Consider the following 72,089-nt stretch of genomic DNA (forward strand, 5'->3'; position numbering starts at 1 on the left):
AATTTTAATATTAGTTTTTTATGCAGTTTTATGGAGGTATAAATTACATACCACACCATTAACCAATTAAAAATAAAGAGTAGGATTTTATAGTATACTAGAGGCCCGGTGCATGAAATTTGTGCATGGGGGGGTGTCCCTTAGCCCAGCCTGCACCCTCTCCAATCTGGGACCCCTTGAAGAATGTCCGACCGCCCGTTTAGGCCCGATCCCCGTGGGATCGGGCCTAAACGGGCGGTCGGACATCCCTCTCATAATCCAGGACTGCTGGCTACCAACTGCCCTCCTCTGCTGGCCTGGTCCCCCCCCCAACAGTCCTCCCCTCCAGGCCTGGGTCCCCCCAACTGTCCTCCTCTGCAGGCCTTGTCCCCCCCCCACAACTTCCCTCCCCTGCAGGCCTGGTCCCTTCCAACTGCCCTCCCCTGCAGGCCTGGTCCCCCCAACTGCCCTCCCCTCCAGGCCTGCTCCCCCCCAACTGCCCTCCCCTGCTGGCCTGGTCTCCCCCAATTGCCCTCCTCTGCTGGCCTGGTCACCCCTAACTGCCCTCCCTGCTGGCCTGGTCACCCCCAACTGCCCTCCCCTGCCGGCCTGGTCCCCCCCAACTGCCCTCCCCTCCAGGCCTGCTCCCCCCCAACTGCCCTCCCCTGCTGGCCTAGTCCCCCCCAACTGTCCTCCCCTTATGGCCTGGTCTCCCCCAGTTGCCCTCCTCTGCTGGCCTGGTCACCCCTAACTGCCCTCCCCTGCAGGCCTGGTCCCCCCCAACTGCCCTCCCCTCCAGGCCTGCTCCCCCCCAACTGCCCTCCCCTGCTGGCCTGGTCACCCCTAACTGCCCTCCCCTGCAGGCCTGGTCCCCCCCAACTGCCCTCCCCTCCAGGCCTGCTCCCCCCCAACTGCCCTCCCCTGCTGGCCTGGTCACCCCTAACTGCCCTCCCCTGCAGGCCTGGTCCCCCCCAACGGCCCTCCCCTCCAGGCCTGGTCCCCCGCAACTGCCCTCCCCTCCAGGCCTGCTCCCCCCCAACTGCCGTCCCCTGCTGGCCTGGTCACCCCTAACTGCCCTCCCCTGCAGGCCTGGTCCCCCCCAACTGCCCTCCCCTCCAGGCCTGCTCACCCCCAACTGCCCTCCCCTGCTGGCCTAGTCCCCCCAACTGTCCTCCCCTGCTAGCCTGGTCTCCCCCAATTGCCCTCCTCTGCTGGACTGGTCACCCCTAACTGCCCTCCCTGCTGGCCTGGTCCCCCCCAACTGCCCTACCCTACAGGCTTGGTACCCCCCAACTGCCATCCCCTGCAGGCCTGGTCCTCCCCCCTCAACTGCCCTCTACTGCAGGCCTGGTCCCCCCCAACTGCCCTCCTCTGCAGGCCTGGTCCCCCCCAACTGCTCTCCCCTGCAGGCCTGCCCCCCCAACTGACCTCCCCTGCAGGCCTGCCCCCCCAACTGTCCTCTACTGCAGTCCTGGTCCCTCCAACTGCCCTCCCCTGCTGACCTGGTTTCCCCCAACTGCCCTTCTCTGCTGGCCTGGTCCCCCCCAACTGCCCTCCCTGCTTGCCTGATCGCCTACAACTGCCCTCCCCTGTAGGCCTGGTCCCCCACAACTGCCCTCCCATGCAGGCCTGGTCCCCCCAACTGCCCTCCCCTGCAGGCCTGGGTCTGCCCCAACTGCCCTTCCCTGCAGGCCTGGTCTCCCCCAACTGCCCTCCTCTGCCGGCCTGGTCACCCCCAACTGCCCTCCTCTGCTGGCATGGTCATCCCTAACTTCCCACAATTGCCCTCCCCTGCAGGCCATCTTGTGGCAGCCATCTTGTGGCAGCCATCTTGTGTCCACATGGGGGTAGCCATCTTGTGTCTTGGTGTGATGGTCAACTTGCATATTACTCTTTTATTAGATAGGATGTGTATGGTTGCACAACCATCAATATCATCCTGTTTTGTAGCACAACTGTCACACCCAAAAGTTCCATTGTGCCCATGTGCAATTAATCTTTGCTTCCACCCTCAGCCCCAGGCTCTTTTCTATCTGTAAAGTCTTGCCTTTTCTAGAAATTTCACCTAAGAGGAATTATATAATCTATAGTCATTTGTTTCTGGTTTCTTTAATTTAGCATAATTTGGAGAGAAGACATCATCCATGTTTCACATATTAGTAGTTGTTCTTTTATAATTGAGTCATATTCCACTGCACAGACAAATTACTTGATGGACAAAATCCATTCACTGTTTGATGGACATTTGTATTGTTTCCAATTCTTTACTATCATGAATAATACTGTTGTGGACATTTATGTACAAACATTTGTGTGAAAATATGTTGTAATTTCTCCTGGGTAAATATCTAAGAGTTGAATTACTAGGTTATATTTTAAATTTATATTTAAATTTTTAAGAAACTACCAATTGTTTTCCAAAGTGGCTGTACCATTTTACATCCATATTAGCAATGAATGGTGGTTTCACTTTATCACATTCTAGTCAACATTTAGTACTGTCACATTTTTTATTATGGCCAGTCTTTTCTGTGTGTAGTAGTATCTCACTGAAATTTAATGGGTAGTGATTTGGGGCACTTTTTCATACATATATTAGCTGTTTATTGTCTTTGTAGATGTGTCTGTTCAAGTATTTAGCTTATGTGTTATTTTTTTATTTAGTCATTTGTATTCTTATTATTCAGTTGGGTACAAGTCCTTTATTGATACATGACTTGCAAATATTTTCTTCCAGTCTGTGACTTGTCTACTTATTTTCTTAATGGTGTGTTGTTGTTATTATTGTCTTAAAACACAAATGTTTTACATTTTCAAGTAGAATGATTTATCAAAATTTTTATAAACTATGGCTTTGGTATAATATCTAAGAAATGTTTGCCTAACCCAAGGTCACAAAGATCTTCTCTTATGTTTTCTTCTATAAGTTTTATAATTTTGTCTTTTATGTTTAAGTCTTGATCCATTTTGAGTTAATTTTTGTATACAGTTTTAGGTATTGTTTATTTCTTTTTATGTGGCTATCCAATTTTCCAGTGGCACCATTTATTGAAAAGACTCTCATTTCCCCCACTAAATTGACTTGGTACTTTTGTCAACAATTAATGTGAAGATTTATTTCTGTGCTCACTAGTCACTTACATTAATTTATTAGCGTGTTTCATACCCCACTCCATATTGAGTCAGCCCATGGCAGCAAAGCTGCTGGATTTTGTGGCCATCCTTGTGCTGATAATACTGCTATTCTCACCTAGCAAGATGAAGAGAGGGATGGATTTGGCTTAATTCATAAAGACCTCATATTTTCACTGTTTTTCCAAAAAGCTATGGCATCTTTCAAGAATAAATACTTCTAAACTTGTTGTTTGCTTTGGTTAATTGTCAGGACCCTGAAACGGTTATTTTTAATAATTTTGTCTAGTTTCATTGATGTTATGTGGAAAGGATGTTCTGATCTCTTCTCATGGCCATCCCTGGAATTCCCTCCCCAACACTCATATTTAGGGGAATGAGTAGGCATGTTGACTTCATCTTAACACATCTACACACAGTAGTTTTTTGAAACTATATTAAAAGGTAATCTTTGGAATATCTGAGTCCATATGGCAGGCTGATTCTACATGTTTATGCTCTGATCCCTCCAGAATGTCACCAAAATAACACAATGGGATAAAAAAAAAATCTACAGTGACAGAGAATAGAAGAAGCAACAGAAAAGTAACTACAGATAACCCAATGCAGTGAATGCAAAGAAAGCCAATATTAAGGACATATTACTAAAAATTTCAGAACATAAGCTATGAAGAAAGGCTCCTAAAAGCTTCCAGAACAAGGAAAGACATATTCTGTATAAAGTATAAAGAATTTGAATGACATGGAATGTCTCAACAGCAGCACTGGAAACCAGAAGAAAATAGAACAACATTTTTACACCTGGGATTCTATATCCAGCCAAAATATTACATAATTTGGAGGTAGAATGATCAGATTTTCAGACATGCAATGCCTCAAAAATGTATCTGCAGCTTCACTCTTTTTCAGGAAATTACTGAAGGACATGCTACAACAAAATGAGGGATGAAACCAAGAAAAAAAAATTATGTGGATACAGAAAAAGGAGTAGTAACAGATCCCCAGACAAAGATAAAGACAGGTCCTAAGATAACTTTGCACAAGCCTGACAAATACCAGATCCAACTTGAGCAAGAAGCATGAAAATTTCAGAAAAGTATTTCTCAGAAAAGCAATGGAAGCCAATTGAACATTTTACTTTTTCCACAGAACTGACATCTCAAAGTAGTTATTGTGGGATTTGTACATAGAAAGCTATGCAAATGAAAACAATATAATTATTAAACCTTGTGAAAATGAAATTAGTACAAGAAACAAAATGTAATTATAATGCACATGTGATTCAGCTATGAATTATTTTTATAGCATCATTATAATATAAACATTAAATTTTACATTAAAATGATAATACTATTAAATTACAAAGAGAAAGAAAGAAAATGTATGAGGAGAGGGATGCAGAGCTAGGGATGAAAAAATAACCATCTTCCATATAAAGAAGGCAATGAGTATCTAAATTGAAAAAAATTAAGATAAAGAACATCAGTACAAATTTATTATTTAAAAATATTAAGGAGATAAAATAGGAAGCACTAAAATTATTGAAATAATTTTCTTGAGGGAGTAAAAATTAGAAGTGGGGTGGGAACAACAGGAGGCTCATATGCCAGTTAAAACCATTTGATTTTTATCCTGGTCAGGTGGCTTGGTTGGTTGGAGCATTGTTCCATGCACCAAGAGGTTACAGGTTCAATCCCTGGTTGGGGCATGTACCAGAGGTAACTGATCGATGTTTCTCTCTCACAGCTATGTATCCTCAGTGAGGATTTAAAAAAAAAAAACATTTTAATTTTTTAAAATATGTTTTTATAAGTATAAAACTTAAAACAAAAAAAATAATTTTATGAGTATGTTTATCATGTTGATTTCTAAAAATGTGTCATTTTATTTATTTTTATTTTTTTAACATATGTCATTTTAAAAGCCATTCTACTAATTTCCAGTTTTTACAAATGGCATCTAGTTAAACTAATTCACAAGAGAGAACTTTAATCCAGTAAGATACATACGTGAATGGACCAAGACCAAACCAAGTCCAAAGTTGAGTTATTTCAATTTATCAGGAAATTCCTTCAGGAGGTGAGGTTGTCATTTTGTTGCTATCCTGTTTTAACTAGAAAACAGATTTGCCTTAAGATATGCTTGTTTCATATCCTGTATTTATTTCCCTCCAGATATCTTCTAAGCTGGATGCATAATAATTAAAATGCACAAGAACAGATGTTTCTCGGTCTCTGTCAGACACTACGTTTTTTGATGTGTCATTCCTTCCAGTAACTGTGCATGAGTATCAGAAGAATGGTGTATTAGCTTCCCAGGGCTGCCATAACACATTACCACAAATTGGATGGTTTAAAACAACAGTCATTTATTATCTCACAGTCATGAAGGCCAGAAGCACCAAATCAAGGTGTCAGCAGGACTAAACTCCTTCTGAAGCCTCAAGGAAAGATGCATCCTTGCCTCTTCTAGTTTCTGGTGGCTTTAGGTGTCCCTTGGCTTGTGGCTGCATAACTTCAATCGCTGCGTCTGTCTTCAGGGCCTTCTCCTGTTGTCCCTGTGTTTCTTCTTTGGGTGTTACTTGTAAGGACACTTGTCATTAGATTTAGGGCCAACCGAGATAATCCAGGATTATTTCATCTTGAGATCCTTAGCTTAATTTCAACTGTAAAGACAATCATGTTCATAGGATCCAGTGATTACAGTGTAAACATATCTTTTTATTTTATTTTATTGATTTTTTACAGAGAGGAAGGGAGAGGGAGAGTTAGAAACATCAATGAGAGAGAAACATCGATCAGCTGCCTCCTGCACACCCCCTACTGGGGACGTGCCCGCAACCAAGGTACATGCCCTTGACCGGAATCGAACCTGGGACCTTTCAGTCCGCAGGCTGACGCTCTATCCACTGAGTCAAACCAGTTCGGCTAAACATATCTTTTATGGGGCCACCACTCAACACATGATCTCAAACTTCTGTGAGATGATAAATTTTTGTTGTTTGAGCCACTCAGTTTGTGGTTCTGCGTTACAGAAGCCCTAGGAAACAAATGCACCTATATTTCTTAGTCTGAACGTTGCCTCTCTTAAGGATAATTCTTTATTAGGCTTTCCCATGATCTATAAGGTCCTACTTTGAAAAGTAGGCCCAAAACCCCACTGATCCAACTCTTAGTTAATATGCCTCTTTGCGAATTGAGAAAGTAAGGCATCTGCCTACTACATGCGATTCTGGTTCTAGGTTTTCAGTATCTTACTATGACTAAACTATTTATACAAGTTATGGGTGGATGGAACATATGTGTGTGCATGGATAGATAGATGATAGATAGATAGATGTTAGATGATAGATAGATACCTCTATCACTTTAACTTTCTTATCTATATCTATCATGCTTTTTAATAAATATAATACCATTAGCTTTTTCTCCATTTTATCAAACACTTGCTACAAACATCATTTTAATAAAATTGTCATGTCATACTCTCTCATGTTTGTATTTACTAAGATTTTCCAACCATTACGTATTTTTAGGTAATCGATGCTCATTTCCCCTTTTTGTGACATCTTTTCAAATACAGCCCTGTCCAAATTTCAGAATATTTTCTTAAGATAGTGTACCACCGTGGTTGGCAAACTGCAGCTCTTTGGCTCCTTAAGTGTGGCTCTTCCACAAAATACCATGGCCTGGGCGAGTCTATTTTGAAGAAGTGGCGTTAGAAGAAGTTTAAGTTTAAAAAATTTGGCTCTCAAAAGAAATTTCAATCGTTGTACTGTTGATATTTGGCTCTGTTGACTAAAATTAGTTTGCCGACCACTGGTGTACCAGAAGGGCAATTACTAGGCCGGAGGCTATAAAAACATTTTTAATATTCTTGATACTTATTGCCAAAATTGCTTGCAGTAAAGCTGGTATTCTTTCCTTTGGGGTTAAATCCCAAGAAAATTATTTGTAGCAAGAGAAGGAAATAAAGTCATGAAGAACAGTGGGAATTTTGCTGTTTATAAATATTTCCTTAGAAAAAACTCAAAGCCATGCATACTGCTAATGTAACATGGAGGTCATTCAAGAAAACTCTGGCTCAATCTGTCCGGAACCCCAACATTTAACTGCAGATAAGGTATTAAATTGTCAGCTCATGTACTGAGCAGACGGCGTCTCTCTCGTCTCTGTTCCTTGGAATGTTTCTACTGACCTGCACCCTTGATTATTTAGTTCAGAGATAATTTTCAGTAAACTGTTGTCACTTGAAAATAAACAATCTGGACAATGTAGGGTCCGTTTGGAATACTGACAAGATAAACAACCCAGGATGTGTCTTCTTCTCTTTGCAGGCCGTTTTGGAATGTGTGCTCCAGAGAACTCACTTTCTTCCCCAAAGGGAAGATTTTATTTCAAATAAAGCTGTTTACTTGGCACCTCTGGGCGACCCTTTTTGGAAGAGCCACAGCCATGGGTGGCTTTGAAGTCTCACTTCGAAGGCACAAGTTCATCCTCCTCGTGCTCTTTCTTCTGCACATTCAGAGTCTGGGTCTGGACATGGAGAGTCATCCTACCACTGAAGTCTGTGCCACACACACCATTTCACCAGGACCCAAAGGTAAGGAAGGAAAGTAAACTTTCCATCTCTAATACAGAGGTGGTCTTCCTTCAGCTCTCAGCCCCATTCTAGCTCTCAATAACTTTCTCTTCTCCCCTTGCTAGTTCCTTCCATTTTTCATCTATTTTGAAAAATCGATGACCTATTATTTTTAAATCTCCCTTGATGTGAGGTAGGAGAATATTGGGAGGGGGTGGGTCTGCAGAGGAGGGATGTGATGGAACTGATCCAGGGCAGGGGGACATTTCGGTGCTGCTCTAGAGGAAGACACACAAGCAAGATACTAGTCTTCAGGAATCCTTTCCTTTAAAGCCCAACTCCTTTCTCATACTGTGCTGCTAACGCCACTAGGCAAAAGCTCAGCGCAGTAAATAGTAAACCTTTTGTATATTTCATAAATTAATGGGCTGCTGGGTTCCAATGCAGAGGAAAAAAAGTTTTGTCGAGGATTGGAGGTAGTATACAAATGAACATTTCTTTATTTGAAAGCGAAGTCTTTGGGGCCAAGTGCCTTCAGCTGAGGGATGATAGAACATTGCAAGTTTTTTTTCAAGTGGAGCCAAGGTCTAACTGTGCTTCAAGCAACTGGTTGATGAAAAGTGCTGCTGTTTTCCTGGTTTCAGCTCTGACCCTTTGGTTCTGAAAGTGGTCACTGCAGTACAAATTGGTGCTCTCTCATTAGTAATTCATGCGATGTTTCTCCAGGCTATAGGGCAAGAAGAATTATAGCTGCTTAAAATTTTAAGTAGAAAAAGGGTCTTCAAAAAAAAAATCCTAGAAATGCATCGCCCTATGCTTGTCAGTTATTTAAATGTGTATTGCTTAAAGTGCATTTTTCTTAATCAGTGAATTAATTTCCTCATAAGATGGCAATCCAAGTTTTAACCTTTGCTACCACAAAATAAATGCAGGGGAACAATGAGACCTTGGGGCTTCTTAATAATTTCTTGGGTGAATTAATGAATAATCTGAGGGCAAATGTTTAGAAAAGAAAGTTTTGATGAGAAGTAAAGTGTTTACTTAAAACCGTTACTGAACTTTCCATAGAATATAGGAAACTTTGTATTATTCTTTGTATTATTCCTAGGGTATCATGGAGAATGCTGAAAATTAACACTTCCCCTGTTCCTGCAAATAGGAGAATCCATTTAGTAATAGAACTGTTAAAATGGTTTTCTTGTGGAGAAACTGCAGTTTTCAAACTGGAAGAAGAATGGACAACGTGTTGTTAAAATAATGTCCAAAATATAATGTTCAACAATTCTATTCATTCCAATTCAGTGAACATATATTGAATATATACTAAGTGCCAAGCATTCTTTTAGGCACAAGAATATGCTTAATATGCATTAAATACTATATATTAATGTCATGAGCGATGAAGAGATATATGATTTAGGAGGGAGATCAGAGGGTAACTAATATTTGTTAGATGCCAGTAGGGTGTCCACCATAAGAGTGTGTACCCTCATTTCTTTGCTTAATAGAAAACATCTCCATTCACATTAGAAACTCTAATAAGATTTCAAACAATGGAAACTTCTGTAACGCTCTTCCAGAACCTGTGTGGAAATCATGAGATGATCACAAGCCAGACATGTGACAGAGTGAAGAAGTGAGTGCTCCTGGGGAAGAAAGGTTTGGGGAGTTTTTATAAATCCTGGGTTCCAAAACCAAGTCCATTAAGAACCCAATTTGATTGATTTTTTTTAAAGTGTGTATTACTGAAGAAAACTCTGTATTTTTTTAAATTTCTTTATTGATTAAGGTGTTACATATGTGTCCTTATTCCCCTGTTACCCTCCCTATCCCCCCCCATACTCATGCCCTCACCCCTGTTGTCTGTGTCCATTGGTTAGGCTTATATGCATGCATACAAGTCCTTTGGTTGATCTCTCCCCCTTACCCCCACCCTCCCCTACCTTACCTCTGAGGTTTGATGGTCTGACCTATGTTTCTCTGTCTCTGGATCTATTTTTGTTCATCAGTTTATTATATTCCATAAATGAGTGAGATTGTGTGATATTTATCTTTCTCTGACTGGCTTATTTCACTTAGCATAAGCTCTCCAGTTACATCGATGTTGTTGCAAATGGTAAGAACTCCTTTTTTACTGCAGCATAGTATTCCATTGTGTAGATGTACCACAGTTTTTTAATCCACTCATCTGCTGATGGGCAATTAGGCTGTTTCCAAATCTCAGCTATTGTAAATTGTGCTGCTATGAACATAGGGGTGCATATATCCTTTCTAATTGGTGTTTCTAGTTTCTTGATTGCTTCTTATTCCCCCAGAGTCTGGGGGCTTTTCATCCAATGGATTCTAAGTTCCTTTCTTATTAAAGACATCACATGATTCTGGAATGTACTGACTACCTACTAAGTGCCAAGCATCATGTGAGATGCTAAAGGTTTCCAACTAAGGAAGAACTTGAACTTGTCCTAGAACTTATATCTTTATTTGCAGCTGGGGATTAGATTGCAAACTCTTGGCGTCAGGGCCCAGCTAGCTCTTTTTTTTTCCTTTCTTTGTGAATTGCCTATGTGTGCACACGGTGCAACATGAGCATAGTCACTACTATCCTGACTCTGCTCTGGGCACCGTCTAAATGTGCGCACAACAACAAATAAGACATTGTCTTCTCTCAAAATATAAACTGCCATCTACCCTACCTGATTCTTTCATAAGCATGGTGATGGTCCCTCCCCACTCCTGAACAATGCAGATTTGTATATTTAGCTCTACAAAGTGAAGGGGAAAAGAACACAAAAAGACCAAGTTTGATAGCCAAGTAAACACTTCAAAGGGCTATTGTTTCTGCTCAATACATTATTTCTAAGATCAACCTATTCTATACTCTTCCCCATGGCTAGTTATCATAATTCATATTTACCAGCAGTGAGCTCAGAAACTTCTAGATACTCAGACAATACAAGGAGTTTTCCCTACATTCATTTGTAGAGCCTGGGAACTAAAAAATTATTTAGCATTGCAGGTGCAAAACCAGTTAGGTTAACCCATCATATAATATGTTGTCCAATATAGAGACACCATATTTCACTGCATTATTTCCCAAGCGTAACTAGATTCAATCTGTTTGGTCTTCAGTATATTATTACACCTATTTATGCTTCAGTCTTCTTATTTGTAAAATGGACCTTAATCATAGACCTATTTTTAAAATAATGTAAGATAATCAATGTAAACTTAAAGCTGTGTAGACATCATAAGTAGGTACTTAAATTCTATTTATCTTTCCTTCCTCTCCCTATGTAAGTCTGTTGGGTAACAATTTTGAGATAAGAGTTATTCCAGTTATCAAAACTTCTTTGTGTAAAGCTACCTTTATTTTTATTTCTTTGCCTTAAATTTGTTATTTTATTCTGCTTAGTAGGTAAACGTTTTTGGTGGTGTTTTTTTGTTTGTTTATTTTTCTACCTTGGTAGTTTCTTTAAACAATTTATGTGAAATTCTGACCTCTAGTGGTTTTACTTAAAAACAACAATGACAAGAAATTTTAACAGAATATTTTAAAAAGAATTTTAAAACCAATAAGAAATATTGAGGTGATGCTTTACAATTTCTAATGACCTTTAAGATACATTATCTTGTTTAATTGCCCTTTGAGGTAGCAATTACTTTAAACTTAAAGATAAGGAGAAGTATCAGTGAGGCCAAGCAAAGCCTGAGGTCTTTCAAGTAGATATAGTCTAGTCATGCAAGTTGAACTTTACCCCTACCTTCTGGCTCTGGGTCCAGTGTCATTCCATGACATCCTCTGGTTTATATTAGAATCCAGTTTGAAGACATAGTACACTGTGTCTTTGATAAGAAATGGATAAGGCAGTACCTAAGAGCATGGAGCTCATGTAACCGCTCGGCCCAACATTGTACTGCATGCCAAAACATGTTGAAAGTGATGACATGCCTCCTCTTTGATAATTAACTTCACTAGTTTGTTTGGAAACTAATGATATTTTACCATATTGCTTATTTTGGCTTCTGCTAGCTTTTTAGTTTAGCAGCTTTTTCTTTCAATGACATCTGTGTGTGCATGGCCTAAAAGGTCCTTTGCAACCCATTTGCTTCTCCCTACTGCTTCCAGGTCATTTCAAACCAATTTTCAAAGGATGTTTGCTCTGGACATCCTTGCTTTGTCTCTCACCTCTGACCCTGGAACTTTGCATTTGATGTTCCCTCTGTTTGGCCCAGTCTTACTGCCCATGTTCCCAAGGAGAGTTCTGCCTTCATTCATTCAGGTTTTAGCTCAAATGCCATTTGCACAGTGAGCCCCTGCCTAACTATACATTCACTCTCTACCATAGTTCTTGAGACATTTTATTATTTTAAAGGACTTACTAAATGAAAATCTCTTGTGTATATATACATTTATAGTCATTCCTAGAATGCAAGCTTCTAGGATGCAGGGATCATGTCCATCTTGCCGAGTGTGCTTTCCTATTGCCTAGAATAGTTCCTGACACATAGTGGGTGCTCAATAAGTATTTTTGGTTACATAAATGAATCCCAATTATCTAAGATCCCCCACCATTTTAGCTTATGATTCTGAGCTATTCACTCAGCTCCTTAATGCTCTCCATATTTGCCCTGCATTTTCAAAGAAAGGACTGCTCCTTTTATGCAAATGCTTCCAAAAGGAGGACTGTCACTGCACCATTTCTTCAGTGACCAAAGAACTTCCCCACTAGTGGCCACCAATTTTCTGCAAGTACAAGGGTAGGATGGCCTCCCTGGTGCCCCTGTCTCAGCCTAGCCTGGCCACTAATTCGATGCCACTTCCCTCGGTAAGGAAGGCTTTCCATTGACTGCATCTGAGGACATGACAGCTCCTACAAGTCACTGTTATGACTCCTCCACACGCGTGGCCTGTGATGAACTCATAGGGCTGGAATCATCTCTTCTTTTCAGTGTGACTCCAATGACAAGCTCCACCATAGTTGTAGGAGCAGTAATGTTAATACATTGAATAGTTGCCATTCGCCTTTGCACTGTGTGAGTGCTTTACAGCCATTTTAAAATTTAATTACCTCAAAAAAATTTAATTACCTCAGCAGACACAGAGTAAAACTCACCCATTATAATTACCATTTGACAGATGAGGAAACTGAGATTCAGAACGATTAAGTCACTAGCCTAAGGCCACCCAGTTGGAAGGTGGCAGGTTGGAACTCCATCCTGTTATAGTTGAACTCCATGCCCTGATCAGCTCGCTAACCCTGCTTATCAGCTAGAGGGGGCCATAGGCAGTGTGGACTGCCCCACAGTACTTTCTGGGGCCGCCTGAAATAGCTACTTTAGCTTTTGCTTAAAGTTCTTATTGGTCCTTTTGAAGCTCGTACATGGGTAGACCAGGTGACCCATGCAAGTGCCAGACAATAGGATGTGCACACAGCTTTGCCATGAGGGAAGCCTTTTAGAGAACCCTTCCATCTTCTGAAATGATTTGCTTCTCCACAAACCCCTTAGCCTCTGGAAAATGAACTTCCATCTGGCCACCCAGCATTTTATTGATTACTAGAGGCCCGGTGCATGACTCGTGCACGAGGGAGGGGGTCCCCTCAGCCTAGCCTACACCCTCTCCAATCCAGCACCTCTTGGGGATGTCCAACTGATCGGGCTGAAACCGGCAGTCAGACATCCCCCTCACAATCCGGGACTGCTGGCTCCTAACTGCTCACTTGCCTGCCTGCCTGATCGCCCCTAACTGCCCCCCTGCCAGCCTGATCACCCCTAACCACCTCTGCCTGCCAGCCTCATAGCCCCTAACTTCCCCCCCACCAGCCTGGTTGCCCACAACTGTCCCCCCCCCACCAGCCTGGTTGCCCCTCACTGCCCCCCCTCTGCCGGCCTGATCACCCCTCATTGCCCCCCCCACCCCGCTGGCCTGGTTGCCCCACGCAGCCTGCTGGTCAGTCATTTGGTCGTCCCTCACTAACCCCCCCCCTGCCGGCCTTGTCACCCCACCCAGCCTGATGTTTGGTTGTTACTGTGAGGGTGTCATGACCAATTTGCATATTACCCTTTTATTAGTATAGATGGCTCTGGATCCCAGCAAGTGACACAACTTGAGTTATTCCCAGGAGTCCCCTCAGCCTCCAAACAGGCTGTCTTGTGACTTCCCCAAACGGATGGCCAGAAATACCCAGAAACACCTGGATCACTTCCACACTCAAATTGTCATCTCACTACCTGTAAAGTGACTGTCAGATATAATTTAATTTAACCCCAGTTATTTGTGAAAACTAAAGCCCAGAGAGGTAACAGACCATGTTCTATCTACATCACACAGCTGCTAATTGGAGGCAGAGCTGCAACTAAAGCTCCTGTTCCAGTTTCCCCAGCCAATCATTGTTCCCTTCCGCCATATTATACCACTGCCCTCATGTCTCGTCATTCCCATTAAGCGTGAAATGATCCTTCCTTCAGTTTTATAAATGAGCATTAGAAAAGAAGTTCTGTGAGGTCAATGTATAAACATGCTGCAGAATTGTTTTAACTCGGTCACCTTGATATAATTTAAGCTGCTAATTTCTTTCTGGCGCCTTTATCAGAGAGGTTAAGCAAGTAGTTATTTTTGAAAAACCTTTATATTAATTGTAGTAATTAACTGGATTCGTTCATTTTGAGTTTTAATATGTATTTTATGCATAAGGACAGACCAAAATTTTAAGTGGCTTTTTTTTTTATCTTTATATTTCAGTGTGTGGGTGTTCTGAAAACATTTTTTTCCCCTCTCCTTTTTTTTCCTCTGGGTAGATGCCAAAAACACATTTCAAGGTTATGTCAGGAGGGAAAGGATAAAATGTGGGCAATGATGAGTCAGGAAGTACTCCTTTGTGGAAATGACAAAAGAAATTTGTTTCATTTTAGTAAAGGTGCATCCTTTATCAATGCCATCTCTCTGACCAACTCTCTTACATAATAACTTGGCTGTATATTAATCTCTACTAGGGACCATACTAACAGGTACTTACATGTTGGCTTTGGAGACAATGTATAGTTTCAAATTTGAGTTCTACCACTTCCTATCTGTGTGATCTTAAGCTTCAATGTCCCTGTTTTTTTTTTTAAATGATGATAATGATACTACCCATATCAAATGCTTATTTTGAAAATTAAAACCTATTTACCATATAGATTAACTGGTATGGTTTTTTTCATTAGTTTCCATTGCTATTACTGGTCACCATAGGCTTCCTCTATTTTCACATTCTAAAAGAAAGGTTCATAGATTATATAGATGGGTCAATAAATAGAAATCTAACCAGGGGAATCCACTATCTCTTCTCCTTGCTGCAATTTCCTGAGTATTTTTAGTCCTACTGCAAAGTCAACTTTTATTCATCAAAGCTCACAAACTTGAGATTCTCTTTACTAACGTTGCCTTCTTTCTGTAGTTCTGCAACTGAGCCTGGTACTCCTTATCAGTAAAGTGGGAATAATAACCTTCTAAATACCCTAGGGATGTAATCAGATTAAATGAGTTATTGCACACAAAATCAAGCCTCAGTTTTCTCATCAATAACATGGCATGATAAATACTGTGTGACTACTTCATAGGGTTATGTTGAGGAAAAATGAGTTAAGCCACATAAAGCAGTAAACACAGTCCTTGACACATTGTAAATATTAGCAAACCATACACCAGCAAAACGCAAGGGAGAGTGAGAATGTTTTTTCCTCTTTTTTTTGTTTGTTTGGGGGGGGGGGGGTGTTGTTATTGTTCTTTTTTCTTCCTTTAAGGACTATTTCCTTTTAGCTACTGTCTGTGTCCCAGACAGACAGTTCTATTGGCCTTAGGGTCATTCATAATAAATGTAGATGTCTCTCACTCTTCACATTTGTGTTTCTATTTCTAGAAATGTTCTCAGTTCTGTTAGAAATTATTTTATTTAGCCTCCGTCATCTTTTCCAGATATTCCAACCCATAACCAGTCTGTCTTGTTTTTACACTATGTATTTGATTTGCAATACTCCATAATTTTACAAATTTTTTAAAAATTGTATTTTATAGCTTTCTTGGCTCTTTCATAAGAGTTGCAAATATACACAGTAAAAACCTGACATTCAAAAACTCAAATGAAGCAGCATCTAAATAAGCTCATAGTTTTCAAGTTATTTTCTGTGATTGTTCTTGGTTTGAAAACTTTGGAAGCATCATTTCAGGTCTCTTGTGACCACTTGACCATACTTGTATCTGTTAAACAAATGATACAAACACGCATCTTTAGAATTTACAAAGGGTTTATCCATTATTCTTCTTTAGCTCCACTTACATACTATAGGAATTATTATCCCTATTTAAAGAGAACGAAACTAAAGCACACTACTCCTGCATGTGATCTGACTGCACAGCTATAAGCAAGTATTCTGGGGAGAAATCCTCTGCCCATTTTACCTCCCTACCTATGTAGGAAGTAACCCTACTTGACTCAGCCAATGAGATGCGCTAAGATCCCTTAAGTGAGACAACATCATCTCAGGCAAAATCAACCATATCTTAATAAGACAGGTTAGACATACGATGATACCAAATTCCTTGAAGAGGCGACTCATTGTTCTCTGCACTTGAAGAACTTCTAAATTCTGAGGGTCATTTATTTGACCTCACCCCGGGATAAGTATAAGTTCAAGACATTAATAGTATTGGGTGGGGTCAGAAACAGTTTAAATGGTGTTGTTCTGCCTGGCCTGAGGTGACAAGTATCTAAAAAAAAAATGTTTTTGACATTCTTAGCCAAAAGTTGACAAATATGTCATCTTTCATCAGCCCACATGCTACATGACCAAATGACAGGACAAACAAAAGGAGGAGGCCTATATGTCGAACGGGAAGTTGGGAGATAGAGAGTGGTAGCAAGTGTGACAATATGCTCCAGACCAAAGTGAAAGCCTCCAAAGAGACTGAGGACTTTGAAATACCTTAGAGGAGGGTCTCTGGAACTGAAGATATCAAAACTATTTATCAGTGCTGCCCTAGCACTTGAAGAGCAAGGCTGGACAATGCCACCCGTGACTGTAGGGCAAAGCCAATACTAGACCGCAGACACAGGCCACAGGCCAGATACACTGGAATAAAGCTCACATAGAGTGTTCAAAGGAAAGGAATATGACCTACTTTCTAGGTTGGAGCACACCTAAGGTGACATTTTATTCTTCAAAGTAAAATGGGCTCAAAATTTTGATTAACTTATATATATCTATCATAATACACACTAATACACACACACACACACACACACACACAACACACACACACACACACATGACTTTTCATGATCAGAGAAGCCAATACCATGTTGTTATTATTCTAATGTGGCCCAACCATACTAATATATAACTTACTCTTGCTCCCTCTTTCTGCTTCTATAATATTGTATATCTGAATAGATGAGTGTATGCAAAACAAACATTTCCAGCATTTACTGCTGCCAATGTATTCCTGTACCTGCTTATAAGGCTTTATTAGTGGGAAATGACTCTCCCAAAATGCATATTACTGCCTGTTCTCCTATATTTCTTTCTGTCTTACATTTTGGAATTAGAATATGGGTAGGGTGGGAGGTTAGGACCAGTACTCTTCCATATAAAAAACCATCATTAATGCAACAAAGTTATTGATTCAATTTTCTGGTCAGTATGGACTGAGTCTTGGAGTGGGGTGTCCAATAAAAGAGGAACTGTTATCCTACCTCTTTTTTAGGTGAATAAGATCGATTTTTTAATAAGGTAGAGCACAGAATTATTCTCCCTATTCTAGCTCCAATGGATTTAATATAAATAAAAACTTGATACACTTTGTTAATCCAGTTTTAATTGTACTTTGGGTTTTTCCTTCTTCTTCCTCCTCCTCCTTTCTCTTCTTCTTCTTTTTCTTTTTAGTTTTTATAGCTATTTTCTAGAAGTTGTGAGATTCTATCAGGTCCTACCAGCCAAATAACAGTTTAAACCAGAGAAGCCAATGGAAGATTTTGAAATAAAATAGGAGAATGAAATAATTGGAAATATTATTTATTTATTAATATTTTTATTCTTTCTATAAAAAATATTGTTTTCCTGGCAGATAAATCTCTTGGCAGAGTTGAAGGTAGACTGAAGGATGTGAGAAGGTCCTGATGGGATATGAATTAAAAACAAGAGATGAATTAGGGTACTGAGATACAGAGAAAGGGGTAGGATGTTAGAGTGGTCTTTCAGAAGCACAATTGGCAGGTTATTATGAGTTCTAAATTTTGTTTGAGCTGCCTGGGGACATTCAGATAGAAAAGTCCATAGGCAGTTGGAAATGGGTACTATAAATATTTCTTAGCATTTCTTCTCTACAAAACCATACACATGACCTACATAGTCTTGACTCATAATTTTTCTATTTTGTGATAGTCATCAATCAGAACACTTCCATTCTCAATGAGTTTTGGGATGTCCATGGATTGGGATATTGATGTATAGTAATAGCGTAGTTATCACTTATATTCAATGACAATACTACTCTTTTTTTAAAAATGTTTTTGTCCCACTTTTTACTAAAAGGAATTTTAGACAATATTGTATGTCTCTGCTTTAGAGTGTTGTAAACATTTCAATGCCAGGACACAAATCTCTGCAAGCAAAAACAGGCATCAGCCTGGAAGTTGCAAATCTGCACAAGCAAAGAATGGGCTAAAAGAGGCCTGGCTTCCCATTGGTGTCTTCTTGTTATCCCTCTAATTTTAAGGGATTAGAAATTCTAGGTGGTCTATTGGATGATACTGTCATAATGTGCTACTTCTCGAGTGTGTACTGCATTCCAGGCACCATTCAACCCTTTGCCGGCAATATCACATTCGCTCCTCTCTATAACACCCTGAGGGAGATATTTCACCATTCTGATTTTCTAATGAGGAAACTGAGGCTTAAAGAATTTGTGTGGGTTACTAAAGTCTCTCAGCCAGTGAGTGATGGAGCCAGGACTTGAACTAAGCACTCGGATCCCACAGCCCATGCTCCTAACTACTACAGTGTATTGCAGAAGCATGCCACCTAGTCCTGGATGGATGAATTTTTCCTAGCATTTGTTTCTACTGACTTGGCTCTGAATGCATCTTAATAATGAATGATATGTGAAAGCAGCAGAAAACCTGCCCAACAAACCTTAATGTTGTATTTTTCATTAAGTACAATGTTAGTTGTTTGTTTCTTTTCCTTCCCAGTTACTCAGACATGCAATGACTGCAAAAGACTTGCAGGCCCAAAGTAGTAATTTTTTTAAAAAACCAAATAAGCCTGAATACAAAGAGAAAGTGCTTTGTAATTCAAGTAGGAAAGATGGTAGGATCCTCATTTTTATTTTTTATTTATTTATTTATTTATTTATTTATTTATTTATTTATTTATTTATTTATTTTGGCTAGGTTGCACAGGGATGAGTTGAAGGGCAAATGAAGTTCATGAGTCCCTAGAATTGAATGGGCACAAATAAGGGACTGGTTGACATTATGGTCATGCACATTAATAACCCAGCTTGGGCCATAGTAAGCACCCAATAAATATTAGCTCTTACCATTATTGACAGTGATATTACTACGGGATAAATTAATCACTATATATCTCCTTAAAGATTGCATTTTCTTGCATTTGTTTAGCTCATTAATATTGAAAAGGCACTTTCATTTTATTTCCCTGTTTGATATGTTATCTTGTCATCTGAGGAGACATAAGTAAAAGCATAGTCTCTTCAGCCCCACATCATTGATCTTTTTGAAGGCTCACCTTGTTAGATACCAACAAAACACACAGCAATTTCCCTTTCATAACACTCATGATATTTATAAGATCTTGTGCTTTCTTCCCACAAACTTTTAAGCTTAGATCATGTCTTATGAGATATGGTGTTATGCCCCTAAGGCCCAACCAGGACTTGATAGCTAGTAGAAATTTGATAAATGTTTGTTCAAGTAATGAATGTGTAAACTGTGAAGTGTTGAACGACTCTTGAGAACCAATAAAGTGCAGAATATCGGCCCTTATCACAAAGAATATACATGCTAACTAGCTTATATTAATTCAAAAAATTACATAAAATGCATTTTTAAATAATGCTTCAAGGCAGCAATTAGGAAGCAGTAACAAGGAACCATATGGTGAATTACTAAGGAAATAATTCTGTCAATAAATTCAGAGAATTTAGAATTTAATTTCAGACAAGACTCATGGGTAGTATTTATAAGGGGAAAGAAGGACACAGTTCCTTTATATAATTTATAATTTTTTTAATTGCAAGAGTATTTCATGCTTGTTGTAACACATAACATTTATAAAGTTGTACAAAATATACACAAAGACCCTTCCCTTTCCAGACCCACTTCTTCCATGTAATCATCATTAATGGCTTGGCATTAACATTTATCTCTATACTAGAGGCCCAGTGCACAGATTCATGCACCAGTAGGGTTCCTCTGCCTGTCTTGTGCCCTCTCGCAATCTGGGATGCCTCAGGATATGTCGGAGGCCTGGTGCACAGATACAACCCGATCCCTGTAGGCTGGGCCTCTTGTATGCATATAAGATCTTTGGTTAATCTCTTCCTGCTCTCCACCCTTCCCTCTGAGATTCATCAGTCTGTTCCATGTTTCCATGCCTGTGTGTTGAGCATCTGTTCCCTGGTGATCAGTGAGCATCATAGCTACCAGTCGAATAGTTAAACAGTCACTTAGGCTTTTATATATATAGATTTAGTCTGCTTACTTATTCTTTGCTTTAAACAGGATCATCTGTGTGTGATTCTCTAAGAGACGTTATTTACACAGTGTAACATGGAGCTCACTCTTCTTCCCAAGATTTTTCTCAACTCATCTCATTATTTTTAGTAGCTGCATCATATTCCTCCTTGTATTTTCATCAATCTCATGATGACACATTTTAAGGTTTCTTGTGTTTGTTTGTTTTTTGCCACTCTAAACAAATATTTTCATATATACATTTGTCCTTACAGTTATTCCCATTAAATAGATTCCTAAGGAAAAATAGAGGGTGTGGGTTTTAGCTTTAGTAATTATGGACAGATCATTTTCCAGAAATATTTTAGCCATTTACATTGCTTAAAACAATGACCAAGTGGCATCTTTGGATGCAACTAGTCTTTTAAAATTATTATTAAATCTGATGGCAAACTCTGACAGACATTGACATATATATATTTTTTTCTTTTTTTTTTTTTTACTAATAGTCTGGACACTTTTTATCTATCATTGTTTATATTTGTATTGCATTTTTTTATTTCATTTATTGTCTTTCTTCAAAAACAATTTGCAAAAGTTCTTTGCATATTTAGAATATTGAGCATTTTTATGTCTTGGTGTTTGTTTTTTTCCTTTGTCTATCATATATTTGTTTATAAACTTTATACAGGGTAGGGAAAAGTAGGTTTACAGTTTTTTTGTGTAGAAAATAATGCAATTATTAATGAATAATAATGCAAGGATAATCTCTGTGTTTCACATAAACCTACTTTTGCCCCACCCTGTATGTTTATGTGGCACCTTTTATCATGTAAAAAAATTCATTTCTCCTATGGACATATAGGTCTACATTTTCTTTTATGACTACTGTTTTATTTCTCTGAGGAGATAAATTTCAAACAAAAAGAAGAGCATAAGCCTTTCCATGGAGGCACAAATATAAAGACATTTTAATGAGCAATGAATAAACAAGTTAAAAACAGGAATAGAAGTTATGCAGGTCAGTGTCAGAAAATAATGCCAGAAAATTCCATTTAAACTGATTTGTGAAGGCCTAAATGCTAGACTAATTAGTTTGGACATGGCTGTAAACACAAAGGAACTACTGAAATGTTTTGAATGCGGCAGTTTTATAACGAAAATATGGTTTTATAAAGATTAGTTTGCAAGACAGTTTGGAAAACTGAAATTCAGATCCAAGGAAACCAATATTCCAGCAACTATTGAACAGGCCCTATTCTAAGTACTGCAAGTCACCAGTGAGTAAAACACCATGAAGACCATTGAAGGATCACCTGCACGGAACAGAAGTATGGGGACTCTAAAAGGTAAAATGAAGGCAGTAGGGATGGGTGGAAAAAGAAAAGATGGACATGAGGAAAATTAAGAATCAATATGGGAGTGAAGAAGGAAAACAGTCAAAGCCAATTTGGATATTGAGCCTGAGAGATGAGAGCGTGGCAGTGATATCAGTAGACACAGGCAAATTAGAAGAGGAAACAAAAGATATGGAGTGGAGGGAGCAGTAGAGACAGGGATTTGTGTATTTGCCTGCGCTGCCTTACTAGTTTCTAAGCAATCACAGACATCCCAGCAGACTAAAGTCAATTCATTAATCAGCCATTATTGAGAATGACATTTCAATCAATTACTAATTTATTTAACTGTATTGTCATTAAGCTCACATTTACTCAACTTGTCTTTAAGTATATTATTCTTTTATTTTGAAAACCTTTATTGAGGAAGCATCTATTGTATCTCAGACCCTGTGCCAAGTGCTGGAGATACAGAAAAAAATCATATCTCACCCCTGATCTGTCCCATTACCTATGACACTGTGTGGTGTACACTGTGAAGTGTGAAGGGAATTCCCTTCAGAGAATGAGATTGATCCTGACTGCTAAAGAGGGAGATAAGCAGGAAAGGCTGTACTGAGGAGATTCCTAGGTAGAGGAGGTGACTCAAGAGTTGAACCTACGTGGGGCATGGAGTTGAATAGAAGATAAAAATCCACATGAACTTTTGAGAACATTTTGCCTGAATAGAATGACGAATTTGTATTTTAGCTTTTCTTTTTCACTTACCTTAAGATATAAATTTATTATGTGGAGCTCAGTGCAAGAGACATCATTTACTTCTTCCTGAGAGAGAATTAGGGAAAGTTTAGGGGTGGATGAGTAGAGTGAGGTATTTCCTTTTTTATGCTCCCACAATAGCTACGCTTCCAGCATTTGCCACAGTAATTATAGGCTTACATGTCCATCAACTCCAGAGGTTTTGATCTCATAACAAGATCCTTATTCTCCCAATCAGTGTCTAATAATTATATGAGCAAAGAAACTTGTGTTTGCAAGTGAAAAAAAAAACAAAAAACAAGCACAAACCAAACTTAAACTAGTTAAAAACAAGCACAAACCAAACTTAAACTAGTTAATCAAACAAACAAGCCAAGGAGAGAAGTAGACTCACGTCATAGGGAGGGACTCAAGCTGAGCCATGTTTCAGATTCAAGTGATGTGTTCAGGACTCAGTATTCACCCCTTGGTTCTGCTTTTCTCTATAATGACTAATGTTCATGAAGGTTCGCCCTTTGTAGTGATTCAGATACTTCAATAATAGTCTATCCTTCCTGCCATCTGTGCAGTAAGAGCAAGTCTCCATTTTTTTTTAAAGTTATAACTGCTTGATTTACTGAGAAGACTTATCTGCAAATTGAGACTTAATGGCTCTTATTGGGTCACACGTCCAATGTTGGGCCCATTACTGTGACCAAGGTTCAAACCACATGGGTGGAGAATAAGCAAGTGTGGTTTCCTATGGGAAATTGTGATGCTTTTACCAGCAGCACAGGTAGAAGATACCAGATGGGCACAAGTCACAGATGCCCACTATGTACTCAATATGCAGTAAATCAGTAAGGGCACACTCGATGAAAGAAATTTCCCTATGAACTTTGCTATCCATAATATCATTTAATCTTCAGGTAACTCCATGAGAAAAGTATAACTATCTCAATTTTCCAGGATAGGAAATTGAAGCACAGAGGAAAACTACTTAGTGTAAAATATAAGAGGTGTTACTGTGAATTAATATGCTAGGACTGTCTCAATAAAATAGTATAAACTGGTTGGCTTAAACAACAAAAATGTATTGTCTTACAGTTGTGGAGCCTAGAAGTCCAAGGTCAAGGAGTTGGAAGAATTCGTCTCTCTTAGCTAGACCTCTCTCTTGGCTTGCAGATAGTTGCCTTCTCACTGTGTCCTCACATGGCCTTTTTAGGGATGTGTGCACACAGCCCTCATGTGTCCCTCTTTGTGTGACCAAATTTGCTCTCGTCATAAAGACACCAGTCCGATTAAATTAGGACAGCCCTAACAGCCACATCTTAACTTGATCGCCTCTTTAAAGGCCTTATCTTTAAATATAGTCACATTCTGAAGTACTGGGGGCTAGGGCTTCAACATATGAATTTGGGGGGGAGAGGATACAATTTAGCTCATAGTAGGCTACAAAACTGTTCTGTCCATTGCATGGAGCTTCCAGAGGGAGCTTGAAGGAGTGTCCTGTCACTCATTACAGTTGAATAAGCCTGTGGTTCTGAAGGCTGAGTCCCTTGGCAAATGGCATCCTGGTTAGAGCTGCTGCTGTCTTCTGCACAAGACTCTTCCTGGGATAGCCTTTCTCCCTAAAGGCATGCAGTTTCCTATGGTCTAAGATGAACTTGTTTTGAGGTGTGTGTTTTTTTGTAATAATATCCCTATTGCAGGATCAGAATAAAGAATATTTATGAACATGTAAATATTTTTTTCTCTTCATGAGAAGCATATTATTTATTGTTACTCTTAAACAAGTTTGGCCAAGAACTGGACCTCCCTTGTCGACAGATAAGCTACCTCAGGGCAATGAAGGTGGAAAACTGAATGTCTACAAATCATTCTTCATTTAGATCTTATGCGTGCTTGCTTTTTATCCTTTTATTAAAAGAAATATGAAGAAACCCGTCCCTTCAATTCTCAAATGAGGAAAGAGGGCTGCGATGAAGTGTCACCAGGGGTCTGTAATCCATCTACAGTGAATACCCACTGCTACCTCTGGGGGTCAGGGATCCATGCTCACAGAAGCCTGGTTTTAAATTACAGATCACCTTCTCCTGTTGGCTCCCATTAACCAAGCCAGTTCTGGTGTAGGACCATATAGGCCATTGAAGAATCCTACCTTCAGGCTATGGGCAGGAGTGATGCAGGAAACACTGACTATTATTCAGCAATGCATTTGATAGGGAATAAAGGAAGTGAGAAACCTTTTTATTGATGTCTTCTACATGCAATTTTCACCACAAAGCTATTAAAATAAATCAAGGTACCATGTGTCTCAGAGTAAGGAAATAGCCCTCAATTTGGCAGACTTTAGAATAGGTAAGTATGCTACTTATTTCTAGTTATAGATAAAGCGAGACTTTGAGAGGTTAAATATCACACCTGAGTTCACAAAGCTGGAAAGAGATATAATTAGGACTTGAATTCCGGATTATTAAGAGTGGAGCCCAAGGGCTTCATCAATATATCATTCCAGATTACCAGCAACTTCTGTCTTCTATGATTGACCAATGGAAATTTGTCTTCCTCCAACCACTCTGGTCATGACTGTTTCTTGATACATTAGGAGTCCTCTCAGAGGAGAAAATGGAATTGTTTGTCATGATTTTTTTTCAAAGAACCTAGGTTTACTCCTCTGAATGTCTGCTTCTCTTTCTTAGTGCTTACCTCTTTTTCATTATATATAGCACAGCAGTAGGAGCTCAAAATAAACCAGATCACAGAATTCTATGAAGGTTACTTCAGAAAACTCTATAGTTTCTTAAAAAGTAAAATTAATAAAATGATATTATGTTTACATAGAAGAATGTTCTTACCTTTTAGAGACACTTGCTGAAATATTTAAGGAAAGTTAGTCATGATGTCTATAATTTACTTTTTTTTAAATCAGTAAAAAATAAATATGTAAAGTAAGGACAACATGTTAATTGTTAAATCTCAGTAATGGGTATATTTATTTCTGTGTATCATTATATAAAAATGTTTATATTAAATATTATAGTAAATATTTTTAAAAGTCAAGTAAAAAAGTAAGTAATGAATATAGAATAAAGATTGAGATACTGAATACAAAGGGAAGTTTAAAGGGGTGTCATTTCTGGTGATGGTGATGACAATAGTAATCCTATTGAAACAAGAACAGGTGAGTTTAGCAAGTGCCAGGCCCTGTGCTGAACACTCATCATGCATTGTCTCCTTTAGTCCACACCAGTCCTATGAAGGAGGATCATTTTCTCAACTTTATGAATAAAACTGAGACTCAGAGAAATGAAATGACCTGCTCCAGACCTGTCTTCACCAATTCAGTACAGTCCTGCTATAGGGAGTGCTGGGAGGCAGAGATGAGTTGAAAGAATCCAGGACACATGGGGAAGCAGGTGAAGGCACAGAGGGGCTGATAAACTTGCTGAATGGAGACAAGAAAACAATAGCAGGTCCCAGGGATGCCTGAATATTTCAGTGAAATGATGAGGCTGTAATTGGGGAAGGAAAAGTATTGGGAGGTGGTCCACTTTACGACCATACTATTGTATCTGGTATACAGAAGAGGGCTGTGCAATAATCGATGACTATTGAAATTTCCAACAATGAGGAAGCAGTTGGCATATATGGAAAACAATGTAAGTAGGGAGGGGAAGGATATCTTTTAAGCAGGAGTCTAGCCTCTTTAACAAAGGACACCATACTATCTACCTCATTCAGTTCTAGGGCTGATCAGGGGAAGGATTGCTAGCAACTTCTCCCCAGTTCATAAGATTATTTTGACGGTGGGAAAAGAACAGCTTCCAGTGAATTTTCTTTAGCATTTCTAAAACCAATTCACTAATTTTTAATAATTACTTCCTTTGAGCAGGGGGTACTGACCTAGGTTCAGCTATTTCATTTCAAACTAGAATTTAATTTTACCATTTTGCTTGTTGGGGGAGGAAATATCCTACCTAAGAAAAATTGATCAACTGTGTGCTCTGCTGGAGAGATTATCACAGCACGCCGGTGGCCTGGAGGTGCCGAAACAGACCGTTTTTATAAAATTGAAATTAGTTCATTTTAGCTTATAGCTTTTTACTTACATTTAAAATGGAAGTCGCTATTTTTAAAAGAAGGAAAGGAAGTCTAAATTGCTCTGCTAATCCAATGAAATATTGCCAAGAGGATAAAAGCAGATGGCTGTGAGCCATGCGGGGGATTCTTTCCAAAGCTTGTTCTTTTACCTCACCTCTGTTTTCATTAAAGCAAGTCCCAGAGATCAAATGAACTGCGGACCCATGCTGAAGGCAAGGGCACATGTAGTGTGCTTGCTTCATCTCTGCCAGCAGCCCGCTCACCACTAGGCTGGGATGTGGGCACACAGGTCAGAAGAATAGTAATCCTATACTCACCCTCCCAGGTCTCCCATCAGGAGCCATCACGGAGCAGCAGATGACTAAGTCACTCATCTAATTGCCTCCAGTTAGGTACTTGCTTGAAAATGAATAGTAGAGCTTACAGGAAAGGGGGAGACGGATCAGAAATAATAATGGCACCAATAATTCACATTCCTGTGGTTTTACAATTCACGAAGTGCTTCATATCCATGCCTGCCTTTGATCTTGCCTTTGGGTGAGCAATTTCAGTCCATTGTACAGAATAGCAATCCCAAACCCAGAGATGTTAAGACAGGAATTTGTTCCCAATCATACAGTTCATTCAAAACATGGATTTTGATAACAAATGCTCCAATTCAAATCCCGGCTTTATTACTTAGGAGCTATGTGACCCTGGGAAATTACTTAACCTCTCTCTGACCCCATTTTGTCATCTGTGAAATGGAGCTAAGAATAGTATCCATTGGAAAGGTTGTTGTGGAGATCAAATGACAGGATGCATGTCAAATACTAGGAACCTTCTGGCATACGGTATTCAGTAAATGCTATCATTACATTTATAAAACATTTGATGGCTCACAAAATATATTCAGTTCAACTGTATTTATTAAGCACCAGAGCCAAATACTGTGCTAAATTCTGGTGATGATAGAATAAATCATTCATGGACCCAGCCCACAGGTCATAGGGCTAGCACAGATAAATGGACGCCCTCAGTATAAAGTGATATTTTAAACAATGAAGATAATTAGAGAATTCAGCCTGGCCTGAAAGTGTTAGAAAGGGCTTCCTAGAGAAACATACATTTCTGACTTGCCCTTTAAAAAACCCTCTGGGAAAAAAAAGTATTATTTTTGTCCAGTTGACAAATGAGTGAAACAAGCCTCAAAAAGTTCAAGGACTTCCCAAGTTCCCTCATTGGTGAATGGTGAAGCCAGGTCTCACCATTAGTTAGACGAAACTACCTCAAGGGTATGTTCCCTGTGAACTGTCATTGAGACAATAAGCTGTGTGTTTTTTTCTTCTGCACTAACTTTCTTGTTTAAAAGGGAACCATCATTCTTTCTGCCTCTCCCCTTTTCTCTCAGAAAAATTTAGCACAGAGAAGTTCTCTAAAATCCACAATCTGCTGGCAGTCACAGAAGCCTAGACTGGGAGGGACAATTGTTTACCGTTAGGGATCTGGAGGGGCAGAGATACACATGCCGTTGAATCATAGTTCTACCACTCACAAGCTCTATGGCAATAGGCAAGCAACTTAACCTCGCTGAGCCTCAGTTTTTCCACTCATGAAATGGGGCAATAATAATCCTCACCTTCTGGAATTTCCATGATGATTACATTAGCACAGTGCTTGGCACACATTGTAATTGCTCAATAAACTTTCACTATGAACTGTAGAGCAGGGGTCCTCAAACTTTTAAACAGGGGGCCAGTTCACTGTCCCTCAGACCGTTGGAGGGCCGGACTATAGTTTAAAAAAAAACTATGAACAAATTCCTATGCGCACTGCGGGCCCGGGATGAGTCGGCTGCTAAGCAGGACAGGCAGCGGCACCCGGCGGGCCGGATAAATGTCCTCAGCAGGCCGCATGTGGCCCGCGGGCCATAGTTTGAGGACCCTTACAGAGAAATGCCTCTTAGTCCATCCACTTCACCCCTCTGTTCTGATCTCACAAATCATCTGCCCATTCCATTTTGAAAGCCTTTCCCAGGAGATTCAAGAGCTTCGTGTGTGAAATGTTCCAACGCTTCCGTACATTTCTTGTGCTTGCGTCTGTAATATTAACTTTCTTCTCTCAGGAAAATAAAAAAGAGGATGGCTGGCTATGCTTTTTCTGGATAAATAAATGAACATCTCAACCTTCTCTCTCTCTCTCTCTCTCTCTCTCTCTCTCTCTCTCTTGTCTAATCCCAAGAACTTAATTGTTGTCTTTAGAAGTCCTTTTCACTTCCTTCCACTGGTGATGGACAGGATTCCTCATGTCCTGAGATTGGTGTGATGATAATGCAGGTAGTTGGTCATGATATTGTGTGTGTTGTGCTCTTTGTTTTCAAAGCATGTTCACATGCCTTGCTTGTTGATCCTAAAACAGGGGTGGGCAAACTTTTTGACTCGAGGGCCACAATGGGTTCTTAAACTGGACCGGAGGGCCGGAACAAAAGCATGGATGGAGTGTTTGTGTGAACTAATATAAATTCAAAGTAAAGGAGCGGAGGGGAGAGCAAGAGAACCGGATAGAACAGCCGGATCCGGCCCCCGGGCCGTAGTTTGCCCACGGCTATACAACTGTAAGGTAAGGAAGGCAGGTATTATCCCCATGTTAAGGATGAGGAAACTTAAGTATAAAGGAGAAAATAAAATAGCCACAACTGCTAAGCACTGATTAGGTCCCAGGTCTTTCATGCATATTATCTTATTTAAATTTCTTAAGAGCCCTCTCTAATAAGTGTTAGCAGTTCATTTTGCCGGAGAGGAAAATGAGACCCAGAGAAGGAAGTCAGGCACCCAACTTTCTCCAGACAGTAACTGGTAATGCCAAATTTCAAGTCCGGATCTGTCATACTCCAAAGCCAATAAGCTCAATCATGAACTTTTGAAGATCTGCTCAACCCATCGGTGACTGCCATGACATTAAAATCCAGAACTCCTGATTCACAGACCAGGGCACCTTTCATTAAACCACTCATTCAGTCCTTCTTGACTGGGTGAGGTACAGGAGCTGGACCCACCTGTGACCAGGTAGTCGCTGCTCACACAGACTGCTCTGCAGCTGTCCCAGTCTTAGCTAGTCTTCTGTTCATAGCTTCCTTGTCCGTGCCTATGGGTTTCCAAGCATGCAGTCAGAGAGTAATAAATTGATGTGTATATAATATACTTCTATAATTTTAAAATAACAATTTATATTATTTTACAAATAATATTTATATAATATATTTCTATTATACATGTTATACAAAACATATAATTATACATATAATGTATCAACATATATATGTTTATATAGGGAGAGATATACATCTATCTACTGCATATATTTAATGTATATACATGTAAATATTTTCAGAGTTTGCCAGATTCTCCAGCAAGAATATAGATTTGTCAGGCCAAACAAGCTTCTCCAGGATTCACCAATAGTATATTTCTTTAAACATAGACTTGGATAGAGATATCTCTATCTCTATCTCTATCTCTATCTCTATCTCTATCTCTATCTCTCATCTCACATGGAGGTTGTAGGCAAACTCTGAGTGGAAGGATGAATTCCAACCATGTTCACCTTATCCTGGGAGTATGTGCTAATGTTGCTTCTTGAGCTGCTTCACTTGTTCATTTTCCATTTCACAAGGAGACGATGGTGAAAAAGGAGATCCAGGAGAGGAGGGAAAGCTTGGCAAAGTGGGACGCATGGGGCCAAAAGGTAAGTAAAATGATATGAACTTGATGCTGTAATGTTAGAATTGCTCTTCTCTCTCCTGGAGTTGCTCTAGGAATTAGCAGCTTTCATAACGCCCTTTGCTCTAAAGATACATGAAATGTATTTCAGATGTAAAGTTACTTGCCACCAGAGAGTTCTTATGAGCTACCTGTCAACAAGACTCAGCCCCATTTCTCAAATTTCATCCTTAGGGGTGCCTAGAGTGGGATGCTCTGGGAGCCCCAGGGAATAGCAATCTTTGAGAATATCTAAGAAACTATGAATTTTGGAAACACAGCTATGTTCAAAGCTGTGTCTCCCCTTAGAAGCCACTGCTAAGCAAATTTTTTTAGCTGACCTAGAAATTAAGGAGGAAGATAAGAAGGAGAAGAAAATTGTTTGATCCTTTGATTTTCTCACCTTTCTCAAACATCTGGACTATGGAAGGAGTAGGAGCAAAGAAGATGAGAATAATACAAAAGCTATTAGAGAATGTTTTTACTCACAAAGCCAAAATTAAGTCTCACCCAAACATGGCTTCTGGATTGTAACATGTGTCTTCAAGCACTGGAAATATTCCCTGCCAACTGTACAAAGTGGTGGCCCGAGACAACTGCTCTTTAAATCTTCATCACTTAAAGAGAGGAAAACACTCCCAGGCCTTTGAGACCTCAACTTGAGATATTCTGATTTAAAATACTTTTATACTATAAATATGTATAATATTCTATACATGTGTTGTACATTCCCTAAGATAGTCAAATCTGGTTGTAAAACAGAGGAAATGGAACCCCAAAGTGAAGCTGAAATTGATCTAGCAAGGCACAGAATTAGAATAAAATGCAAGAATTCTTCATTCAGCCCCTTATCTGGCCTTTAGATTAAACATCTTCTGCTGTAGTCCTTTCAGAAAGATTGCATCAGTAAGCATCTTAATATCAGGTTCAGGATCGTCATACCCACATTTTAATTTTAATACATACATTATAATGCTATTAAAATAGTTAATACAAATATACCACAGGTAGGAGAATGCACTTTTTGGTATTTCCTTCAAGTGGATATCATATATTAGCCACATCTTTAAAGAATAGATAAAATGTTAGGATATAAAGATGACATGCTTTGCTTTTCAGGAATTAAGGGAGAACTGGGTGATATGGGAGACCAAGGCAACATTGGCAAGACTGGGCCCATTGGCAAGAAGGGTAAGCCGCATCTTCCCATTCTCCAACAGCTATTTCAAGCAAATTGAGCATACCTTTGCTTTATCTGAAAGGTTCTTTAGCATAAAAATGATCTCTAACTCTTTTTTAAATATAAGTATTCTATTTATTCATATCTTGGCTGTTCAGTAGTAGAAAACAATTATTAATATAACTCAAGGTAGCAGAGGACAGTATAGTTTTATTTCTTGAGTGGACTAATAGTAATTCCGTGTCAGTGATCTATTAACAGGACAGAAACTTGAAATGTACATATATGAACATCTTTTGTTTTCAGTCTGATTCTGTACATAAATTACTGCTTCAATACTACAAATACGTCTATTAAAAAAATAGAGGTAACCTCCTCTTTATTACCTAAGTACTCTTTTTCTATCTTCTCATAAAGCCCCACATACATAGCAGGTTGTAATTGCTTCTGATCTTTAGTAATTCATACAGCATTGTTCCACTTTGTTTGAAGATACAAACTAAATGAGACTCAAAATCTTATTGCAAGAAGCTCAGGTGATTTAGGAACACGGGACTTTTTCCAAAAGAATTACGATAATAACTCTATGACTACTGTAAGAACCATCTGGGAGAGTAGACAAGATTGACATGGAGAATTGACCTGGGTCTTGAAGGACAGTAAGATGATTATGGAAATGGAAAAAAGGCATTTGAGGGGGATACAAGAAATAGTTGTGCAAAGGTACAGGTCAGGGGAAACTCGGTACCTCGGGTAATAGAATTCCGCAGCCGTGTGTTACTCTCCAGCCGCCACACATGCTTGAGCAGCTGCGCAATTCAACATGTGTCTCACCGTGGCCAGCTGTGTGTTCCTGTGAGCAGGATGATGGATGAGGTCTGAGCTAAAGTTGTGGCCTCTCTCCTGGCATCCTGCAGCACAGAACTTCTCTCCCTACTCTCTTCCAACTCATTCCTTTGAGAAATTTCCTTCAGTCTGTATTTGAGGGCAGGGATAGAGGGTAGTTCCACTGAAAAGAAATCGCTATGGTTGATTTTGATCCAGTATATTCACCTGAGGGTGAAATCCTCACAGCTGAGAAAGAGCTACATGGACTGCTCAGAGTTCAGAGTCCTGCTGCAGAATGTGCCTGCCATGGGTTTACCATGAAGCTAATAAAGCTGTGGCTTCAGAGCCTCACACATGTTTGTGTCCTTCCCAAGACCATGAGAGGATCCTTAGCAATAGGTGCACATGTCTTGGTAAAGTTGAAAAATAAAACATTTGAACCTCAACTGGTTAGAATACTGCATCTCAAAGTTTTTAACTAGTACCCCCCTCCCAACAAATTCTTTAGACATATTGCCCCCTTTAAAAGCTTTTTCCTAATTACCCTCCAACCCACCCCCCCCCCCCACCCCATGAAAGCTTAATACCACCCACGGGCTATTTGCTATGGACCATGTGTAGAGTAAGAGTTCATCTCCTCTCAAGAGCTGACTGCTGCGTCCTTGAGGCGATGTTGTCCCCATTGAGAATGCGCAGGCTAAGATTACGTTTCCTTTTGCTTCAACGTCTCTTCATCATATTTCTCATTGCATTAGGTGGTTTTTGGAGAGGATGCCAAGTATTTGGGAAGCTAGCTAAGAAGAACTTGAGTGAGAGAAATATTTAGTTTGAACTTATTTATGTAGTGTGCAGTTTCTTCCATGTACCGCTAACAATTCTCTGAAGGAAGAGTACCCAAGAATACGTCTACCATTTACTGTCCAGATCTTTCCAAACTCATGTTAAAAAAGTGTGAGGGTAGAGATTTAGATCATATATGAATGTGTCCTAGGCCATCCAATGCAAGAAATATGTGGATTGTGGGGAAAACACAAGTTTTGTCATGAATAGGGCCAGTCTGTAGAAAAATTTTCCAAATCTAACAGCTCATATATATGAAGAAGACTTTATAGAAGTATTCTTAAATTTAATTATTAATGATAGCAACAAAATTCATATTTATGCTACAGGCCATGAGAGAATTGCCTGCGTTAATCCTGATGCTAGTCATTCTTAACAGAAAAATTAATGCAATTACCCAAAATGACGTTTTTATTGTTATGGGAAACAAAAAGTATAGGTGTTGGGGTAGAGGGGGAAGAGGATGGGAATTCCTTTGGAGTAAAGTCCGCACCATGGTCAAAACAGTTCTGCACAAAATCTACCCTTGTCACCTTCCTGCCCTGATCTCCCCCATCACCTCACCTGGCACATGGTAGGTGCTCAATAAACATTTATGCATTTTTTTTAAAAGAATGACTAGCCGAATAAAAAGAAATGTCCAAAAGATATTTAAAGCCATTGAATAGGACTTTAGGGTTCATAATCTGGAGGAGAAGGGAACCACTGCAAGATAAACTATATTTTCTATACTTAATGCTTTTCCTCTCAAATCATCACCCGTTCATTAATAAGGGAACACTAAAAGACGCAGGGCCTGGAGCAGAAAGTTGCTCAAACTTTGCATTGGGATGCCCAAGAAGGTTGGCCTTGGAAAATGTCACTCCTTTTTATTTCAAAAATGAAAATTTCCAGTTATAACTCCAGAAAATTCTGAAAAAACATTTCATTAAGCATATTCTCATCATGTTTAAAACATCTTATCCAACTAGGAATAGAGGGAAACACACTTAATATTTAAAGGAATGTCAACATCAACAACAATAAAAGACTATTTAAAAATTATACTCAATAATGAAATACTCAACACTTCTCTCCTGAAATTGGGAATGATGAGTACAGCCCTCATCACTAATTCTAATCAACATTATAGAAGTTCTAGTCATAATAAAAATGCAAAAACAAGAGATAAGAATCATACCAACTGGAAATGAAGGAATAAAATTATTTGCAGATGACATGATTGCAAGCTCAGAAAATATAAAAGAATCCACAGATTAGCTGTTTGTATTGTTGTTTTTAGATAGCTTAACATACAAAAAATTTTTATTTTTACATACCAGAAAAAATTTTAAATAAAATTAAAAAGGTGCCATTCATAACATCAAAGTTATCAAATATCTAGGAATAAATGTTAAAAGATGTGTAAGCCCTCCACAACAAATGCTATCTATAATAATAATAAAATCATAATATGCTAATTAGACCGGACGACCTTCCAGAAGAAGCTGGGGCTGTGAGGAAAACCCGGGTCCCAGGTGCCTGCTGGCAGCCAGAAGGAAGCTCGGGTCCTGGGTCATGGAGGGAAGCTGGTGCCGGCAGCTGGGGGAAGGAAGGCCTACTCTTGCATGAATTTTGTGCATCGGGCCTCTAGTGTAATGATAATGAGAGAAATTAAAGAATATCTAAGGAAATGGAAGTAAAGCTACATTCACAGATTGGAAGACTCAATATCATTAAGATGTCAATTCTTCCTAAATAGATCTATAGATTCAATGCTATCTCAATTAACATTCCAGAAATAGTTCTCTTGAAATTTAATAAGCCAATGTAAAATTTTTGTGAAACCTGGTCTGTGTGGCTCGGTGGTTGAGCATCAACCCATAAACCAGGAGCCAAGGTTTGATTCCCAGTCAGGGCACATGCCAGGGTTGCAGGCTTGATCCCCAGTTGGCATGCAGGAGGCGGTCGAACAATGATTCTCTCTCATCATTGATATTTCTATCTCTCTCTCTCTCTCTTCCTCTCTATGAAATCAATAAAAACATATTTTTTAAAATAATTAAAAAATAAAATAAAATGTATGTGGAAATGAAAAGGACCAAGAATACCTAAAGAAAATATTGAAAAAGAAAAACAAAGCTGGATGACTTAAATCACTGAATTTAAACATTTATTATAAAGTTACAACTATGAAGATAGTATTGATTTAGTACAGAGACAAATAGATCAATGGAAAGGATTAGAGCATACAGAAACAGACTCCCACACTTGATTTATTCAAAGTTGACATTACTTTGCAGTGGAAAATGATGAACCTCTCAATAAATAGTGCTAGGTCAGTTGGATATTCATGAATGCAGCCAAACATATGCAGCCCATAATGTATGAAAAAGAAGAATTATAGATGCACAGAATTCATTTATTAATTAAAATGTTATAATCCTAGAGTACTGATAATGTGGTATTTGTCTATTTTTAAAATCTAGTGATTTTATTTCTTTTGTAGAAGCATTTACTTTTATAATCACTTTTCTATTTGTAATTTGGTATTATTTTTTATATTTTTATTTATTTATTTGAAAGAGAAAGAGAGTTTGTTGTTTCATTTCTTCATGCATTCATTGGTTGATTCTTGTATGTGCCCTGACTGGAGATCAAACTTGCAACCTTGACATATTGAGATGATGCTTTAACCAACTGAGCTACCTGGCCAGGGCATTGGTATTATTTTTCTTAATGAGGGCTCCTTAAATTGTATAAGCTTCAAATGAAATTCCTTATCGATCTTTTCCTGACTGTATCAGCTTCGTTCAACAACTAGTTGAAGGAATGGAAAGGTGTAGCCAAAAAGTGGGATGTTGGACATGGAGATTTCAGAGATGCAGCCTTGTCAGATGAGGGCAAGAGCCCCAGTACTGTCCTGGAATGGGCAGACGTGGAGGGGGGGGGGACACATCACTGCTATGAGCACCCCCAGAATTCAAGAACTTCATTGTTCAATGAGTTATTCAAGATGTTGCATGATCCTAGTTTTAAATGTGTCAACTAAGAGAGATGGAGTTCATGACCTTGAGCCAAGTCTTAACCCTTTCATAGATTAAGACTCGATAACTTGGAAGAGTGGTAGATGACAGAGACTGGAGAGGGTCAAGATTTTAGTATGGTTTTCTGGGTGTCAAAATGGATGAACTTCCACAGATGTTGGAAAAGTAACTCTGGGAAGGATAGAGTTAAACTGACCTTATCTTCTTCAGGACAATTCCGCATTCACACTCAGGTGCATAAACAACACCTTGCATTCCTCTCTCACTTTACCCATTGTCATGGCTTATTAGCTTGTCTGTTTTGCCCTACAGACCATGAACTTCTAGAGCAAACAAATGAATGAAAGATTTATTGGGTCAATTTGCTTAAATAAATATAAACTATATGTGAGTACCCTATTTTTAATCATTTTATCCTAATGCCTATTTTATAGTAGAAACTTTCTAAATGTTTGCTGCATTAAGGATGAAAAAAAATGAGTGGTAAATATATTATTTCTAATCATGTAGCCTTCTTTTCTACCCTTTATTTCTTTAAGTACCACTTTCCCTTAACATCAATTTTCAACATTGACTAAGATTTCTTTCTCCTCCAGAGATATGCCATCAAAATTTATGAGCAGGTCCTGAAATTTTTTAAAAATGGAGGTTCACTGTTCTGGCTCACCTGGATTAATTTCATTTTTAATCAGACTTTGAAATTTATTGCCCTCATTTTGTCAATAGCCCTTCTAAATTTTTCACTGACTCAGATTAATCTCAACTTTCTGGACTGGTCTTAATGTCACTTGCTTGGACAGGTAGCTTTCTGGATGTCAATATTTTATTTCATGAATAAGAAAGAATAATTTAATATAGGTAAATTAAATCTCATGGCAAACAAATGCTTTTACTTAAGGTCAATATCCTTTAACAGTGAAAGCATTATGATTTTTATTTGTTTAAATGCAACCTCTAATTCTTCAATTTTAAGGCAGTTATTACAAACATGTTTCCACTCATGGACCAAAATAAGTCATTGTGTATGGCTTTAAACCAGAATTTGCTTGGGCAAAATAGACATTATAAGTCCACATCATTCATCGACTGGCTAAGTGTTAGGTCGAGGCAGGGGGGAAGTCCAGAGCTGATGCATGCATCTGCAAGGTAGTGGTGACAGAGATAACTGGCACCTTCCTAGACCCCCGGCCCGAGGCGAAAATTCCACACCGCTCATGCCCTCCGCCCTCCCCCCACTAAACAGCTGTATAAAAGAAGTACCAACACTACCCTTTGGTGTGAAATTCCCTGGCCCACCCTCAGACCAGCGAATTTCACCGGGGAGCACAAGATTAAAACCTCCTCCTTTTAATCGGCTGGACTCTCTGTGTTTTGTCTCCTGCGTCGCAAATCTCTCATCTGGTGCTGAAACCCGGGAGTGTCTTGCACGTAATTCTTCACTCAGCTCAGTCAGGGTCTGCACCTTCTGTTCCACCACTCCGGACTCGTTGATGTAGCAGCAGCATTCTTCCTGAAGGAACATGCAGGTTCCCCCTTTTTCCACAGTAAGAAGGTCTAGGGCCCGGGGCTATTTGGGCTACTGATGTTACTTGCCACTGCAGGGAGGCTAAGGAGGTGGTAGTAGACTCCAGGGCTATCTGGAGTTTGTCATTGAAATCCTGAGCAGAGATTATGCTGTTCCCAAGCCCACACTCCCCTCCGCCCAGCTAGGCCTACCGAGGCAGCGATACTTACCCCTAACATGACAGGGAGGAAGGCGGCCTGGTGGGCCCGGGGGTGGAATGAAGGGAGCAACCAGGCGAGCTCCGACTCTCCATACAAGGTTAGTTGGGGAACTACTGCAACCACAAAGTAAGGCCCAGGGTCAGAGGAGTTTATGCAGTTGCTTAAGGTGCCGTTGCACCAAAAGAAGGTACCTGGGCTGGCCTTGGTGGACTGGCTGCAATGTGGTTTTGGGTACAGTTCCAAGTGACCTGTCCCTCAGTTACCGGGTTGCTGGAGAAGAGTGCTGGGTTCTAATGAGCATTGTTGGAGGTCTCTGGGTAAGGCCTGGCCAAGCAGATGAGGACTGTCTCTGAACACCTGGGGCAGGACCGTCCAGGTGAGTGGGTCCTTTTACAATTCCTGTCAACAGTTAACTTTAGAACTTCTTTCTTTCCTTCTTTCAACATACCTTCCATTAAATATTTCTAAACATGTCTAGCAATTAATGTTTCAGTATTGTATGCTATTTAAAATATTTAGAAAAGTCAGGGGGAGAAGGGAACAGGCCCTGAAGCCTGTTTCCAGGCCTCTAACTGCTTGAAATTTTAAAACTGCCATTTTTCTCCTGGAGATAAAGATCTAAGTTTCTGATAAGCTTGTGCCGGCAAGAAAGTTGTTCTCTAGGAAGGGTGGAGTGGAGGAGAGGGCGGGGTGAGAAGGCGCTGAGGCCAGAGCAGTTTTCAGAGCATTAAAGGGTGATTTGCCATCAATACCCATGACCGAGATCGTGGAAGGGAAGAGTGGCCTGGAAAAGGAGGGCAGGACAGAGAAGGTAGCCCCCGTATCGACCAGAAAGGAGAACTGCTTACCCGCTACCTTGAGCATTACCCTGGCCTCGTCGAGGGTGGTGGGGGTCATCGAGTCCGGGCATCTTCAATCTTCAGCCAGTCCCAGCATGGCCAGAGGCAGATCATGACCTGGAAGGGCGGCCCCTCTATGCTGAGACGCAGAGGGCCTGTCACTTTTCCAGGGGCAGTCACTTTTCCAGTGGCCGTTTTGACCACACACTGGGCAGGGCTTGGTTGAAACCCAGGGCCGGGGGCACTGCTTTGCCCAGTGGCCTTCATTCCCACACTTGAAGCATCCTCAAGGTGGCATTCGTCCTCTCGTTGCACCCCCATCACACACAGTCCCCTTTGGACCATGCATGGCTGTCGTCGGCCTCAGAGCTGCTACCAAGGCTTGGGTCTGCAGATTCACCTTTTGTCGAAGGCAGGCTTACTCTGCCTGCTCCTCCTGGGCATTAAAAACCTTAAAGGCCATATTCACTGGATCTTGGACCTGGATCTGAGAAGGCGTTAGGGGAGCGGCTGGCAGGATGGCGGGCGGGCGGCTCTCACGCTGTGCGGTGGCCTCTGGTCGGCTCACGGCCTGAGGTGGCAACAATGGCTCCCGCAGCGGCGGCCGCTGGCTGGGAAAGGGGCAGCCACGGCGAAGAAGGAGGAGGAAGAGAAGGAGCAGAAGGCAGGGCGGCGGGAGCCAGAGGGGTGGAAATGAAAGGTCGGCTGGGTCGAAAGAGTCAGAAGACAGAGAGAGGCTGAGGACCAGTTTGAGGGGGTTTCTCGCGAGCTAGGAGAACCTGGGCTGTGGAACAGAAGGAGCAGAGGGAGGGACGGGAGCACAGATAGAAAAAGACTTGAACATATGGGACCTCGGGCCACTTCCCAGCTTGTTGGCAGAAATTACTGAGGTCAGTGAGGATGTTAAGTCCCGCTTTTGGGTCATCTGGACCCATTCCAATTCATACTGAGGCCATGCCATGTTACAGAAGTAGCCAGATTGGTGAGAAGACACCCTAGAGGTGTGCTAGGATCCTAGGATTCGGTTTGGATTTTTGATTACCCATACCAAATCCTGGGGTTGGGTAGCGAAGGCTAAGGACCAGCGTCCCAGTCTTTGAGCCAAGGCTACGGAGGCCTAAAGGCCGGAGAACCAGAGTGGGGACAGGAATGTCTTTGCTGCCTCTCCAGGTTCAGAACCCCTCCCGGAGAGGCCCAGAGGGCTATGCCCGGAATCTCTGACGCGGGCCGTGGTTTACGAACAGAGATGCCGGAGAAACAACCGCCAGGAATTAGAATGGGCTGGGACTTACCGCTGATGCTGCCGAGCCGGGGGGGAGGAGGATGAGGGTCCTGAGCCACAAGGAGAGAAGAGGGGGGCACCCCGGACCATGAACTGTCAAATGGGATGCTCGCACCCTCCCGGGTTTCGGCACCAGATGTAAGGTTCAAGGGGCAGGAAACGGGAGTCTGAGACCAAGGCATGTTAAAGAGGAGGTTTATTCCACACTAACGATTGAGATTCATTATGGAGGAGGTAGAAAAATCAGGATTAAAGGAGAGGGAGGAGGAGAAGGAGGGACCCAGCCGGGCTGACTCGCAGACTGGGAGAGCAGCAACACATGCAGCGGTAAACATGCCTTTTGAGGGGAGGAACAGGAAGAGGTTGGGCCCAGGGTGGAACGGGAAGAGGTGGGGCCCAGGGCACTCGGCACGCGCTGATTGGTGGTTGAATGTCTCAGGGATGTCCCAGCGCAGATACCGGTTACGTCATACTCTGCCCACCAGTTGGGGGGAGGGAGGATCCATCACTAAGTACTTGGTATACTCACTTTTACCATAATTCTGATTTAGGAGACAGAAGCTAACATTGGTTGAGCATCTTCTATGAGCCCAGCACAGACATAATCCTATGATAAAATAACATTATCTAATCTATCCTCTTTAATGATCTTAGATATTAGGTACCATTATTTCCACTTTAAAAATCAGAAATGGAAGCTTTAAAAAATGCAGTAACCTGTCCACATTTAGGTAGTAAGTGACAGAGCCAAGATTCAAGGTTGTTCAGACTTTTATAACCTTTCACTCCACCACACTGCTTTGCCTTTTCCATCTGTAAAAAAGGAAAGTAATTTATATCAAAATACTGGGAAGTCATCACAGTGCTTACATCTTCTCAGGGGGAAAAAAAGCAAATTATCAGTTTAATAATCTGTTTCCCACACTATTAAGATTTAATTAAAAGCTATTGCTTTGGTGAAACTTTCTGTACTCTGATCCACAACCATCTTTGCTTTCTCCAAATACCTATCAGATATTTTCTTTATTTCACTCTGTTAATACATGATGGTGATAATGTCTCATCTCCTTGGTCCCTAATATGAGCTTTGTTTTCCTTAAAAATATTTTTTTCAAAGCAAATATTTTGTTTATGCTTCTTTTATGTCCATCGTTGGGCTTACCCCAGAACTAGGATCAGTTTTTAGCCCATGTTAAATTGAAAGGGATTTACATATAAAGAAAATACACTATCTTAAAATAATTAAAATATTAAACTATATTCATATGATCTTTCAAGCCCATATTGTCTTTGGTGGTGCTAAGGACTGGTACCCCTTTCAACTTTTGATAACGTTTTTTGAATACTTTGATTTCTTTCATTAAATCATTAGCTAACACATTTGGGAAGCCCCATGAACTGTGGAGTCAGAAATGGTTGGGCTTCAGTATCAGGAGTGCCATTGAATTGCTGGATGTCCCTGAGCAACTTATTGTGCCTCCTGGATCCTCAATTTCTGCAGTGGTAGACTACAAATAATGATAGTACCTAGTTCATTGGATTTAATATGATAACATCTATAAAGTACCCAAAACACTACTTGGCAAATGATCAGCACTTAGCAAATCTGTATTTCCTTTTCTTTGTTTAATGCATTCAAAATCTATTCTTAACTTTTCCAACTTACATATAAAGAATGAGGAATTTTCAGGACACACTTAGGTGTGAGTAGATCAATGGCATATTCCCAGGCTTTTTCCCTTACTGTACCTCTGCTGTACGTTACCTTCTACCTTGCTCCCATCTCCACCTGCTGAAGTTTTCATAACCAAGCTCCAGTGCCATCTCCTCAAGAGAGCCTCCTTCATCCTTCCATTTGGAGTACTATCTCTTCTAGCTCCCTCCCAAAGTATGTGATCTCTGTTCAAGGTCTTTCTTGTAGTATTATCAGCACTCCATTGTCATAGATTTCACCATATCTCATTTATTCTAAGCACAAGTTCTGAGGTGTCCTCCCACATATTTAAATTGCATTCTGGATTTCAAAGACCCCCTCCTTTAGTGTGGCGAGCTCATACATGACTGGCAGCACTGTAAAGAAAAGTGTCCACGTAGGTTGATTTAGAAAAACTCAGCAAATCTTTGGGGGCCAGCAGGTGTTTTTTTCTGGATGATCAACAGTCAATGTGTACAGGACTATTAATAAAGAGCACTCAGCAAGAATGTCCAATGCCATGGTTACTAGCAACATGTGATTATTTGAGCACTTGAAATATGGTTAGTCCAAACTGACATGTGCTGTAAGTGCAAAATATATATCAAATTATGAAGCCTTAATACCAAAAGAGTAAAATATCCCATTAATATTTTTATACCGATTACTTATTGAAATGACAATATTTTTATATATACATTAAATAGTATATAGTATTTTTAAAATTTTGAAGCACTAAACAGACAGTGATGACAAGATTAGCTAATGGACCGGAAACATGGGACACCCTATGGGTTTTGGAAAGGCTCTCCCCTTTTGGTGGGAAAGGATGGGGTTAGGCAAAATCTTGAGGCTGACTTTGTCCCCCCTCACATTGCCCCCTCAGGTCATATACACAATTCCCTGGCTATACCAAGCCCCCTCAAGGCCAAGCCACAAACTCCTTTCTAATCTGGATGACCTTTACCCTGTATTTATCCCTCCTAAGGCCTTCTTTTATTTCCAGACCACCTTTGAAGCATTAACTCTATTTTACTTCTATCAGGGTCTTCTCTTTTCATTCTCAAGAGCTTCAGCTAAACATTTCCTCTTGAAAATCAAAGGCTTTTGCTTTCAATGGTTGTGTCTGATGTGACCATAAGAGCTTATTTTGAAGTTGAAAAAAAAAATCAACATTTTTTTTCTCTCCGCTTTAATAATCCTGATTCTCTGAGTGGGTGCCTCTGACTGAATAAGAAAATGATGACATACAAAGAAAAGCAGAAGGGAAAATTATCAAGGTTGATATTTCAGTATAATCTATTTGACACTATTTTATTTAGAGATTTTGCATACATCACATCTCTTCGAAAAGTGTGTAAACTCTTTCAAGTCAGAAGTTTAATTTTGTCTCTGTATATCCTCTCAAAGTACCAAGCCTTCTGTCTTGCACAGAGTAAGTAAATAGTAAATATTTGAAAAAATAAATAAGCTGAAAAAGCACAATACATGTTTTTGAAAATTCAAGGGCAAAGCCACATGGAAGAATTTTGGTGCATGATAAACAAATGCTGCAATGTGTTAATCAGTTGATCCAGATATACAAAACAATGGTACTTTTAAAATTAAAAACATGCAGAGAATTGTATTAGGCTTGCTCAGAAGGGCATATTATAAACACAGGTTTGCAGGATAGGTGACACAAATTTTAATGTTTCTTACACATCCCACTGGAATTCTACATTCAATCTAATTCAATTATGACTTGTTCGATTAGTTGTACCTGTGCAGCCAACTCCAAATCAAATTATTCATACAAAACCAAGGAATGTTGGTGGAAGATATTGCAAATTAATTTCGAAACTGTTTCCTCTGACTTTAGCTGATCAAGATATTGTTTGTCTGAAATGATTCATTATTTTAATTATTACTTCTGCGGCCATTGTTTCTATTCAGGTGACAAAGGGGAAAAGGGTTTGCCCGGGATTCCTGGAGGAAAAGGCAAAGCAGGTATGCTTGCTAATCTTGCTCCTTAATTTCTGGCATTATTCCAAATGTATTTGTCTCCAAAATAGATTTACTTTTTATGAAAAAGAAAAACAAAAATATTTGCAGTGTACCTATTTTATTCAAGGTAGAGGAAAGAAAAAAGGGAACTTTCCTCTCTATTTGCTGGTGACTTTCCAAGCCCTGGGGAAGGGGTGATGGCACATTCCGTCCTGTCATGCTGTGAGGAATCAACCCAGCACATCAGGAAGCAGCCCTCATTCTGCTAGACCAAGAGGAAAATCCACAATGGCCTCAGCACTAGGCCTGGTCAGCATGCCTAACATTCCACCAGCATCTCAACCAAATACTGGCCAGCAGTTTGCCAGAAGCAAATTGGCCTTATCTGAAAGACCCTGTGATTACAGGACATCAATGACCATGGACACTCTCTCCAAGTACTGAGAGTTTCATTTCCAGAGCTACATGCAGGGATAGAAAGTACTAGTTTGGGGGGAGGGGGGCTTCAGTTGTTTCTGTCTATAGGGGTATGGTAAAGACTAAGTCTAAGAACTGTTTTAAATCCCTTATTTAACTGAGAATATAGAGAAATAAAGCCACAAGTTTCCTCCTTCCCTTTGTCTAATAAATTTCTTTTTCTTTTTCAACCACCTTAGAAGAAAGCAAACAAATGTTTATATGAAGCAGCCACCAAATAGAAAAGAATAGAATCATTTGAATTTCACATCATTTTCCTTACAGTTCCTTCTGTGTCACAGTATCAGTAGGTAATAGGAAAAAAAAACAAGGTAAATGAGCAAAGGGGAATGAATGGCAGAAATTAAAATCATAGTTAACCCACAAATGTGACAACTGGCTCTTGAAATAATACATTGGATCTTTTCATGAGATTTAAATTTGGTCCTCAACACATTCAAGCTATACTTCAAGTGGATCATCAGAATTTACGTTTGATTTCATCATGAAAGGTTTCTCTTGCCCTTGTGTGAGTGAATGAACAATGCAGTAATAGAAGAGAAGACTGGCTGGAAATCGATTTTCAGAAAGCTGCAAAGATTTTATTCTGAAATTGGAGAGTCACATCCTGTGTTCCACAAAAATGCCAAATTGTCCACAACATGTGTGCAGTGGCTCATCATATTTACTCTCCTTTTTAAGGAGATGGTTTCTAACTGTGTTTCAACCCATTCACTATACTTTAAAAGATATATTCTGAATTCCTAAAGGCAGTGTAATTTGGAAACATTATTTTTAATAAAAGATTAAAAGTATAGCTGCTCACAGAGAAACATAGTAGACTAGAAAAAGATAGTAAATGTTGGGAAGAGGGGTGGCTCCTTTCAACTCATCTGCATGTGTTTCAATAAGAATTCACAGTTTTGTCCTTCAAAAGGTACTGTCTGCGATTGTGGAAGATACCGGAAAGTTGTTGGGCAACTGGACATTAGTGTTGCTCGCCTCAAGACATCTATGAAGTTCGTCAAGAATGGTGAGTGTATTCTCTTTTGCTTTGTGCTATTTATTGGTTTAGTCTTTTTCAACATTACAATTCCAGTATTTCTAGCAGGAAATACCTTGGGTTGGGCAAAGGACTACTAAGATAGTGTCACCAGATTAAAGGTCTCTCAAAATACTAATTATCCACTCCGACTCCAGGACACTTCTTCAAGTCCACTACGTATATTTGTACATACTGCATTGACTATGGGTAGAAAAAGTTACTTTCTGGGGAGTGGGGATGGTGAAAAGGTCAGAGTTTGGCAAGCCATTCTTTGAGAATAAAAAGGGACAGCAAGACTCAAACAGCGATCATCTCTAAGAAATAGAAGTAATAATAAAAACAATAGCTATTTCCTTGAATACTTAGAATATTAATAATTGTGATATAAGTGTTATGATTAAGATGAAGCTTAGGAAGATGATCTTGCCCATAGATACAGAGCTAATGAACTGTGGAGCAGGGATTTGATTATAGGTTTCACACAAATTAATAGGGACATCGTGTGTTTCTTTAAATTTTGCAATTTTCATATTAGTCATTTTTGCTATCTCTTGTCCTTAGCAGTTACACCTTCAAAGTGAGGCTATGTGTTCTCTTCTGAGACAGTATGAATGCGGGAACTATTGTAATTAGTGTTACAATTGGTTTCATTTTGTTGTACTTTCACTTATTGCAATCCAGCTATATTTGTTTACATTATTGGAAGCACACAGATGCCATCTTGTGTTCATCCTCATCTTGTAATACTACAGGCACAGGAAATGCTCAATATTAACTATTGACCCTAATTATAATTCTGCACAAGATGCATTCTCTGGCATGACTTGGTTACTCATGAATAAACCAGACCTCAGAGGTTCAACATACAGCAATAGTTCTTAACATTTGAGTGGTCACAGATTTCTTTGTGAATTTTAATTTATGAACCCTAAAAAGTATATGTTGATGACCCTGAAGCCCAAAACATACATAGCACACTTTGAGCTCGAAATGATTCTGCATCCCCAATTCTGACTTGAAGCATACTCAGTAGCTCAGTCTACTTTATGTACCTGGAGTGAAGTATGAACAATCTCAAAAGATGTACGTGTTCACAGCCCTGGAATTGGCCCAACGTGGAAAAACTTCTGAATTATTCCCATATCAGTTTAATAAGCTTCTATCATCCTTTGCAATGTTGGAAGCACCAAGACTACAGAATAGCAAAGACATGGTTATTGTTCTCAAGATGTTCACAGTTTAGTAGAAGAGACACACAAACAATTAGACTAGAATGTGTTGAGTACTAAGAAATGGGAACAGGGGCTAAGACTCCCAGTGTGTGCTCAGGGAAAGGCTCCTCTGAGATAAAACACTTACACTGAGATTGAAAGGATGAGTAGAGTTTTCCAGGTAGAGGAGCAGTGAGAAGAATTTCCAGGCATGGAAAGCATGGAACTGGAAGAGAGAAGGGCATGCTCATGGAACTGTAAGTTTGGCAAAGGCATACACTAGGATGGGAAAAAGTCTGAGATGAGCTGGCTTGCAGTTCATGTAACAAGTCTGTGTCAAAATAGCTCTTTGCTTCAAAGTCGTGTGGGAAATTAAACAGGAATGGCAGGGAGGACAACTGGTAGGAGTTCTTTCTCCATGTGAAAACTAGAAAGGTGGAGAAAATATTAAACCAGTGCCAAGGTCATCATAGGGCCTTGCAAAATAATTGTAGACTTTTAAAGAAATGTATTTAAACCCAGAAATATTATATGCTTGCCTTTTCTCTTTTTGAGATAAATAATTACACTCTTCTCTGCAAAGTCATAGCAGGGATTAGGGAAACGGATGAGAAATTCTACTACATCGTGCAGGAAGAGAAGAGCTACAGGGAATCCCTGACCCACTGCCGGATCCGGGGTGGCATGCTAGCCATGCCCAAGGATGAAGCTGCCAACACACTCATTGCGGACTATGTAGCCAAGAGTGGCTTCTTCCGGGTCTTCATCGGGGTGAATGACCTTGAGAGGGAGGGACAGTATGTGTTCACGGACAACACCCCACTGCAGAACTACAGCAACTGGAAGGAGGGGGAGCCCAGCGACCCCTATGGTCATGAGGACTGTGTGGAAATGCTGAGCTCAGGCAGGTGGAATGACACAGAGTGCCATCTTACCATGTACTTTGTCTGTGAGTTTGTCAAGAAGAAAAAGTAACTTCTCTCATGCTACACATTGGTTATTCCCTGTGACTACCATTGCTATTCTTTTTATCTATCCTTTTCTTCCTAGTTATGCTAAATTTGTTCTGACTGAGGACAAGTGGGAAATGCTAAACTGAGGTTTGGAATCTCCATCGCACTGTTCTTTGGTGACAGTTTTAGACATTTGTTTATATAGTATAGTAGTGAGCCAACAGCTTACATGGGTCTCAAGAGAGAGTTTGAATTGTTAGTTGTGTGGGAGGTGGTTGTTTATGCCTCAAATAAAATGTTCTCTTGGCATTTGCTCTGTCCCCTCTCTCTAGAGCCCTAATCGCTCTCTACCTGGCCCAGCAGATAATTGGGACAGTTGGTTGGTGAGGACTAGGAAAATCTGTCATTCCCAAAGTCAGACATGTGGGAGGGTCTTATGTTTTCTAGAAATGCCAATATATTATTCATCTTGGAATCCAAGATCCCTAGTTCTTTGTTCAGTCATCACCATAGCCATCCTCATACTTGTAAGTCCCTCTTGTTCACACAAGCATAGAAACACTTCATCCCCAACCTCTATATGAGGAAATTCTGGCCCAGTGACCTGTTCCAGGCCATATGGAACCACACAGAATCTTTTTGTGCTTCTGACCTATAATTTTCAGTGAAGAGTATCAGGTAGCTGCCCTGGCTCCCTTCCTTTAGGCCTACAACTTAATCCCAGACCCCCAGATGATTAACTCTCTGACTTGAGGAAAAGGGACCTTTAGAAATTAAAAAGAAAAAAAAAAAAGAAGAGGGTTTGTTCCCAACCTAATCCTCCTGCTAAATTTCCCCTTGCTACTAATATGGCTCCATTTTTCCTTGTCTTAGGTTGATTCATATCAACTGTCCTTCCTTAGTCATGGGGAATGATGGAGGGGGTTTGTGAAGCCTTCAGAAAACTCTAGAAGCTTCCAGGTGCTACCAACATCAAGTCTCTAATCCCCCTCCTCCCTACATCTAATGTATCACTCAGGGCAACATTTTGTGGGAGGCCCTTTACTGCCATAACTGTATGTTATAAAAACCCAGAGTAGAGATGCCCTTTCTAGTACTCTGACATCACAGGAATGTCAGGCATGGAGTTTGGAACATGCCTGGGACTCACATTTACTGAGCTGATGAAGTTCTATTTTGAACTACAGATCACACTTCTAAGCAGCTTTCATTCTGGAATCTAAAAATAAACAGTTCAACAAAACTCTATATTATCCCCTTTTATATTGTTGCTCCAGTTATAGTTTGTGACATATGATCAGACTCCTTAAAATGCTGGAAACATGGTTAATGAACTTAGAGAAACAGATCAACAACATATGTTCACCTTAAACCATGTGTTCATGATTTCACCCATGACTAACTGGTTATGAGATAGGATTTAATTAGGTTATTTCTGTGGATTTAACAAGGGTCACAAACTCAAGTACTACAAGGGCCATACAGATGACATAAATAAATCCTGGTACACTAAAAACAGCTTGCCCATCTAAAGGAACCAGCTGCTCCTTGGTGGCTGCTATTTTTGCCATGGAGGACCCAATGTCACTACATGTTCTGATATTTCAAGAGAAATCAGAGATCTGGAATTTTAGAAGTTAACTTTATATTTTTTTAAAGTTGGCATATAGTCCATTTTTAACCCAAATTTTAAGCCATACAAAACAGTCTGCTAGCCAGAATCATGACCTTTCCATCTCTCACCTCTTCGGGAAAGTTCCAAAGATTCTAACCATATTCAATGTCATTAGGATACAGTGACATCAAAGTCAAGATCTCCTATTGATACCTCATTCAGTTCAATCACAGGAATTTCTTCAATGTTTTCCACTCATCAAGTTAATAAACTAGTTACTTATTCAGGCTTTGAGACTGTGACATATGATATTTTGAAGGCAGGCAGTTTAATAAAAATTACAAAGAGAACACCATATCAAAACCATTATCTTTGGGTCGAATGCCAGTCAAGAGCATGAGGCACAAGACTCTAGAAACACTTGGAGGAAAAGAAAGGGGGGAAAAAGAGAGAGAGGGAATGGACAGTAAACCTTGACTAAGATCTCCACTGGAATTCATATTCTAATTTGTTTTGAGACCCTAAAGTATGAATATTTGTTGTATGTATTACAAGTGTTATTATGATTATTATAATAATAACAACATTTTTCCATGGCTCATCTTTGCTTCCAATGCTTCCAAGAGAAGATCACAGAGCTTCAAAGAATAGGATTCATCCTTCCACGTTGCCTAGAGGAAATGTTTAAGGTACCACAGACTTAATTAGACCTATTATGAAACTTGCTTTGTGCTTTACAAAATAAACACCTTCACATATCAGATATCATGTGATTTTGATAAACTTTGTTAAGTATGAAGAGCAAACATTTTTATTTTAATTCTTTATTGTTTAAAGTATTACATATAGTATTACATATGTCTCCTTTTTCCCCCATTGACCTCTTCCCAGCTACCCCAGCACATGCCCTTACCCCCCTAGTGTCCGTGTCCATTGGTTATGCTTATATGCATGCATACAAGTCCTTTGGTTGATCTCTTACTGCCCCCCTCCCCTCCCTTCCTTCTGAAGTTTGACGGTCTGTTTGATGCTTCTATGTCTGTGGATCTATTTTTGTTCATCAGTTTATGTTGTTCTTTATATTCCACAAATGAGTGAGATCATGTGATATTTATCTTTCACCAACTGGCTTATTTTGCTTAGCACAATGCTCTCCATGTCCATTCATGCTGTTGGGAATGGTAAGAGTTCTTTCTTTTTTACAGGAGGGTAGTATTCTATTGTGTAGGTGTACCACCGTTCTTTAACCCACTCATCTGCTGATGGCACGTAGGCTGTTTCCAAATCTTAGCTATTGTAAATTGTGCTGCTATGAACATAGAGGTGCATATGTCCTTTCTGATTGGTGTTTCTGATTTCTTGGGATATATTCCTAGAAGTGGGATTACTGGGTCAAATGGGAGTTCCATTTTTAATTTTTTTGAGGAAAATCCATACTGTTTCCCACAGTGGCTGCACCAGTCTGCATTCCCACCAGCAGTTGCACCAGGGTTCCTTTTTCTCTATATCCTCACCAATACTTGTCGTTTGACGATTTGTTGATGATAGCCATTTTGTCAGGTGTGAGATGGTATCTCATTGTTGTTTTCATTTGCATCTCTTGGATGATTAGTGACTTTGAGCATGTTTTCATATGTCTCTTGGCCTTCTGCATGTCCACTTTCGAAAAGTGTCTAAGTCCTTTGCCTATTTTTTTATTAGCTTGTTTATCTTGAAGGGCAGACATTTTTACTTCCATTTTCCCAATGAGGATAATGGAGGCCCAAGGATAATTTACCAAAATTAAGTCATTTGAGAGAAAAGCAGGACTCCAGCCTGCTGATGGAAACTGTCAAGCCAGAGTTTTCTCCAGCTTCTGTTTGTTGCTCTTATATTGAATGGAAGTTCATCCTCAATTCCCTCGTGGTAGCAGAGGCTCAAATAATGTCTCTTGATTTCCTTCCAAAGTTAAAAATGAAGGTCAATTAACAGAGATGCTGGGGATTCAGAAACTTTCCTTACAAATATGGTGTTCTCTGGTTTACTTTTTCATTCACAGATGTCTATATGTGGCATTAGTGTGGGGAGGTGACTTAGTACAATTTTGCAGATAACTGCAGATGTAGGGAAAGCAAAACAGATATATGAAAATCAAAATTTTCCCCAAATAAAAATGAGCATGTAATTATTTGCCCCCATAAAATAATTCACTAGAGTATTCCCTTAAATAATTAGCACTTAAAATTGATTTTATTCTTAAAAGTTGAATTTATACTAAATGTTTCAGGAACATATCTGGGCACTTCCTAAGGATGACATAAAATTTCCAGGGAAAAAAATTTAAAATTTTTTTTCACAATCTCACAACACTGCCTTATCAAAGCAGCATAATCTATAATCACACAAAGGGCAATAGTTTATGCCCAGAGTCGTAGTCCAAATACCATAGAAAGATATAACAGTTGAGAGAGATATAATAATCATTGATTTTACTTTGGACAACTCACCCATAAAAATGGCTTGAATTTTTTTAAATGTATTTTTAAATTCCTACTTAAATCTACGTTACCCAAATATGAGTTGCTTTGATTATTAACAAATTACTTTTCAGCTCTCTAGATTGCATTTCTTGAGACAAGAAAATATCAGTGGAATCAGAAATGTTAACTAAACAGTAGCACCCATTACACCAACAATAGATTGAGACAAATGTTTGCAGAGAATCGTGGTTGGATTCCACACAGGGTAACACGGGTTTGGTGTATTACTTTGATATTCAAAATCTAGGTCTGGTGTCATGACTGCCTTGAATTTCAGTGCCAACTGTGTCACTTACTACCAGCCCTGGTAGGGAAATATTTTCCACACTCTAAAACTTGTTTCCTAATCTGTATGGTTCCTCCTCACAGAGTACTGTGATAATTAAAGGAGGCAATATGTAATGAGACTAGACACATTATATAGATACAATAAAGCAGCCATTACTACCACCTACAGGTACATGTTGAAAAGAAATAAGCCATATTTTAAGTTATGTAAAAAATATCTAAGTAAAAAATATATGTATATAGCATGCATATATATATATATATATATATATATATATATATACACACACACACATATGTGTGTGTCTATATGTGTAAAGGTAAATTTTTAATCCTCTTTTATAGTTAAAATTTTTATCTTCAGGGCAGTAAATAAACTGCCAAATGCTGATATGAATTAGAGCTGACGTTCACACCTGGATATGATTGATTCTCTAAGATACAGTTCATCTGAACCTATGTTTATCACATAAAAAGTAACATTTTTAAATTAAAAAAAAATCATTGACTTGTATTACCCTGAGATCATAAGACCTTCATAGTCTAGTCAAGTCCTTTAAAATTTGAGGGGGAAAGAAAGTCATGTCATTTTGAATGGAGATGAAAGAAAAGGAAGAATTTGCCACAGATGTTGTACACATAAAGCTTTTCATAAATATTGGACATTCTTTTACTGAACCCCTAACAGATGGTCATGCAGTCTACATGTGAATGTTTTTGGTAATTACTAACCTCATTAGAAAGTTTTTCCTTATAGTGAGCATCTCTCCAATTTCTACCCATTGTCCTGCCCTTTGCTATTGATAACTCTGAGATAAACTGGAGCAGGCTATTAATAAAAGTAAAAATGGGTTAGGGAATGTTGTCCTCACTATGGGACTGGTTACTTTGGTGGATATCTGGTATTATACATTTTGCTAAACCCAGATGGTATGACCCACATCCACTGAATTAAAATTTGGGATTGTTAAAGACATGAGGGGCACAGATATAGAGTATGAATAGTATCCAAAGTCATGGGGGACATCTCAAGCATAAATAATCTATTTATTAGGAGCGGTACATAATAGTCAGGGTTCAACCCCCAGGAGAGGAGGCTGCTAATGGGGTAGACAGTTTGATAAGGCCCCACTGAGAAGGTTCATTCAAGATAGGTGTCCAGGGCCAGTGGGACAATGAAGTCAAAATCAGAGTCCAGGTGCACGAAGCCTACAAGGTGGACATCTGGCTCAGGTGGGTAGTAGAGTTCATTGACTCACTAATTCATCAGATATATTTATGGAGCATTTAATATGGGTTAAAAGACAGCATGATAAGGATTGGAGACACAATGGAAAAGAAGACTGATCAGATTCCTAGCCTAGTGGGCAGAACCCTCGGGTTCATTGAACATCAGGCTTACCACACTGAGACCCAAGACTTAATCTATTATGGGGGATGGAATCTATAATCCTATTCTATTTCTACACCTCCTTCCTTATCAACATAACAGCTCTTCAAAGATACACTGAAATAAGTTGGACAAGGGAATTTTTTGTAAGAGTACCACATTATCTTTCCTAAAGAGCAGCACTGATGCATCTCTTCAGGTATTTTATACATGCATTTCGGCCGATTCATGATATGAACAAAAAACTCCCATGACAATGTGTATACTCACCCACACCATTTCCTCACCAGAGAGAATACATTCTTGTGCTCGTGCATGAGTGAGCTTTGACACCTGGCAAATTTTCCCTTGTCTTATATTTTCCTGGTTACCTACACCTGATATTCAGTGAAACCCAGATTTGCCATAGATTGTCACATTTATAATAAAATAAGGACAGGTAGGAGGAAGAGAGGAGAAATGATTCAGACATTTCATAATTTATTAAAAGGTGAGGACAGCAACCCCACATGAATCACCATGTTGGCATCTACAGTTGGGAGATAATGCAAATAAATGTGGGTCCATGCCATTTTAAAGCTATATCACCATTTGGCATATGCATTTTTCACTTTAGAACCCTTAAATAGACTAATTTATCAAGAGTTAAGCCTTACTGTGAGTAAACCTGGTTGAAGGGCCTTTGGGAGAGGGATGGAGATAAGGATTGGCTACAATCCACCCCTTGATGTATTGATAGAATATCAGTCCCAGGAAATAGTTCTCATAAGCTCTGTCATGATATATAAGAATTTCAGGCATTTTCCAAGTCTTGAGAAAATAAACTAGGGGGAGACATTATTTCAAATCACACTTAAATCCAAAAATCTAGGTGGATATCTTTACAAAGACATATATTTGACATATATAGAATTCTGGAAGACTCTTCCCTAGCAGTTTACAATTTTACATGGATATTTCCTGGATCAAGTTGGAGAAGATGATTCTGGAGAAAGCATACCAGAGAAGCATATGTTTTAGAAGTGAGTGTTTTTTGGAAATGTTTATGTTTTAAAATGTTTTTCCCCAAATCCCCTGTTTTATATGATCTTATCTTTGATTTTGCTGGCCTTGACACTTTTCAGGCACTCAGCCTCCAGGAATGATGAAGGATTTTTGTACTGACACAAGCACCAAAGTTCTCTCTTCCACAGACTAGGGACTTTGTTCATGCCCTAAAGGACCTTCGGACTTAGGGAATAGAGTGAACAAACAGGAAGCTATTTCCAATTGGCCTCTACATTTGAGAAAGAAGATCTCAATTGACATATCCAAAAATAAAATTTGAAACACTGGAAAGAAGTATCAGAAACACAGTGTTTTAAGAAGCTTGAAAACATTTATTCTGGGTTTCTTAACATGAAACACCCTTGCATAGAGAGGTCTTATACAAAAAATAAGGCAATGGTAAAATATATCTTCATGTCTCTACCTTTGAAAGTGCAAAAGAAAACTACCTAAGCTCTTCTTTCCTTGGATAATCTATCTTATTGGGAACAGGGTGGGACATTGTACTATTGCTTCTCTTTAAAAAAAATGTGTAAGCTGTATTTTTATACATTTTCAATAATTCAGTAGCTTTATATGCACTAATGTTCTGGCCTTACTGGTTCATACTTCTGTGAATTATCAAGATAATATTTGCAGGGTGAAATTAGACACAAGCAAAGGCTGTATTTCTCTGACCACCACAATCAAGCCCTCAGTTCCCTATGAATAGAAATTACATGATACCTGGGTGCTGGTGTGCAAACTTCTTGTACTGAAAATCTTTACTGTCAAATTGTCAGCAATCACTTCCAGATAATTTACATACTTGAGATTCTGAGATACCCTTGAATCCTTATGGCTGTTTATTTCCTGGAAATGTCTAGCCATAGTTGGGAAGTGTTCTCACCCTCTGCAGAAGTATACTAGCCATATAGCTATTGGGAGTATAGGTCCTTAGTTCCCTTACTCTTAACATGGCTTCCTATTCACACCCAATGATGAAGAGTAAAAGGCAATTTCATGTTATTTTGTGCAAAGTTCTGAATGTAAACCCACCCTCATTTAGGTTTATGTGCTCAATGCCCATAAGAAATCTTTGGTTAAGCCTTAATGCATCTCCTTCCCATCAAGTTTAATGAAATCCTCCTCAACCAGAAAACCGATGCCCTGACTGGTACCCCAACTCCCAGAAATATTTGTCCTGGAAGAAAGCCATTTTTACAGGTATACTGTCTAGCTTAGGTCTTGAACATTTCTTATCATACTCAGCACCCCACAAGAGGTGAATAATACACTATGTCTGAGAAGTCATGGTTCCTTATATTCAAAAGGTCTTGTCAGAAACAACGTATGCTACAATATGAGATGCCAATTCTGCAACTCAGCAAGCCATGTTACATATGCCTCAAGACCAGGTTCTAGAACTTGAAATTCTTCAATCTGGCAACTTTTCAGTTTCACTTTACTTGAGTCTGTGTCATAAGACATAGATACTCCCTGTTAATGTTTTTTAGAGACTTTTTATGGACAGTAGTGGCTATAGTATACTATTGCAATCATGGGCATAGATATAGGATTTGAAGGTACAAAAATAGGTGAGGTTGCTTAGGGAAAAATGTTGAGTGAGGAGAGCAGATACCCCAGGTCTGAGATCTGAGTTATTTTAATATACAATGGTTGAGAAGAAGGAAAGAGGTGGGATTCTTAAGGTATTACTACTTTTTCAATCATTGATAAAGAATGATGAGAAAAGTAGTAATGGAATCAGAAATGTTTCAAGAAGAAGGGAGCAGTCAACTTTATTGACTGTCTCTGAGAGTTCAATTAAAAACAACACTTAAAAAGTACCTATTGAATTTGTCAAGATGAAGTCAAAAAGGAACTTAGCAAAAGAAGTCTCAGTATTATTGAGGGAGGCAGAAGACAAAGTAGAGTTGGGCTGATAGGAAAATGGGCTGCAAAAGAAGTAGAGATGGTATTCATAGATAATATGTTCATGAAGCTTGTCCATAAAGAAAAGTTAAAACAATAAGATCAAGAATGGAGGTTAGACATTGTCAAGCAAAATAATAATAACTGACACAACTTGAGTGCTATGCTAAGTAAGCATTTTATATGTGGTTTGGTTTAATCCACAAATCAATCCCATGTGACACATATTATAACTATCTTCATTTTATCTATGAGTACACTGAGACACAGAGATTAAGTAACATCCCCATAATCATTTTGATTCAGGCAGTCCAGTCCAGTGCCTGCGTTGTTAATCACTGTACTGTTCACTCACACAGTATGATGATGGATGCTTTTGGAAGTTCCAGTATTTCTGCTATAGCTTTGCTATTTGTGTGACTTCTTCAACCTCAACTTCCCTGAGCTTATTAGCTGTGAGTACAACATACATATTGATGAATAGATGTAAAAGATGAAAAACTGTACAAAAACATTATTATTTCACAACACCTTCAGCAGTCATGAATACATTTGAAATTTAGAAACATTTCATCCACTTCTCAAAAGGACCAAATATTTCAAGAATTCTGAAGGCTACCCTTTTTTTTCTGTCCCTCAGAACTCAAGGAAAAATATAGCAAGGAAAAAATAAAGGAAGTGATTCTAAGAGAGACAGAGTGTTCAGGGGCTCTGTTTGAAAATAGTCAACATGATGAAGTTTCTTTAAAAACCTAGAGAAGCAACTGCTCTGATTGAGAGAAGGGAAAATGACATAATTGGCGTCCCCTGGGCCAGAGTGATGTGACCCTGAGATGGAGTGTGACAAGAAGATGGAGAGCACAGGGTGCTCCTCTTAAAGGACACTGTGAGTACTACTGGACAGAAGCTTGGCCTGTGGGTTCCAGGTGTCAAGTTCTTTGGGATTCTGAAAGCATTCAGGTCCCTTTGCTATGAGAGTATTCTAGGCTGGAAACACTACTCCCCAGCAATTTTAAAATGACTCCTATCTTCTTCTCTTGTTTCTGTGATATATGTAACAGGATATGCAATTTTTATTTAAGAATAAAATATCACTTGTTCCATGATGATGATAATTTTCTAATTTTTGCAGTTATACAACCACAGAACTCTTGCCTCCAATTTTATTTTTTACTCTTATAGTCCTACACAATAAATCCACAAATTTGTAGTGTAACTTATTATGAAACCTAGATATTTGATGAATGAATATGTGTTCTTTGTACTGTGGCTTCTGCCTACATTCTCAGCTCCTCCACTTGCCTCCCCCTTCCAGGCACACACCTTCACATCTACACATACACTAGAAGTTTCCACAGCAGGTTCATCTTTCTGATTTGTGGATATTGCCTTCCTGTATTACTCCATGTTGTCACTGTATTACTCCATGTTGTCACTTAGCAACCCTTCACTTATCCAATGAAACACTGCTCACATATCTCAGCTTCCCAAAGACCCTCAGAGTTTTATTCCACTGCTCTCACCATGGTCCTGTCATGGTATTTTCTGTTGAGGATGGGATTATATCATATTTATCTTTGTAGCGCGAAGTCCGAGGCAAAGTGTCCAAGCTACAGTAAGCAACCAGCACGTTTGCTCAGTAACTACTTAGTTAATGGTGAATCCAGGAATAGAATTTAAAGTCACAAGATGCTCCCCTGTCCTACTGTGTGTAGGGCAGGGTTCTAGGAGCTAAGAGTGTTTTAGTTAGGGTCTTTACAGGAAAGAGATGGCCCATGCCAATGAGATAATTGAGAAAAGTCAGAAAAAGTGCAGTCTACCCCTTGGCACATACTGGTATCTCAGGTTTTTGAGGACTCTCTTGTGATATATATATAAAATAAAAATTATAATGAATATAATTATCAATGTTATATAGCAATCAATAATACATCATTAATAATCATATATTAAATATGCCATGTAATGATTTATTATAATTATGATATTATATTTTTTCCTCCAAAAAAATTACCAGTAAGTTTTTTTTGTAAGTCTATTTAAATTTTAATTAAACCTCCTGGGCATGACTCAGAATTTTAATTTCCATCACAATCAGCTCAATCAGGAAAAAGGTCATTTGCACAAGTAACGGTTACTGCACTTTCCTATTCCCCTGCCCTGCCAGTTCTGGCCTCCTCGCTCTCCTACAGTACTGCTGCAGCCCAGAGCCTTTGAACTGCAGGAAACAGAAATTTAACTCAGACTAACCGAAGCAGTGAAGGAAACTGGGAATCATAGGGCCACAGCTGTGTTGTGGCTCAGCTGGACCCAGGGCTGAAAGGGCTCTGCTTTCTCTGGGTTGCCTTTATTTGGTTACTTTCTACAGACTCTCATCCCATGATAGGAAACATGGTCACCTGCAAGCCCAGATCCTCATTCTTCCATTTTACTAACTCCAGGGAAAATACAGTGTGCCCTGTTAACTATGACATAATTGCCTTTTGTTATCTCCAAGTAGCTTGGTCTTGGTCTTTTGTCTACCACATTGGCAGAAGAATGGGTGAGATGGAGGGGGTGAGTAACAAGTTCAAGAATTTTTATTTAAGAATAAAATCCTTCCTTCTTTCCTTCCTTCCTTCCTTCCTTCCTTCCTTCCTTCCTTCCTTCCTTCCTTCCTTCTTTTCTTCCTTCTATCCATCTGTCTAGAAGTAGATACAGCTTTGTATGGAGCCATAGCATTTTGAATTATCTTCATTTGAATTGAATTGAAGAGTTGAATGGGAGGAAGGGAAGGAAATAAAAAGGGGTAAAGGGTGTAGTGACCCATCACTCCCCTTTGTTCTGCCCAGGAGACATCACAACTACTTGGAACATTTATCCTTAGACACCCCAAGCCTAAATTTTGTTCTTCTATCCAGTGGCCGAAGAATAGTGGGATTTTAGATATAAATATCAAGAGATGGAAATACCCATCTTGTTAGATTGTAAGATGCTTCCCACACCCTTTTTTTCCTTCTGTTCCCTCTCCAAGTTTCTCAGTTTACTTAGACTCACAAACTGGTTCCTGCCAAGTGATTCATTCCAGGGCAGCTGAAGTACGTCAATGCTGCAAAAATAAATATATTAGTTCCACATCTCATCTCAAAAATTCATCTAAATGTCACAATCTAATCTATAATATAGAGTGTCCCAAAAAATGTATATACACTTTGAATAATTATTAATTCCAATAGGTTAAAACAGAAAAGAAAGAAATATCAATCGAGTCATCAGCTTTTAGTAGTGTATACATTTAGCACATTTAGGGGGGATACCCTGTATAATGTGTTTATTTCAATATAAAATAATGTGTCTACCAGGCATTTAAGTAAGACTGGGAGTAGAGAAATGCAGGAGATATTTCTCCTTTGCACTGTACCTCCTTGCACACTGCTCTGAATACCTCAATCCAATAAGCAAGGCTGTGTTTACCGAAACCAAACTTGGGTAAGACCATGGGGATATAACTACTGGCTAGAAATCAATCCTGTTGTGCCAGTATCACTTGCATATTTACAGAAATTTCAGTTTCCCTGAGTGGACAATTACTAGACAGTTTCTGAATGGGGAATTAGCAATAGTAGTTTTCCAAGAAGCACCTGCCATGAGGTGCTTTAAATTGTTATAATGTCCACGGTGACCTTACTGTCTTTTTTTTCATCAAGTTGATGTTTTTGAGGTGAACAAGGCTTTTTTGTCATTTAAAGTAATATATTGCTGTTAAATTGACACATTCATCATACCTGGCAATTTGACAAGGCCACCAGCCATTTTCACTCTTCTCCTTGGCCATATCTGATGTGGTATTACACACTGTGGCTTCTTTAGGGGGTTGAACAGCTTTTGAAGCCTGATTCTTTTCCTCAAAAGCTTGGGCCCTATGGAGTGTTTTACTAGTAGGCCTCATACAGTCAAAGAATTTTTTTAACCAGGGTTATAGTTTCTTTAGCAGTGCAATCCCTTCGAAAATTAGTAGGCTTCTGATCTCACTTTCGGTCCCATGTGCCAGCAACCACACAAAAAGTTCTTTGATGGGAAGAATTCTCAAACTTGATGTATTCCTCTGCTTCCTTGCTCTGTGCCTGCCCCACCCCACCTCTTAAGTCAATGGCCATTTCTTTAAGGCTTCCTGCAACCCTGGATGGGAAGCCTGAATTCTTTTTTTTTTTCCTACAAATTTTTTTAAATTCTTTATTGTTTAAAGTATTACATAAATCTCCTTTTCCTCCATTGACCTCTCCCTGGCCGCCCCCACCCCCCAGCACATGCTCTCACCCCTCACCTTTCCTCCCACCCCCATCTATGTACTTTGGTTATGCTCATAAGCATGCATACAAGTCCTTTGGTTAATCTCTAACCCCCTCACTCCTCGTCTTCCCTCATAGGTTGGACAGTCTGTTTGATGCTTCTATGACTCTGGGGATAATGAAAGGATAACTACATTGGAGGGTGATAGGTCTAGAACAAGCCTGGTGTACAGTAAGTGCGATATGAGGTTATGTAAGTGTTACATAGCAAATGTGAAATGTCAGTACGGAGCGCACCAGGATAATTAGCAAATGTGCCATTTTATCATTAGTCTAATTGACTAGGAAGTTAGATCGTTTTTGAATCCCTGCCCACATGACTCTGAGGCCAAAATAATGCATATCTTCATATCTCATTTTTATGACCTTTTATTTCAGCTCAATTTGAGTTTGCATGGGGGCTTTTAGAGTGTGTGGGAAGCAATGGGATGAGACACTAGTGAAAGTTTTTCAGATGGAGCTAATCTGGTTCTCACTGAAGAAATAATCTTCCTAAAGGCTACTGAGAACTTATCTGATTAGTGACTGCCAAATTTACCAGGAAGTGAGTCTGTATGAGAAAATATTGTCTTTCATTCATAAAACAATTTATTCATTTTCCAAAACATAATAAGCATTAAGTATATGCCAGGCACTTCGTTAAACAAAAAGCTATAAATAATTGATTCTCCCTGGGGCTGTAGAAGCAGATTGTGTGCCTATCATGTAGAATTTATTATTATCCAAATTTTTATAAAGAATAAATTAAAATTTTAAAAAGTACCAGAGATACTCATCTTTCTCCCCTTAGCATGGAAAATGATGGAGTCAAGATTTGCATCTGGGACTCTCATGCTAGCACCCACACTCTTTATTTCTCCAGCATGTTAGTCAGGGTGCTGGCAGGAAACAGCTGGCACACAGAAAATACAGAAGGTGAGTTCTCAAAAGGGGCTATGAACCAAAATGTGGGCAAAGTAGGGGGAAGCACAGGGAAAATGTAATACACTAAGGCTGACAGCAACTGAATACTGTTAATACCTGTGGCCCTGAACGGAAAGACAGAGTGTGGTTACCAGAAGCCAGAGTGACAAGGGAAAGAATGTAAGGGATGCAGCATGTCCCATGTGATCCCACAGGGAAGGAACTGGGACAATAAATACTCAATAGTTCCCTCCCTTTGGTTTCCTGCCAGGGATTCTCACTGGCTGGAACCAGTAGAAGCCGGAGAGCAAGAGATCCCACTGATGAATAAGTGCTTCTAGTTCAACCTCCTGAAGAATAGAAGATGAGAAAGGAGACATAACAGTAAATTTGAGGGGGCACCAGAGATATCCAAGGTGGGTCATGGAGGAGAATACATCTGAGGTGGCTAACAAGATCACCATCAATCACTTTAACAATGGTGCTCCTACCTAATTATACAGTACACAAAATTGTATTGGTCAAGATTTTACAAGGGATTTAACTTGATTTTCACAGTAAACTTTTGTTATGTACCTCAGTTCATTAATATTTCTTTATTTTATTACAGTAATAAATGAACTGGTAAAAACAGGTTTGGGAACAAACAGACTGGACTCAGTAAGCATTTATATCAACAGGTGACAGGTGAAGCGTGCAGGTATAACCCAGATGCCCACTCTCTGTAAGAAGTGAGTGTGCAGAGGAAAGGGTAACTGTGATGTACTGAATGGTGAGATGCATCAGCGAAACCAGCAAATCAGATTTAAAGGGCAGAGAAGAGCTGCTAGTGAAGTTCTATGCTGAGCATCTGGCCGTTTTGCCTTGTACCTGAAGTGGAAAAACATTTGTCTGACTAGAATTATTCAGTCATTTTTCCTAATCTTTTCTTCTTTATAGTATCGATGATCTTCAGTTTTTTAGCAAAGCTGTCTTTGATGGTTAACATCTGTGTGGTCCTCATGTCTGAAAATTTCACGGATCAGAGTCTCCTCCACTACGTGCTTGGTCCATTTTAACAGACCAGTTTTGCAGGCGACTTAAATGATTAATGAATTTAGTGTGGTGAACGAGCAGCTAGTTTGGTGTTTCTGACCTAGGTGCTTTAAAACTCATTACCGGTACCTAGTGAAGCTTTGCTAATGGATTTAAAATAGATTTCACTACTGTTAAAATGACTCTGCTCTTATGTGATCATGATTTTTCATGTTCCTTGTTTATGTGTTGTTACTTGAGTTGCTAGGCACTGTGAACAAATGTATGTATATTTTTTTAAAGTCAATCTACAAGCAGGGTGACAATTTACCAAGTTCCATTTAGAAAAGAAAGACATTTATTATGCAGTTACAGGTCTAAGTGATGGACATTTGACACAATATAGAACTTTTTAATGTATTTAATATTACAAGTAAAGCCAGGTTTGTACTAAAATAGTGCCCTGAAATACTCCCTATAATGGACATTACCTATTTGCTCAACAATTTCTTCTTTCATATAGTTGTGAGGGGGCTGGCAAACATGTTACTCTGCCTCTCTCCTTCCATGGATGGGGCTCCCTCTAGGCTGGCCAATCAGAAAAAAATGTCTTTCCCCCAAACACTGTGATTGGTTCCAGAATGATCATGGGACTCAAGCACAAGGCCAATCACGTTTTAAAAGGTTTTATATATGCACTAGAGGCCCGGTGCACAAATTTGTGCATGGGTGGGGTCCCTCAGCCTGGCAAGCGATCAGGGTTGATCGGGGCCATCTTGTCCAGGGCCGATTGGGGCCAGCCAGCAGGCAGGAGGGACCGCGGGAGGTTGGCCGCCCACAGGAGGTTGGCTGTGGGAACGCACTGACCACCAGGGGGCAGCTCCTTCATTGAGCATCTGTCCCCTGGTGGTCAGTGCACATCATAGCAGTGGGTCAACTGGTCATTTTTTCTCTTAGGCTTTTATATATATAGATAATGGAAGAGATTCTGTATGGAGTCTTCCTCTGCAATTGTAAATAATAAAGGTGATGGAAACTGCAGCTGTCACAGACATCTTTCTTTCTCACACGGAGGAAGCCATTTGCTCTAGAAGAGAATGAGAATAACTAGAAGATGATCCCCTAATTTTAGCACATGAAGAAATAATATTTCATTACCAATCCTTTTTCTGGTGGATAGTATAAAATCTAGAATCTCCTCCACATTCCTATATGACTCATTTATGCTCATTTAGACCTCAGTCTTTAAGGCTTTATTCACCTCTTAGTTAGGAAGAATAGGGAATCTGATGGGCATCCCACCCAAACTGTATTTATAGTGAAGGAAAATTGGGGTTAACAGAAGAAAGAGGAATGAATTAGAATGACCTGAAAGAAAACACAAAATAAAAAGGGAAAAAGAAATTTAGTAAAGCCCTAAACAATAAACCACCAAATATGGATTGAAAACCAAATTGTAATCATGCTTAAAGAATTATAATGGGGGAAGGCAGACAGTAGATAATATATTTAAAGATTTATACATCTTGTGCTTTTAAATTTCAGGATTCCAGAAGAACTGATGGTATCAATAGCCAAGAAATGTTATAGTTATTCAGAGAAATTGGATGAATTAACCAAAGAGCCTCAAGTGAGTAATTGAAATTGCACATTGCAAATGGGAGATCATATGATCTACTCATATTCTTGACTGTGAAGTAATTTTGAAAATGCAGTATGTATGGTAAGAACTTCTAAAGACTTTGTCATTTACAATGACAAAGTATGGTGAACAAAGCAATTCCCCAATACACAGTGAAGGCAAATCTTTCTGATTATTGACACTTAGAACAGAGCCTTATTTAAGGAAATCTTATTAACAGGAGGAAACAACTAAATAGACAGGATCCAGAAAGAAAGAAACGCATAGGATTAGACCCCAGGAAAAGTGACTGTCATTTACAGTTACTAGGAAACAAAGTATTTCACAGAAGTCTGTCTAAATTGATGGAATTTTCCCTATTCAGTGATCAAATTCTTAAACAATGTTAACTTTTTGGGAAGAAAAATATATTCACTGAATTATTACAATTGCATTCCTTCTTTAAAAGAACATATAAAATATAAAAACTTTTTTATAGTTAAAGTTGTTATTATGAATATGAATTATGGTCTTGTATTAGAAAATAAAGCCTAGTGGACTTTTAAGGTGTTTGGAAATGTTTACTGATCTAGATGTCTTTGCTTCCAGAATTTTGGTGTCTGAATTTTATTATTACTATCTATCTATCTATCTATCTATCTATCTATCTATCTATCTATATCTATCTATCTATCTATCTATCTATCTATCTATCTATTTAACTTTCTGTTTAGTTGCCACTTACCTCATTTTGGTGCCATTATTCAGTGCCATAATTTGCTAGGGAAGAGGACTTGTCTATAAGGTGGAGTTAATGAGTGAAAGCTTAAAACCACTGTGTAGTAAAGTTCATTAGCTTCCAAAGGTGTGTTATTTTCCAGCTATTTTAGATTCTCGGCAAATCTAATTCATTCTCTGTCTCTTGTCTCTTGTCTGTCATCTGTTGTCTCTCATCTCTCTCTCCTCTTACTCATCTTTGTGCTTCTCTGTGTTCTGCATACAAAAGCAGCCTCATGTTTGATGTTGAAATATATAACAGTGTGTGTGCACTGAACATACACATAGTAAGAATACACTATAAAGAAGAGAAGGGGTTGTCAGTTTATTATTAAATAATAGGAAATTATAACTGTATTTATATACTTGATGTGGCAAAGAGAGTGAGAGTAAGAAAAAAATTAAGACAAAGACTTTAATAAAACATTTTAGAATGATGACAGTAATAAAATTCAAATTCTGAAATTTCAACTATAAAATAATTTCAATGTAAAGATTAAAAATTATTTGAAGAAATATTTGACTCATGCTATATTCTATGATAATTCCAAATGCATGAACTAAGAGCTCTAGGCCATGAAATTCAAATGCCTTTGAGAAAAAAAAAAAAAGACTAATATAACTTATGCTCTTTAGAAAATGATCTTTAGATAATAATCATGAAATGTTTGAAGCCAGGGACCAATTTTGTTCATCTTTGTCTCTCATTACACCTAGTCTAATTGCACATGGCAGATGCTTAAAAAAGGCTTATTAAAAGAACTAGAGGTCTGGTGCATGAATTCACCACTGGGGTCCCTCGGCCTGGCCTGGAGGATTGGGCCAAAACCAGCTCTCTGACATCCGCCGAAGAGTCTTGAATTGCGAGAGGGCGCAGGCCAGGCCAAGGGACCCCACCAGTGCACGATTGGGGCTGGGGAGGGACGTGGGAGGTTTGCTAGCTGAGGAGGGACTGCAGGAGGGCTCCAGGGCATGTCCGGCCCATCTTGCTCAGTCATCAGCCGGACCCCAGCAGCAAGCTAACCTACTGGTCAGAGTGTCTGCCCCTGATGGTCAGTGCATGTCATAGCGAGTGGTTGAGCAGCCTTAGCATATCATTAGCATATTACGCTTTGATTGGTTGAATAGCTGACCGGTCGACCGGACACTCAGCATATTAGGCTTTTATTATATAGGATGATTGTCAACCTTGCAAAAAAAGTCAAAATGCGAAGCTGGCACCCTGGATCTATAGATGAATATATGCATAGTTATATTGATAAATGTATTGGGGGGAAATCCTTCATTGCCTATTCAATCAGTTGTAAATAAAATAACTTCATTCCTTGCAAAGATATTTATTACTTTTAAGTTAAATGGATCAATAAGACAGTCTCTGCCTTGAAAAGTATTATAGTTCCTTTAAAGAAAGCAATATATGTTACACTTAATGCTGTTTATTTCTGCAATATTTGGCAGTAGAACCATTTAAAATATCAAATAAAACTGAAATTCATAAAATTTCATATTATTTTCATGCTTATTATCTACTTTCATTTAAAATAGTTGCAGTTTGTAGACTCTAAAATAGACAATTTTACTTCCTTCTAATTATTTTCTTTTTAAAAGAGCAAAATCTTCATAAAGGAGACAAAATATGACTTGCCAATGGCTATAAAATTAATTTGTGGTAAATTTAAAATAAAAAAATATGTATTTCAGGATTTTACATTCCAAATAAAACTTGCTAAATTTACTTAGTTATTATGCTTGCTAAATTCGCTTAGTCATTCACTAGGTGCACTGATCCTTCCAGAGTATTATTTAGTGATGAGGAATTTATGCCTAAATTTTTCCACTAACTCTGTACATTCTGATTTTGTGAATAACTTGGTTCAAAACCTTTGTACTCTTTTTACAAGCAATTAAATGTCTGAATACCAGGATAAGTCCACTGCTCAAAAGGTTTTGTTTTTAAAATAGCTTAGGCAAGAAGTGCAAAAGTATGCTTGTTTAGGATATATAGTTTGAAAAACTTTTATGAAAACGAATTAAGTAACTCACATTTTGCATTGCCTGGAAACTAATAAATGAACAGATGACAGTTTTACCTTCCCAAAGTACCACGCATTTCCCAGATATAACATTAATCTAACCTGTAATCTCTTGTTCAATATTTATACTCACTGCTAATCTCTAAACCCCACAAAAGCAAGGATATATTAATACCATTTATTGCCTGATTTACAATACTACAAAGAAGTCTCTGACACATAATAGTCAACCCAATAAATATTGTTGAATGGAACAAAATTGAATAAGTGAAGCAGAATGAAAATCCTTCCAATCATTTTGAAAAATATAATAAGGAATTTCTACATGTGAAGGAAATTAAAACTACACCAAAGAAAATTAACTAAAATCCTTGATAATATTTTATATATGTGTTATGTATGTACATACACAGATATTGACATACACATGTGTATGCATGTGTCTATTTTGTCATAGAATTTTTAATGTAATAATAATAATAGCAATAGTAAATAATATAGACATTTGAGTACTTACTACATGCCAGAAACTATGTGTTTTACTCATATTAATTGATTTTTCACAACTGCCTTACTAGATAAGTACATTTTATCCTTATTTCATGGAGAAGGAAACAGTACCTATTTTATAGGTACTATAAAATAAATGGAAAGCAATGTCACCCTTACAGTTTCTCATATGACTACAAGAAAGAAAGAAGAGTGGGAGTGGGGGAGAAAAAGAGGGTAGGAGTGTGGCAGGAAAGAGAAATTAATTTAACTAACTAATTTTGTACTCGAAAGTGTGCATGGAGTGGAAATAATGATAGGGAATGAAGGAGAGGAACCCTAGAAATAACTAGCATTTAAAGAGCTCTACTATGCTTCCTGAGATCAAGGCTTGATTTCTTAAAGATATTCTTTACTATTTGCTCTTAATTATTACACAACTCTTATACTAATAAATTGTGTTTGGATTCCAATAAACATTATGTGGATAAAATGATAAATAAACACAATAAAATAATAAAATAAATAGTATAGTATAAATATATAAATATAAATAAAATATAACTAAATATATAATAAATAAAATAAATGTTATAAATATAAAATAATATAAATAAATTAATTGACATAATAAAATCTATCAATCAGTAACATACAAATTAAATAAATATAAATTGGATATAAGATATTACAGATATTCTTATCATAGACCTGACAGTGTTTATGAAGTGATTTTATAATAAAATATGAATTGTAAAAGAATAATGAAAGTGTAAAGAAACAAAAAATCAATGATTTTACCACTTGAAGATAAATTTGTTCAGAAATCAATTTATGTACTTCAAGTAATTTATGGAAAACATAAAATATACTTACATGATTTAAAATTAAATTAGAATAATGTGTTTTCAGTGTATGGTATTTTTATTTGCTTATTAAGGAGAAATTAGTATAATTTACACTTTTTAGAAATGTAGTGCATTGAGTTGTGGCAAATGCATATACCCCTGTACCCAACACCATCATCAAGATCTGGAATACCTCCATTATCCCAGAAACTCTCCTCACATTCCTTTCCCATCAATACCTCCAACCTGTGGAAAGCGCAGTTTTGATTTCTATGGCAATAGATTAGTTTTGTCTCTTCCAAAACTTTATATAAAAGGAAGCACACAGAATGTACTCTTTTCTGTCCTGCCTCTTTTGATCAGCCATAATGTTTGAAGATTCATCCATGTAGTTCCACGTTATCAGTAGTTTACACTGCTGAATAGGGTCACAATTTGTTCATCCACTCATATACTGTCATCTAAATTGGGTGTTTTCAGTTTGGAGCAATTATGAAAAAACCTTCTCTGATCATGTTCTTATGTATTTCATGGATATATGCCTTTCAGGACTTTAAGATAAATTTATGTTGTTTGATGCCCCCACTGATTTTAATTTCTTACAATAGCAATAGGAAATTAATACATTATTCTAATAGCCAATTGGTAGACACAACCCATCAAAACCTCTCTAAACTCATTTCAAATTGCAACAGAAATTCATGTTAATTTAACTGTAATTCCCAAAGTTAAGATACCTTAAGTCAGACATTTCTTCTAAATGCAGTTCTTTTTTTGTTTTGTTTTGTTTTTGTTTTATTTCAGGACAAGAATTACATGGCCTGGGACCCTCACTTTGACAATGCTGTATTTTATTTTTTTTTATTTTTAGTAACTTTATTGGGATGACACTGGTTAACAAAATTAAATAAGTTTCAGGTGCACAAATCCACAATACATCCTCTGTACACTGTATTATGTGTTCACCAACCCAAGTCAAGTCTCTGTCCATCACCATTTATCCCCCCTATACCCTCCTCTGCCTCTTCCCAACCCCCTGCCCCTGACAATCACCACAGTTCTTAAATAAAACGGGCAAAAAAGATGTGTATTTGTTAGGAAGCAGGCATGAAAAACTAGCAAGTATACTTTTGTTTTTAAAATAAGCAACTATTATTGATATATTTCCAATCATCTGAGAACATCTGCCACTATGAAACGCATTCAATGTTATAAAAACGAGGCTATAACTAACATGGTGATAAAACTGTCCTGTGATTCCACTGCTCTTCAGACAAGTCTATGCAGCAGTAGAACCTCTCCTTCCATTGGCAATAAACACCACGCCTGTTCCCTGGACGGCCCACACCTAATTCTCTTGGGCAACAGCTTGTGCTGCTCCCACTCTTATACGACAGGAAGGGCCACCTACTAATATTTCTGTATTGCTCCTTTTCCCATTTACATTTTATCAGTGGAATTAACGCATAGCTGAACAAGAATATGTTAGCTGAAAGGAGTTTGGTCTCAAATGTCAGCAAACAGTAAGGTACATGCCGTTGATCCAACACTGCTTTATATATATTATGTATTTTTACTTCCCTGTGTCAAGAAGCAGGTAATGCTCTACCAAGAATGTAGACTAACTGGTTTGATTAGTTTGGTGTATTTATAAAAGATTTCATGAAAGGGAAGAGTTTCGGTTTTATGAAAATCTACATGTCTAATGCTTCAGTTAGATACTGAAAAATACATGAAAACACAGCGATTTCATTGACTACGGAATCAAAAGAGTGGTGGAGGAATGAAAATTGGCTTTGTTATAACAACACAGCAACCTCTGGCTCTGATTAAGAAAATGCTTTTATTACTAAGTTATTGCATCCTGGTTCATAAAACTGTGCGTCAGTCATGGAGCTAAAAATTTCTCATACATTTTTATCCCCAAGATAAATTTTACAAAGCAGAGATTATAGTAATTTTCCATTTCCATGTATATCTGAGAGTCAGGGACCTGGAAAAAGGAAAGGCATTTCTTACATGGTGTATCTGTCAGTTCTCTCTCTCTCTCTCTCTTTTTTTTTTTTTTTTGACAAATCACTGTCCCGTTAAACCTCTATGTATGAAGTGCCTAATGTGGGCATTATTCTGAGGTGCCAAGCATATAAACAGCATGGGACCCATGCCTAGCTTGAAACATGCCTTAAAGGGACAAGTAAAATCAAGTAGATATCTTGAGGGGTCAATAGATGAATAAGTGCTGATGGTGTAATTTACTGCATACTAACTATAGTTAACAAGACTATCCTATATAATAAAAGCCTAATATGCAAATTGTCCCCTCGGGGAGTCATTTGACCGCTCGCTATGATGTGCGCTGACCACCAGGGGACCATGCGGAACATGGTGGGTGTCGGTGACGTGGTGCTGGCAGCGGGCAGCAGTGGAGGCACTGCCGGCCTGAATGGGCCCTGATGAGAGCGGGAACATGGCGGGATGTTGGAGCAGGTGAGCGGGCAGTGCCAGGCCAAGGCGGGTGTGAGCGGAGGCCCGATTGCTCTGCTGATCGCCCTGCAGATGGCGACCAGCGGTGGCCCTGGCCCCAACCTATAGCCCTGCAGACAGCAACCAGTGGCAGCGGCTGGGCCCACCACCCACCTCCTAGGCACTGAGGGAGCCTGGCGGGGGGCCCAGCCCTGATCAATCGCCCCATAGGTGGGATGGTGGAGCAGGTGAGGGGGCGGTGCCAGGTCAAGGCAGGGTGCCAGGCAGGGCTGCAGGGCTGTGAGACTGGGGGCACGAGCTGGGGCCTAATCTCCACAGGCCACCCCAAGGGACCCCACCCATGCATGAATTTGTGCACTGGGCCTCTAGTATTATATATTTGAAAGTTGTTAAGAGAGTAGATTTTAAAAGTTCTAAACACACAAAAAATTGTAATTATGTGAGGTCATGGATGTATTAACTAGCATTATTGTGGTAATCATTTTGCAATATATACATATATCAAATCATCACGCTGTACACCTTAAACTTACACAATGTGATATGTCAATAATCATATATATATGATTATATATATATATATATAAACGGAATATGCTAATTAGCCAGGCATCACTACTGCTCAGGAGGAGGCTGCATCATGACCACTCAGGAGGAGCTGCACATGCAGATGGGCGGGAGGGGACTGCGTGCCACCCCCAGCCCCAGCGGCCATGGGGAGGCTGGGGCTGGGGGCGGGCTGGAGCGGAGACACAACACACAGGAGCGCCTGCCCCCACCCCAGCAGACACAATGCGGCGGCCAGGGGCATGCTCCAAGTGGCCGCCGCGTGGCTCGGAGCACACCCCCACCCCAGCGGACACAACGTGGCGGCCAGCACTACATGGGTCAGGCATGGGTCCTGGCCCCCCGCAGGGTGCCTCCTCACACAGCGGGAGGCGGGGCGTCTCCTCGCACAATTTCAATCACTAGTAAAAGGATAATACACAAATCGTCTGAATGGCAGAATGACCAGTTGCTATGGTGCGCACTGACCACCAAGGGGCAGACGCTTAATGCAGGAGCTGCTCCCAGCCTGCAGGCCCCAATCGCCCAATGGCTAATGAGGAACTGGGGATGGGTGGCGGCAGACGCAAGCAGTTGCCAGGCCAAGGCCCCTGCCCCACCAGTCACCCCACATACAGAGGGTGACTGGCAGTGGGGGGCAGGGCTGGCGAGCGGGTAGGAACAGCCAATCTCTTGGTCCCTTCCCTGACCAGCAGGCTCTGATCACCCGATGGTGAATGGGGAACCGGGGTTGGGGGCAGGGCTGGCTGTTGGCAGCTAAGGAAAAAGACCCTGGTCACAGGCCAGGCCTAGGGACCCTACCCATGCACGAATTTTGTGCGCTGGGCCTCTAGTAGCACAATA

The 72,089-nt window shown here is 39.3% G+C and overlaps 1 protein-coding gene across 2 annotated transcripts; it reads left to right on the forward strand.

The window, feature by feature from the left end:
• Positions 1-7,449: 7,449 nt before the first annotated feature.
• COLEC10 (collectin subfamily member 10) lies at positions 7,450-48,184 on the forward strand. 2 transcript variants are annotated; one of them, XM_080646951.1, is made up of 6 exons: positions 7,450-7,713; positions 30,260-30,331; positions 31,465-31,536; positions 43,694-43,747; positions 45,138-45,233; positions 47,040-48,184. In XM_080646951.1, exons 1-6 carry the CDS (start codon positions 7,566-7,568, stop codon positions 47,429-47,431), a joined length of 834 nt encoding a protein of 277 aa, XP_080503077.1. In that variant the 5' UTR covers positions 7,450-7,565; the 3' UTR covers positions 47,432-48,184. The 2 variants fall into 2 exon arrangements, with proteins under 2 accessions (XP_080503077.1, XP_080503078.1); XM_080646952.1 differs by having other exon boundaries at positions 7,457-7,713; positions 47,046-48,184.
• Positions 48,185-72,089: the final 23,905 nt, after the last annotated feature.

The sequence above is a fragment of the Plecotus auritus genome, assembly GCF_963455305.1.
Source record: "Plecotus auritus genome assembly, chromosome: 11".
NCBI classification, from domain to species: Eukaryota; Metazoa; Chordata; class Mammalia; order Chiroptera; family Vespertilionidae; genus Plecotus; species Plecotus auritus.

Coding starts and splice junctions, on each gene's coding strand:
- COLEC10 (XM_080646951.1), top strand. CDS start 7,566: ATGGGTGGCTTTGAAGTCTCACTTCGAAGGCACAAGTTCATCCTCCTC. Junction 43,748..45,137: donor TGGAGGAAAAGGCAAAGCAG/GTATGCTTGCTA, acceptor GTCCTTCAAAAG/GTACTGTCTGCGATTGTGGA. Junction 45,234..47,039: donor TATGAAGTTCGTCAAGAATG/GTGAGTGTATTC, acceptor TTCTCTGCAAAG/TCATAGCAGGGATTAGGGAA.